Below are 72,089 nucleotides of genomic sequence, written 5' to 3'. Positions count from 1 at the left end.
GTGTTATTACCGGCCACCAGGTTCCACCATGGCAGTTCTAGAATCAATCCAAGGGAGTCTACATTCTGTATTGCAGAAGTACCCGCATCATGCTATATTAATCGGAGGCAACTTCAACCTACCTAGTATAGACTGGGATGTCTATGGATTCATTACAGGTGGTACAGACAAGCCATCGGGTGAATTACTTTTGAACACATTATTCGAAAACTGTCTTGAGCAGCTAAATTAACAGCCAACGCATAATGGAAATATTCCAGATCTGGTAGCCACGAACAGACCAGAACTCATCGACAGTGTCAGTGTTGAGACAGGGATTAGTGATCATGATGTTGTCTTTACAACTATGGTTACAAAAGTTAAAAAGTTGGTCAAGAAGGCTAGAAGAGTATTCTTACTAGAAAGAGCAGATAAGCAGTTGTTAGCATCCCACTTAGTAAATGAATAGACTTCATTTACTTCCAGTATGATGGACGTGGAAGAATTATGGGCAAATTTTAAACACATTGTAAATCACACATTGGACAAGTATGTGCCGAAAAAGTGGGTTATGGACGGAAAAGACCCACTGTAGTTTAACAACGCAATTTGGAGAATGCTCAGGAAGCAAAGGCAGTTGCACTCGCGGTACAAGAAAGATCGGGAGAATGAGGAGAGGCAAAAGCTAGTAGAGCTTCATGCTGCTGTAAAAAGAGCGATGCGCGAAGCATTCAGCCACTACCACCGTCATACCTTAGCAAAAGATCTTGCTGAAAACCCAAGGAAATTCTGGTCTTACATAAAATCGGTAAGCGGGTCGAAGGCTTCCATCCAGTCACTCACTGATCAGTCTGGCCTGGCAACAGAGGACAGCAAGGCGAAGGCTGAAATTTTAAATTTAGCATTTGAGAAATCTTTCACGCATGAGGATCGTACAAATATACCACCGTTTGAGTCTCATACAGATTCCCATATGGAGGACATAGTGATAGACATCCCTGAGGTTGTGAAGCAGCTGAATGGGTTGAAAATAAATAAATCGCCAGGTCCTGATGGGATTCCAATTCGGTTTTACAGAGAGTACTCTACTGCATTGGCTCCTTACTTAGCTTGCATTTATCGCGAATCTCTTGTCCAATGTAAAATCCCGAGCGACTGGAAAAAGGTGCAGGTGACGCCTGTATATAAGAAGGGTAGAAGGATGGATCCTCAAAATTACAGACCAATATCCTTAACATCGGTTTGTTGCAGGATTCTCGAACATATTCTCAGTTCGAATATAATGAATTTCCTTGAGACAGAGAAGTTGCTGTCCATGCATCAGTATGGCTTTAGAAAGCATTGCTCCTGCAAAATGCAACTCGCCCTTTTTTCACATGATATCTTGCGAACCATGGGTGAAGGGTATCAGACGGATTCCATATTCCTTGACTTCTGGAAAGCGTTTGACTCAGTGCCCCACTCCAGACTCCTAACTAAGGTATGAGCATATGGGATTGGTTCCCAAGTATGTGAGTGGCTCAAAGACTTCTTAAGTAATAGAACCCAGTACGTTGTCCTTGATGGTGAGTGTTCATCAGATGTGAGGGTATCATCAGGAGTGCCCCAGGAAAGTGTGGTAGGTCCGCTGTTGTTTTCTATCAACATAAACAATCTTTTGGATAGGGTGGATAGCAACGTGCGGCTGTTTGCTGATGATGCTGTGGTGTACGGGAAGGTGTCATCGTTCAGTGACTGTAGGAGGATACAAGATGACTTGGACAGGATTTGTGATTGGTGTAAAGAATGGCAGCTAACTCTAAATATAGATAAATGTAAATTAATGCAGATGAATAGGAAAAAGAATCCTGTAATGTTTGAATACTCCATTAGTAGTGTAGCACTTGACACAGTCACGTCGATTAAATATTTGGGCGTAACATTGCAGAGCGATATGAAGTGGGACAAGAATGTAATGGCAGTTGTGGGGAAGGCAGATAGTCGTCTTAGGTTCATTGGTAGAATTTTGGGAAGATGTGGCTCATCTGTAAAGGAGACTGCTTATAAAACACTAATACAACCTATTCTTGAGTATTGCTCAAGTGTTTGGGACCCCTATCAGGTCGGATTGAGGGAGGACATAGAAGCAATTCAGAGGCGGGCTGCTAGATTTGTTACTGGTAGGTTTGATCATCACACAAGTGTTACAGAAATGCTTCAGGAACTCAGATGGGAGTCTCTAGAGGAATGGAGGCATTCTTTTTGTGAATCGCTATTGAGGAAATTTAGAGAACCAGCATTTGAGGCTGACTACAGTACAATTTTACTGCCGCCAACTTACATTTTGCGGAAGGCCACAAAGATAAGAAAAGAGAGATTAGGGCTCGTACAGAGGCATAGAGGCAGTCATTTTTCCCTCGTTCTGTTTGGAAGTGAAACAGGGAGAGAAGATGCTAGTTGTGGTATGAGGTACCCTCTGCCACACACTGTATGGTGGATTGCAAAGTATGTATGTAGATGTAGATGTACCTGAGAATTTTTTTCTTGTATGCCATTTTTTATGCTTTCTACCTAAAGATATACAGGCCAATAATAATTCTTAATATTGCATAGAATAATTCTGTATATTACTTTTCTTGTATATTACATTATATTACATCTGTAATGTAAGAAGCCAATGACATTAATGAAAATGATCAAAGTTGCACTGGATACAATGGCTTGTGTGATGTGTTGATTCGAGGGGGCCCTCAAAAAGTACGAAGCATATAATTTGAAACATTCAATACGGTTTTCTTGCATTTTAAAATTATAATTGTTCATTGAAAAAAAAAGGTAGGCAATTAGGGCTTGGGGAATACACAGGAAAGAATTCCTACATATTCTAATATTCTTATTTTAACACACGTAATAGTTAAATTAAAATCGTAATGTAAATTGTAATTTAATAATTAAATTATACAATATACAAAACTCATTTCCACAATGTTATTGCACTTGGAGAATTTTATTGAACTTTGATTAATCAATCAACAACTTCATCAAGCTTTTGGATGATGTGGCAGACTCATTTATAATTTTATCATGAAACAACATCAATGATATTAATGATATCTGTTTCAGTGTTCGAGATCACAAATGCTTCTACGAGTTCTTGTCCTGACAGTGCACGAAGCCTAGTCTCCCTACACTTTAAAACAGAAAATGTCCTTTTGTATGTTGCTACTGTCAGCAGAGTGCAATATGCAACAGCTGCATTGAAACTTTATTTTTTTAAATATTCATCAATGGGCTTATTTTTATTTGGTTAGTTGGGCTTATTGTATTTTTTATTTCTACCCCTTCATCACACCATTTTAATCAATGTATATATTTTTTTAAATTGCTCTCATTTTTTCTTCCTATCATGCTTTTCCATCTCAGATCTTTGTGTATGTGAATTTGATTATTTTTATTTACCTGCCATAAAACTGCAACATTTGAAACTGCCAGTGAATCAGTTAAACAACAAAAGATAAAATAATCTATTTACACTGACTGTGCAATTTTGTCAAAAATGTATTTTTCATTACAAGATGGACTTTTTTTGGATGGTTTACATCATACAAACATTTAAAACATTAATAATTATTCCACTATGGACAAAGTACAGCAGGTAAAGATTTCAACAAAAGAAGGGCTTATAATTAAAATGGAATTCAAGCAAAATCAGTAACTGAAGTAATGAATGTGATAACATGGACAAAAGTATAGGATGACAAAACTGAAAAAAAATATATTTGAAGTTAATACACAAAACAATAAACTCAGGATTCCAAGTGGAAAAAGCATGATATAAAAAAAAATTAGACCAATTTCCAAAAATTAATATGTTGATTAAAATAAGACAAATGTATAGAAATAAAAAATACATTTAACCCAATTAATCGAATAAAAATAATGATTAAAGTCATTTCAATGAAGATTTAAAAATGAATAATTTCAGTACACTTGACAAGATACGAACCCACAACATACTGCATGGGAACCCTGTACCTTAATCGTTACGCTACACAACTTCTTAAAGCTGAAGTGATTTTCATCTGTTACTCACAAATGGAGGCCTACCTGAATGAATGGCTGCAGAGTGTGAAACTTGGAGCCTTAACCTACATCACTGTATAGATGATATAGAAAAATTCATCATCACTGGGTACCTCTCCTCATCAGTAGGAGCTGCTTTAATTTTGATGGACGTAGTGGCAATGTGTTTACTTTCATAAAACTAAGTAAAGAATTATTTCGTTACTGTTCCATATGCTTCTGATATTAATTTATTGTTTTAATTTTTCCTCTCATTTGCTTAATTTTGTGTATGGTAGAAATGGCCCTGGGTATCCAGTTAAATGTTTGGTGTATAATAGAAATTGTGCACATTATATTAGTAATACATTTGGAAAGTCTATCTTGGGCAAGAGAGCCTATTATTCTGTGTTAGGAAACTGATATGCAGATCAAACGCTAATGCCATTCTATTCCATGTTCTTGGTGCATTGGAAGAAGTACAAGACTAGGGCTCAATAGCGAGCAAGTATCTAACAAAATGCTAATGAATGGTGAAATCGACAGAACTTGTGTGTGCAGATGAACCATTTCAACCTATTAAGGGAGGAGAAAGCCAGAACCAACTGTGAGTCATTTTTGTCATGTCTTGTTAAATTTAATATTGTAACATTGTTTACTGAAAGCAGTAATATTTGTTTTTGGTGCTTCTGGGTGCATTAATTGTATAGAGCACAAGAAAGGAGAAATGTCCAGTATTGGTAGAGATTTGTGATATTATTTAAGTTTTTTCCATTAGTGCGATATTTACTGTGCAGATGTTCAATTTTACTTTCTTTCCAGTATTGTTCTATGATAATTATGAAACATATTTCTTTGCACTCACTTTTACACTGTCCTATTTGCAACAGTACAAAGTAAAAGTGGAAGGAGGTGAGAAATTGCATGGGGCTTTCCCAGTACAGATCTTTACCTGTGGTGGTTGTGTAGGACATGTGTGTTTTGAAGTATCTTGGCAGTTGATAAGTTTCAAAACTGCCTTTTGCTTTTGCACACCCTCAGATGTAACTATTGTTGACAGTTTTTTTGTAGTTCAAGACAATAGAGGGAGTTGTTTGAGCACAGTGTCATATATTGAGGAAAGTTTTTTCAGAACCTTAATAGCTTGTGCCAATAATTCATGGTGTGAACTTGTGCACTTTGAATATGGATAATAAAAAATCTTGGTTAAAGTAAAGAAACTGATATCAATGTTAACTCAATGTCAAGTCCTGTCTTCAGAATGTGTGGTTAAGTAGGATAATATAGTAATATGAAATGGAGTACAATAGCTTCAGTTAGTTTGCTAGCTCACAAAGAGTAAAATATTTAAATTTTGTTCCTTAATAGTATGGTGTGCATTTGGTTGTAGTAACCTTAGGTAATTACTTGCTTTCTCACCTAACCTACCTCTACTCAGTCATCAAATTCACTAATGAATGTAGAATGTATTCAGACACCTACATATTTTGGTTTTGCAACTTTTTTTTGAGGCAAATGTGTGTTAACAATTTTTTAGTATTTAAATGAAATACAAATAATTAAAAACTACCAATAGTTACCCATTTTAGAATTGGAACAAGTATTCAGACATTGGAGGTTTTCTTTTTTCTTTCAGTAGTCCCTGTAATCGAATTCCAGAACTACACAGATTGGATGCATCTGGAAACAAAAGTATTCTGTCTGGCACACAGGTCACTTGACTCAAGATTGTGTGAGCACGAATTACTGTGGCAGTATTGTGCTAAGGAAGAGGTTAAAAACTTAAAATTGTGACAGTTACAAACTCACTGAGAAAACTTGCATAATATACAGCATATGTTATTATACAAAGCGCCATCAGATACATCTTTGGAAACATTTATTACGTCATTCTAAAAGTTTCGATGTGTTCCATCAATACTTTACCATCATGTTTCTGAGTGTGGCTTCATTGTATTGCTTTTATTTCAGGGTTCTGAGTTGTCCGAGACAATGACAGCCATGGCAATTTAATACATGCCTTAATCTGATAGCATTCGAACTGCAGCTAACAGTATGTTAAAATGCATAGTCAGTCAAGAAAGAAGCTTTGGTAAACATTTCATGAGGCTTTACAAGATTCTCAAGCATTTGGTTGTGTTCCTAAAGACTCTTGAGTGAGAAGTTCTCATCTGTAGTATGGCAAGCAAAAGTATCATGCTCAGTTTTAAAAACCGTTGACTAGCTGAGGATGTGTGTAGTAGTTTTACATGAAAGCTATGAAGAGGCCTGGAATGACACAAACTGGTCCAGTTATCACAAAGGGTCATAATCCAATGATTTATCTTCCATATAAATATCTCTACTGTAAAAATTTTACAATATTGTAGTAAACACAATACATATGTTGAACTTTTAAACAACACACATAGCTGTAGTAATCTACTTTCAGTTTAACCATGCCATAGATTAGTGTTTACATAAATTTACAGATGGTAGTCAATTTGGTCACATACCACTAATTTATGCAATAGACATGGAAAAGTTCCTCACTGTGACAATATATCACAGGATTTAATGAGGGTATTACTGCAGGAAGTCTTAATGGAGCTTAGCATGAATTTTGTCAATAAAGGAGGAAATCCAGCCACATACAGAGCCATAACAGACGGGCATCAATATAGTAAATGACTGTGCAACTGAAATCACCAGTAGTCTGGCAGTATAGAGAAGCTTCCAGTGACCACAGCTTAGCACTCTTTACTCTGAACTATCACAGACATGATTGGGGGGGGCAGGGGAGGGGAGAGGGAGGGGGATGGGGAGAGGGAAGGATACCAACAGTGGAAAAACAGCAGGATAAGGAATTCCAAGTAGAACCATTTGAGAAATGCCTTTCTGTCTGGAACCTTCCAACATTGGTGAAAATGTAGACAGAAGCAAAAAGCTAATCTGAAAAACAGAATCAACAATACAGCTAGCTATACCGGCAGTCAGACATGCTCTATCAAGCAGGCAAGTTCTGTAATGTGGGCCTCCAAAGACTAAGGACAAATATCAGAAGAGCAAGGTCTTTTATGATAAAAGCTGCACTGAGGAAGAAAGAGTGGGATGATAGAGTAACCCAATGTAGCAGTTCCAATTAAGTTTGCTTCCAGCTATCCATTCTTACTTTTTGCAATTTACAGCTCTTCATCCTTTGAGTATACCATACAAAACCGTCTGCAAGTGAGTAAGATTCACAACTACATGGTTAACATTAATGGGAGAGAACAACAGTATGAAAAACATGCAACAATCAGCTATTGTTTGGGACACAGCAAATGATACTGAAGGGCAGACAAATATATAGAACTCAGAACCAAAAGTAGGGAAACATACCTAAGTGGTTGTACTGTCATTTTGCAGAGGCGGCAGTCCAAGAAGACATATTTACTCTAAAAACAAATGACCAGGTCTAGATGGTGTGATTGACACCTCAAGGACCTGTACCACCAAGACTTTATGGACTCCCAAAAGTCCACGAAGAAGGAGTGCTGTTACGCCCAATTGTCAGCAAGTCAGCAACATTAGGGCACCTATATATTTGCTGGGCCAATACCTGGCAGAATTACTAAGCCCTTACATGGGTAAATGCCCTCATCATGTTCGTAATTCTGTGGATTTCGTAAAACTTCTTGGCAACTCCAAGCTGAAAGACTCAGGTATCCTGGTGAGTTTTGACATTGTTTTATTATTCATCAGGGAGCTTCTTCCAGAGTCAGTTGAGCTTATTGCACAGAAATCTGATGAGAATACGACCGACCTTTTCAGGCACATTGTGACCTCCACGTATTTTCTCTAATACAGAACACTATGAATAAACAGAAGCAGTCACAATGGGGTGCCTACTCTCACCTGTGGTCATGAATTTGTATATGGAGTACTTCGAGGAGGAAGCTCTGGCATCAGCCAAATGGAAACCTACTTGTTTTCTCCATTATGTGGCTGACATGTTCTTGATCTGGCTCCATGGAAGGGACACGCTCCTAGACTTCCTTACACACCTGAACTCCATACATCCGAACATCAAATTCACTATGGAGACCGAAGCGGAAGGAATATTACCATTCCTGGACATCGTGGTCAGAAGAAGAGTGGATGGCACCCTGAGCCACTCGATATACGGGAAGGAAACGCACACCAACCTGTATTTGTATGCAGATAGCTGCCACAACCCTTCGCAGAGGAATGGGTTACTAAAAACACTGGTGCACAGGGCGCGCACCATCTCTAAAGCAGAGTGTCTGTCCCATGAGCTGGAACACCTAAAAACTGTATTAGGGAAAAACGGGTGGATCAGACGCGCTCTCCACCCCACCTCTACAGTACAGCATGTGGAGATGGAAGAAGTCACGGGGGAAGAGATAGCCGCTGCCTATATACTGTATACTGGCGCACTATTGGGGAAAATAGGATGAATATTGAGGAAACATCGAGTAGGAACTGTCTTTTGCCACCCAATAAAACATGAGCATTATTGGGAAGTGCCAAAGATGAGCGCTGTTTGTGGAAGGTTGGCATATACCAGATTCCGTGTCAATGTGGGACGACTTATATTGGACAGACAGTGCGCACCATTGAAGATCATTGCCAAGAACATCAGATGCACATTCTACTTAGGTAACAAACAAGTCGGTGGTCTCGGAGCACTGTTTGTCTGAAAATCGTGAAATGGACCAGCAACATACCAGGGTCTTGGCACAGACATCTAAATACTGGAACAGCGTCATTAGAGAGGCTATCTAAATTCGTACCAGGGATGGACTCATCAACTGAAATTGCGGCTATAACCTCAGCAAGGCATGGGAACCAGCACTGAGGCTAATTAAAAAGACACTCAGCAAAGAAAACGAACAGGCGACCAGGGCAGATGAGGCAATTACACCAACACCACCACAGACACCGACGCCAGCAACTGCTGACGCACGGCCGGGGACCACAGAGAGAACGCCTTGCAGAGGGAGGTGATTTAAGACGGCCACCTGCCCTCAGGAGCTCATTTCGTCACCGCACCTGATGATGGTGACATGTATGATCACCGAAATATTGTGCCCATTGGACACTATGGACTGGCAGTACACCCATGGACTGTTAGAGCAAGTCTAGATGGTATTCCTGCAGAGGTTCCACTGTCTCTATCTGCTGGTCAGTCAACACTCCAGCCAGCTGACCCATGCATGTTTCCTACAAGGCAGAACATGACCTATATAGCCAAAGGTAAATTGATTTTTTTTACGAGGGCAAAGTTTCTCCAGTTTACAAGTGCTGCTGTCCAATCTGTCTGCTACAGACTTTAGAAAAAATGCTGGAAAATTAATTAGTACACTGCAACAACAGACTGCTATATAGAATCAGCCATCCATTTGGATTTAGTAAAGGAAAGTATATAAAGCAGCTGTCAGGGAACTGTGGGCCCCATGTGGCCCAAATCAATTATTCATGTGGCTTGCGCTCCTCAGCCATATTTTATTACAATATACATCTAGCAACTAACAGCCGAATTTGAAAACTTCTACTAATGTTAAGAACATCTAGAGAGTGTAGTTTTTTGTTCAGTAACAAACAAAAATTCTTACAGAGAGAATAACATTTTAAGATGTGCTTAATTTTAATTGATATTGGGGAATTCAGCTGTTAGCTAATTAAACTTGGCCACTTACCTCAAGGGTGGAGGAATAAGTAGCACAGCCAATGCATTGTGAAGCCAGAAGGGGGAATATTTTACAGCTCATTTGCACCACCATGTTGTCTTCACAGCCATCAGTTCATGCGAACAGGGATGAAACTCGGGACGAGCCAATTACGGGCTGTGTTGTGGGTGATGAAACACTTCCCATCCAGCGCATTGGCCCTGCAGTGTGTGGCCAAGAACTGTCAAGAAGAATGAAGTACATGGCAGTTCCACTGTGTCGGCTGCACGGCATCAGGCGAAACCTCTCATCATGCCCTCATACTTGGCTGGTGAAACTACTTTCGAGGCAGCTTTACATGCTCACTGTATGCTCAGAACGGAAATGAGTGACATGCTGCAATCTATGGGCATACTAGACACACTACTCAACACAGCTGTGCAAAATTTTATTGGCTTTTCACAGTAGTTTCCATTTCACAGTCAATCGGAACTTATTTTCTGAATAGCCCTTATACATCACTGCAACATTTAACAACTGTTTTTGGCCAGCACTCTGACAACCTGAGGGAGTGCAACTGTGCTGCAGCTCTATATTACTGCCTTTTTTAAGACTTGTCAGGACGGAGGACCAAGATTCATAACTCCAGTTCTACACAGACAACAAAATCAAAGGCTGCCCACAAGGATCCATCAGTCCTGTGTACTGGGACTTTATGCTGAATTCACGCTTCAGAAATCTGTATGGAAATTAGGCCTAGATCTGCAGGCGTATGTTAAGTGATTTTTGTGAAGGATAGTTTGAGAAAAACTTTAAACAAGTTTTAACAATTCAATAGGTGCACAGAGAAGCCATTTGTTAAAGACATGCTAATGTAATTTGATACTGGCCATAAAAAGGAAAAATGTATCCAGAAATTTTGGCATCTTTCTGAATGAGATACTCAATTTCAAAGAAGGTAAGAGGCATAAAAGTAATGGCGAATAAAAGGAAAAGCTTGGCCAGAAGCATTTATAAACTGTAACTACCAATAATATTGTAGTCTCATGGTACAATTTTAACTGCTGCTCTACATGTTTATGGGACCTCACACTGCTACAGCTAACAGCTCAAGCGATGAACAGTACGATGAGTATTACTCTTCACATTGTCAGGTGCATTTTTGCATTGTAATTGTGGACTTAACATTTTAGAAATATCCACCTGACCTACAAATACAGGAGGAAGCCATTATGTATTGGTTGAAGGGGAATGGCTTCCCTAGGAGTGCCAGCCACAGATCAAAAAACTAGTACAACCAGGTCATCCTCTGATAGGAACACTGGGATGATACCCAATTAGGACAATAGACCTACACACTATTACCAAATACACAATTGCTAAATTACAATCCCTCACTATCCTGAAGGGGATTCATCCACTTTCTGATGGACCACATCAATATGCCACATACTTTCAGTGAATTAGGAAGAAACAAAACAAATGTGCTTGTGGGGAAAGCATTCTGTGGGAATTCCATCTGCATGCAGATGTGGCTAGTGCTGGGTGACTTTCCACAAAACACCAGATGAGATTCTGCACCCCTAGTCAGTTTGTGATGTTCAACAATATTGGTGAGGCAGAGTCCAAGAAGACTTTGGAGGCACTTTATTTAAATAAATGCCATCGCCTTGCTGCTGAAGTACTAGCCTGCCAATCCTAGGAGTCAGATGAAGGTAGAAGGTCATCCTGTGGTTACATTCTGTGCTAGATACCAAAATGTGCTGCAAGACCATGGCACTGTCCCCTTTGACCAGGGAGGACAGGAGAAAGTTGTGCACACAGTCTGCAGTGAAATAGAGGAAGAATGAGATTCCATCACGTATCCTCTGAACTAGTACAGCATGTACACTGATAGGAAAAAATCTTACTACAAATGAATAATTAACAGAGTAATGACATTTTGAGGATACATTTGTCTAGATAACATATTTAAGCTATTAACATAAGGTCACAGATTAATGTAAGTGAGGGGGAAGCCATTGAAAAAACAAGAAATTTCGGCACATAAAAAACTGGTGTAAATGCCAGAATGTTGAATACAAGCCTCCAATCATCCAGCACCTGTACAAGACAGTGCACACACATTAGTTTGTGGGATGGAGTTCCATGCTTGTTGCACTTAGTCAGTACAAGGATGTTTAACCCTGTGGTGGGCGCAAGGCGGCATACAGTGCCGCCAATTTTGTTTTCGTTCAATAATTACGTCAGCGCGCCGAGCACACAACAGTGGTGCTAGATATGCTTCGATTGTTTAGTCATGCACCAAACTGCATTACTGTGCCATCATTATACCCGCCATAACAGCTGTGACTTACCTGTGAAGTGGATGACTGCACCGAGACGGCACTGTGTACTGCACGCACCCGGTAATGTAAGTACATGTAGCCGTACCACTGTCGAATGTTTTGATGATTAGAAGCTTTGTTTTACAACTCTGTGGGTGAATGATGATTTAGTTATTAACATTGCTTTGGTATTAGAATTATTTTATTGTCTCCCAGGTCCGCACAAAGGAAAGGACTAACACCAGAAGAAATTGAGTGTCTTCTTCTGCAATCATCTGACAAAGAAGATTACGCAGATTTCTCTGATAGCGATGAGTAAGCAGAAATAATTAAAACTGCAGATCATTCCAGCGAATCTGAGCAGTGATGCATTGACGGGAATGAAGTGAAAGGAATGCCACATGATAAAGACCATTTTTATATTGGTAAGGACCAAGAAACTTGGTTGATAAATAATCCGTTAGCACTACAAGGGGAAACCAAAATGTAAGCATATAATCAAAGTCCTACCTGGCCCGAAACGCAATGGTAGAGAAGCTAAAACTGAAAGTTTTCCCAAATTATTTGATCCTGAGATAATTGTTTATGTCGTTGCAAACACAAACAAGTAAATAAATAACAAGAGATCATCTGTGAATTACTCAGAGGCTAGAGATTGCAAAACTACTTCTGCTTCTGAAATAATGGCTCTTTCAGGAGCACTGTTTCTCATTGCTGTACAAAAAGGAGTACGCACAAATGTATTAGAACTGTGGGCGTCAAATGGAACAGGAATGATTATTCTAAGGGGAGCATTTAGCTATAAGTGCTTTCTGTTCTTGCTCCGGTCATTCAAACTGGACAATTCTTCTACAAGAAAAGAACGACTAGCAACTGATAAACTTGCTGCCATCGGCTATCTCCACTCCGCATTTCTGAACAACTGCAGAAATAACTACAGTCCAGGGGCGTTCACAACCATAGACGAAATGCTTGTCTCATTTCGCGGACGTTGTAGTTTTGTTCAGTACATGCCTAATAAGCCCGCTAAGTATGGATTGAAGTTGTATGCATTGTGTGATAGCAAGACATTTTATACTTTTAATTTTGAAGTATACTGCAGCAGACAGAATCCTGGACCATATGTTGCATCTAACCAGCCACTGGATATTGTGAAGAGATTGGTTGAGCCAATCAAGGGAACTCACAGGAATGTAACTACAAACAACTGCTACAGTAGTTGCCCTGTAGCCCAGCATCTTTTAGAAAATGGGCTAACATTCATTGGAACATTGAAAAAGAACAAGAAAGAAATTCCTCCGGAATTTTTGCCCAACATATCGCGAGAAATTGGAAATTGTCTTTTTGGATTTCAAGATGACTTCTGTCTTGTTTCGTGCCAAACAAAAAGGAACAAGGCTGTGCTTTTCCTGTCGTCAATGCATGAAACTGCTGAAATCTACACCGCTACAGGCAAGTCTGTTGTAAATTTGAACTACAATGCAACAAAAGGTGGAGTCTATACTGTGGATTATATGTATACATCCTACTCTACACCATGGACCAAAAGAAGATGGCCCTTGGCATTGTTTTTTCATTATCTGGATATTGCTGGGATAAATTCCCAGGTTTTTTTTTTTTTTTTTTTTTTTTTTTGCAAACAATCCAGAGAAAAGGTTCAGATGAAGAACCTACCTAACAAACCTGGCCTTGGCTCTGAAAGACTGCCATTTGAAAGAAAGGGTTCAGTTCTCTACTCTACCATGAGATATTCAAGGATTTCTGTCACCTCAATCAATCAATTCCCACCAGTTATGATGAGGCTGTAAGAAGGTGTATGAGGTGCCATCTTTATGGTAGTAAAAATAAATAAATAGATAGATAGATAGATAGATAAAACTACTGTCACTTGCAATAGCTACAAAAGATTCATTTGCAAGCAACCTTGCCACAATGTTGTCACAAGTAATGATTGCAGAGCTTCTCCGGAGGAAGAAAGTGTGCGATTCTTGATATGTATTTACTGACTGCCTTATTCTTTATTACTACTACAAAGTTTTTATACATATTACACATTTTTGTAAAACTCACTTTAACACTGGTAAACAATCCAATCATATCTGTGGTTATAATTTGTTTAGAATTAGTTATTAAAGTAGCACTTAGGAAATATCCTGGAAAAATATGTCTGATATTCTGTAACAATTTTAATTTTTTTAAGCACCTTGGATATATGTATACAGACCATATTAAAAGTTGCTGTTAAGAATGATGTTATAAACAGTAAATAATTAATTCCACCAAAAAAATTAAAAACCTGCTTTTTATGTATTTAAATGTAGGCGGCACCGAGTGCCACACGCACCCCTTGACGCAACAATATTAAGCGCGCGTGCTGCAGGGTTAATGCTGTTTGTGGATGATTTCCCATACACACTTGATTGGAGACAGATCTGTTAATGAAGTGGGCCAAGGCAACATGTCGACACATTGTAAAGAATATATGGTTGTAAGAGGGGTATGGGGGTGGGGGGTGGGGGGTGGGGGTGTGAGCATTATCATGTTGCAAAATACCCCTTGGGATGCTGTTTGTGAATGGCAGCACATCATGTCGAATCACCAGACTGATGTGCAAATTTGCAGCTAGAGTGCGTGGGATAATCCTAAGGATGCTGCTGCTGTCATACAGAAATTGTACCCCACAACTCCAAGTGCTGGCCCAGTGTGTGTAGCACACGGCAGGTTTGTTGCAAGCTCTCAACTGGATTCTTTGTAACCAACACACCGAGGCAGAACAAGATTTCTTCGGAAAAGACACCACACTTCCACCCTGCCCTTTATGAGCTCACACTTGACACCACTGAAGTCTCAAATGGTGGTTGTTTGTGGTCAGCGGAATGCATGCTAAAGGCCATCTGGCTTTGAGCTGTTCTGGATGTAACTGATTTTTAACTGTTTTGTATCACTATAGCGCCAACTGCTGCTCAAATTGCTGCTGTAGATGCAATATGATGCACCAGAGCTGTACGCCAAAGACAGTGGTCTTCCCTCTCGGCAGTGCCACATGGCCATCTGTAGCCCAGTGGCTGCATTCCTGCCATGTGTTTCAGCAGCATCGCAGAAGGAACACAGCTCCTCGTAGCCCTATTATGCAATCTCATTCAAACTCAGCAGTGTGTTGATAATGCTTCTTTGTTGCCTGAAAGGCATTCTTGACTGACAACTCATTATGTCCATTCTCAAAGGTAACTGACACTCACAACCATTAGAGTGTGTATTTAAAACAAATACAATTTGCATTCTGATAGTGACGCTACTAGCGCCACTCTTGTGTGACTGGAACAAAATCTGAAGAGAGATCATCTTTCATATGTAAGAATAAGTCCACCAACTTTTCTTTATGTCACACCAATCCTCTGTGTTGCTATTTTTTTTCCCCACCATCATTATACAAAACAGAGGTGCCTCAGTTACGGAGGCGGCTTTGTGTTAAGCATTTATAAAAATAGTAGAAATAATGGTGGAGGCAGACAACATAGTGGTAATAGGTAGCATCAATGGTGGCGTCAGTATTAAGAGCAGTAATACAAACATCTTTCATTATTTTTTTTACCACAGGTCACTATTATTTAGCTTTAAGTGAATGCTGAAGTATAATTTTAGATGAAAATTGGACCACTGAAGAATATAAGCTGTAACGTTGAGTGTTGAGTACATACATAAAAATTGTGTAATGCTTTCACATGATATAAAGATGAATAATTTGTTTATCCTACTAATAACTACAAATCTTACAGAACCTGAACAGCTTCCTATGTACAGAAGTGTAATTTTGCATTAAAATTTAATCTTACGGAAAAAATTCCTCCCTTGTCTATAGTTTCATTTAATACTCTGTCAGGTGTCTGTGTGTGTGTGTGTGTGTGTGTGTGTGTGTGTGTGTGTGTGTGTGTGTGTGTGTGTATATATATATATATATATATATATATATACGTACAAGTACTGTGTTCGCCAAGACAGTACACCAAAGCTATTTAAGAAAATTATCAAGGCTGTAATGCAAGCATTTAAGAGTCCACTACCAATGACAATTTAAGCTACTACTGAAACTTTAAGATAAAAACTTTACACAAGTCACCAGTCCAGCAATTTGATTAACAGTATTTCTTTCTTTATATTATTCTCCGAACATCGTCAGCATTTGTTTAAAACTGCTATCGTCTTTCACAAAAATTCATATTTTCTAACTCAGTCTCTTATGAAGGATTCTGTAGACCACCAGTGCCATATTCACATGAGCAATTGGTTAAGGACAGGAATTTTGTCAACAGAAGGAAGCAATGAATTAATGAATGCAGCAATTCCATTTTTCAGAACTTGTTTACTAATATAAAAATCTATAAAAACAAATGTGAAATCATGTCACATGCTCTCACATTTAAACAACAGTATATTACATCTAAAAATATGACTATAAAAATAATACTGTATGTCAAATGTTTGCTTTTTTCACTAAGTGCCAGGAGTTAATCTAACAGTTGTCTTGTTTGTTAGTATAACCTCCATGATGGCAGGAACAGCAGAGACTTAGAATTGAACACCTCAATGTTTCTTCACTTAGTCTATGCTAATTACACCCACTCCTGCTAAGCAGATCAAACATTCTGTTTTCAGTCCTTTTGCAAATATTTAACACTTGCAAAAAATTAACTCACACTCAATTCTTTGGTACATTATGAGAGAGAGAGAACAATGTTTCACACTGTCCTCGTGTAACAACACACTATCACAGATTCACTGACAGCATCTCCAGTACCTGTTGGTACTGAATATTAGGAACTGCCAAGTAATAATTTAGTTAAATGGTTTATGGAAGTCACTCTTGTTTACAGTCCAAATTCCTCCTCATTTCCATTACTTCTTTGGGATATATTGCCCTACCATAAGGTGGACATAACGTGTGCCTGAAACAGTAACAATAACAATAAAAATATTGTTTGAAATATATGATTCTTTCATTCTACTATACATATAACAACAAACATCAAAGAATATTTAGCAGGCATGTAACTTTAAAATGAGTGGGTGAGTCACCAATGTAACATTAAAACAATCTACAAAAGTAGACCAGCATGTCATAGTGGAAGTTCATACTATATCACTGTGTGCTAAAATTGCTAAAATGAAGGGTTTATCTGTCAGGAAACTAACAGTAGATCTCATCTAATGTGTAATTATCACTCAAGATATGGCAGTGGACCTTCACTCTACACATTGTGTCCTCCAGACATACAAAATTCAGGCAGTGGTGTGTTAAGCCTAAGTGGCTGGCAGGGCTTAATTCTCACACTGACAAGCTATACCATTTGCTTCACTTTCAAGCACCACTCCTTACACTGGTGGTTCATCTAGTTAGTCATGCACTGCAGTGACAGCATTTAATGTGACTGTACAAAGTTCAGTGCAGACTACTTTCACTAGTCATCTGCTTACTCATGCCATGTCACCAGCAGAAAAACAAATTCCCACACTCTGTAAGCAGATGGGAGTCATTGTTTCAACTTTTATTGGGTCAGCATGCACACTTCACTTCACACTTTCAGGGCACTTGAGAAGATGGAACAATTGTATTTCCAGTTTCATGTAATGCAACGCCCTTATGAATAAGTTACATTAAAACACTATTTCATGAGCATATCTTTAAATGTACCACATAAATTAGTGAAAGCAGTCCCCAGGCTTCAATGAAGTCCAAATTATTTGGATCACCTTAGTGCTACGCTCCAGAAAATTTATAATATTGTGAGACATTCTTTTGAGTCAGTAACAACGTCTGACACTGGTGGTTTGCTTTTCTTTTGTTCTGCATGAAATAATCTTAAGTCTTTGTAGCTTATTGTCTGTAATAGACTGCATACATTGTTCACAAACTTATCAGTTATGGTTTGGTGGAGAAAGACAAGTCCAATAATTCCAGTTGCGCCAAATAGTACACCACTCTGCTCTCTAATTTTGCAGACACACTGCGTTATCAGAGTTTTCCGAACCCATGTGTGTTTTAAGGGTTTGCATGCAGCCATGTTTAAAAACCATTGAAAAATGGAACATTACAAATTATTTGTTCACAGCTCACAGCACATGCTTTCAACACCAGTCTGAAGCACTAAACATCAACAATTTTCTGACTTCTTTCAAAACCCACTCCTAACTTTTCTAGTTTATTCTCAGTTAAATCTGATACACAACCTACTCCACTGAACAACAGTCCCCATTAATGAGCCAGAGCACCATGTGGCAACTGCAGCCTATGTAGGTATTTGTTCCTGCATAATGCCAGAGAGAATGCACTGTATAGTGTAGCAGTCCAAAGCAATGAAATTCTTTGGCCTAAGGGAAGAATGAGTTAATACATTACTGAAGCTTTCACTTCACAGTAACATCACAAAGGCAAATTTGTCACATCTGAGTTCCATGAAAGCTTTGCCCAGATGACCACATCTGTGAACCACTACTAATATGTCCCACTGAATTCCTTAGTCCTTCATTTTGACAAAGGATGTGTGTTGTGTCCAGGTATTATGTCTGCAGTTACATTAATCTCTCAATATGCATTTAGTGAATATCGGAAAACGTCACTACAGTGTACATATACATACTATTTTAACTTTTTCTTTAACACACAAATTGAAATTTGGACAGTAACATTAATATTTATTTTCAAATACATATTTCACATTTAGACCAACCTGCTTGACCGCTCCAGGTTCTCAACTACAGCAGACTGCAAGAATAATCTTGGGGGTGTGACAAATCTCCATGTAAGGGGGTTTAAAAATGACGTTTCATACACCCATTCAATACTAACTCCTTCAAGAGATTCTGAACACTTTGTTGATACTATGAACTTGTGTTGTGTACCTGGTTCAAACAGTATAGCCCTATTGGAGAAAAGAAAAATACATATAAATAAACAATCATTTTTTAGAGTTAAGATTCTTATGTTGAAGTATTCATAAGAACTACTTACTAATAAACTAAAACTACAATTTCAAATAATTATTTGCAAATTCTCTTGAGTGAAGATATTGTCAGCAGATGGATATAGCAGATTAATTTTGCCTACATGTGATTTAAGAGAAGAGAACCTGTGATTTGTTACAAATGGAATTCTATTGAATCAAATACTTGACATCACACCACTTAGCAGTAATTCGCCTGGTTGATACCCTGATATTGCGAGTCCATTATCAGTAATATTTTATACTCTCAACTGCCCTACAGTCTGCTGAAATAGTGCTGCTACAGAAGCTGTGAACTTCTAGTGCAAGATGATCTGGTATTACTCAGATTTACCAGTGCTCTTTCAGAAAGAGCAACTAGTTAGGATAATTTTTCCCAAAAAAACTGTTCTACTTTGCACTTCCCATCAACATCAACATACTATCCAACTACAGGTAGTTACTGTATTTTACCCTGTTTATTGTCAACTTTTTTCCAAGATAGTTTTCCTGTGTTCCCTTCAAAAGAGAATTATTTTCATCTTTTGGCCAACAGAAGAATATTCTGGTTCCTGTAAGTTTTTTATCATGTGCAACATGGCAAAATAGTTTTACTGAATGGCAATTTCATTATGGAAGTTTATTTTACTGTCATCACTACAGATATGTTAAGAGGCAGAATAAATGTTATTAACTTGTGTGTCTGGTGGATTCCACCAACTTGTGCATACCTTGTATTCACTTGGATTCTTTCAACAGATTCTCCTCTTTTTAGAACAATCCAGAAGTGTCCAATTTCACTCCCATGTTTCACACTTGCAGGTGAAGTTGAAACGTTTATTAATACTCTAAAATGTTCACCTGAAACAAAATGTCCTGTTTAGCACACAGTTCATTTCAATGCACTCATGTAATGTACTGTGTTATTGGTTAAAACAAACTCCACTTTAAGCAGTAGTACCCAAGTAGACAATTTAAAGAAGTTCTCACCACCACTGGCAAACTGTTCCAGAGTTCAAGAGCAATTTGTTTTCACAGACTACGCTAAGAGTTTGCTACAAGCATTCATTCATGACAATCTTAACACACTTTTTTTCAGTAGTGTGCTAAATTTTTATTTGTGACTGCTTTCAATAAACATTGAAGTTGCTATCAAACCAAATTAAGTAAAATAAAGAGTATTTTAAGTGTAAGAAAAATGGATGCCAGGCAGAATCTTACTCTGTCCTAAGGAAGTCAATTCATCTACAAAAGAAATAGCTTACGAAACTCAAATAGTTTTTTAGTACTGCTTGTCAGTGTGGGACCCTTATTGGGTAGGGTTACTATAAACAAGAAGATTGTATTATGAGCAGCACCTAATCATGGAATTATTTCGAAAATGCAAGAATGTTAGAGAGATTCTGTAACTTCCTTTCCATACACTGGAAGAAGCATTGGGGTTTACAGAAGATTAGTGTTAAAACTGTGAGTGTTGTCCAGAAGAATCCGACAATGCACTCCTCCCACAAACAAAAACCAACACAGTAAACATATCTGAGCAACATACTATGTAAAATCTCAGACATTTCTAAATTTCTTCACTTGTTACTAATAATATCTTATGTACAAATCCAGAGATTATAGTTGTAAAATTAAGCTGTAATACTGTCATAAAATGTTTTGACAGCAAGAGGTGACAAAGCTATCTCAGTCTAGAAATTATTCACAATGAAACTCTCACTATGTGGGTTAAGGAATACTTTAGTGAATCTTATACATCGAAGTTTTAAAAATCTCTTATGTTGTTATTTTTAGAAAGTGAAAGTTACTTACGACAAAATGGTGTTTCAGATCCTGTAATTAGGTATGTTTTAACACTTCTCCTTTGTAGAATTCTGTTTTTTGAATTTGTCACCATATGTGGTTGCGAATTGTAACCAAATCTTGTACAGTATGATTCTCCATTCTTATAACCATTTTTTATATCATAGTGCTTTCCACAAGAAAAGCAAGAACCATTAAGAAAATCTTCCCAAGACTTGCATTCTATAGCCATGAAAGGATATTTTGTATTTATTGATTCCATATAATATTCATGGCTTCTAAGGTGGTTGCAGCTGACAAAACTGCGCAGACCTGAAAATTGGAAAACCAAATAATTATTCATTAATTATATTCCATGCAATTCTGTATGTAACTTCCTACAATGAGGCAAGGAAACATTTCTTTTGCTTATTGGCTGTACATTGACTGCAATACCTTTGGACAAACTTCCTTTCTGTCTTCCTATATGCCCAAAGACTCCATCAGTACAGCCAGGCTGACGAATGCCTCCATTTGGGTAAAAGTCCACGTGACCAACAGGTTCTTTCAGTCCAAGGCCTAAAAGCATTAAGCAAAATATTATATTTCTTCATTATGAAGAAAAAAATGCAAACATGCCACCATCTTAATATTTTGCAGACACTCACCGCCGCTCATGAACGGTGCTGCATCAGTATGTACAACATCTACATAATCAGCATCAGATGGGTCCAGGCGCACAATGGGGTCAGTTTTTGTAAAATGCGGTTCTGCAGGATCCAGTCCTAAAATGATATGAAAGCTTAGCTAGATAATATGCTTTATGAGAGGTAATTTCATACTGTGTTACAACAAAAGCAACAACTTTTGTTACCTGTTATGCGACCAAGCTTCATTCTAAATTTTGTTTGTAGAGTATGTCCAATGTATGACGCTACATGAGAACCTAAACTGTGCCCAATGACATGGCACTTTTTCACATCAACTCCAACATTATTCTGCAAAAAGACAAAATTGTGTAATTAACATATGCACAAACAAAATTAATACAAAATGGACAAACTAAATGAATGGATCAGCCAGAATGAAATCTATCTGCATTTTAATAAACCTACAGTTGCAATTGGAAAAAAAAGAAACCAATCCAAATTTCCTGATTTTTCACGAGCAGCTGCCATAGCCACGAGACTATCTGAGTATGCCTCTACACCTGACTCAAACTTCCACTGCCACCCGAGTTTCCACATATGATTTACATTTATCAGGAATCCAGGTTCAAGTCCCAGCTCAAATTTTTAGTTCTAGGTTTAAACACAAAGCTTACAGTCTTAGTTTTTTTATTTATAATACTATTCTGTGAACAGGCAGGGTGGGAACTGAACTTACCACCATATGTGCAACAAGATGACCAGCCATTGCACCCACAACTCTAATATTTGCAACTGCTTGGGAGTACGGTGGTTTAGAGCCTCCACCCCATCCAATAACAATAACATTCATATCAGAATGGTCAAGAAGGGCCCTGGTCATATTCTGCAACAAAACATTTTGTGTTACAGATTAATACGTGAAAACCATTAATTTTATGAGATTATATATAATCTTAGCCTTAACACCTTTTCAGCTTACCATAAGCCACGGTTTCTGTCCATTTTCCAAATATCCATGACTGATAAGCACTACATTTTGCCTGGGGTTTAAATAGGAAGCATTCCATCTCATTAGTTCCAAACGCTGCAAATGAAAACATAAATAAGTGACAATTCTGGTTTTACAAACAAAGTACAGAAGTATCTTACAAATACTGTTGTAACAGAAGTTCTTACTTGGCACTCTTGTCGATTCCTTCGTGTGTATAAGCAAAAATAGGGATTTATTTTCTCTGGAGATTCTGGAGGCAAGCTGATTGGTCGGGTCTCAGATGTCCATGGGCTATCCGTACTGAAGCAACCATATATGCCGTAACAACGTGTGGAGTCTGCAACACAAACGTGACATACCATAAGCCTTCAGAGTTATTTTCTCAGAACTGGTCTTACTGCGTAAAATTCTGTCCCTGCATTGCATGTCACCATTTCTAAGGCCCGGAACATTCTTAATTAAAACCACACACTGCCAAACTACCATTCTGGGGAACCGCCTGTAATCTGACATTAACACCCTCAACTGCAGCAATCCAAAATACATGAAATGTCAAATTACTAGTCACACACACATTCTGCTCAAATATGAATGGAAACCTGAAACCTTGTCTTGTCTGTTCTGTTCTTCATTTCTTTTCTTGAAATTCTGACTTACATTGAGTGGTTGGTTACCTTATTCTGTTTCAACAATTCCATTACAATCTAGTACAAATTTTATAGGTGTGGTATTTGGAAAATAATTTTTCCAGTCACACAATCAATCATTTAGATACTACACTGACATTAACAAATGTAGACTGCTAAGCTGAGTGCAATTTACAACATGAAACACCAGTGTGTTAAGCATGGTTGAATACTGTCATCTGAACTTTTTCCCACCTCTCAATGCCTTAACATAATTCTGGACTTTTCCATCTTTATGTTTTAAATACAAGGTAAGAGTGTAATGTTTTGTTACGTCCTAGTAGTAACTGTTGCATTAAATGCAACTACCTCAACCTGAAACCTAGTTGTGTGGCAGCCAGAACAGAATACTAACACCTGGAAAAAGGAGCACAAAATACCCCAAGTAAACTGGATGGCACTGCAACGACAAAATACTATTCATACAATTAGCAGTTTAGTGGTACATTACTGGTTTACACAAAAATGCGAAAGGTTTTTCTAAAATTGGCAAAGTACGAGGGAAGATACGAATATATTCTCATACTCCGGCAGATTGGATTGCAGAGCTGCATACGTTTCAAGAGCTGCTCGTACATGAAACAGAATACTCAACTAGTGTCACCATTAAAATAATCACCGCAACGTTTTGCCGCACGTCATTCGTTGTCTGATGTACGTAGTCATTTCGCCAGATGGCAGAAAAACACTCGTCGGAAGGTGGTCCGGTTATATCAATATTCCTGTCCGACTGGAGACCTGTGAGCCTTTCATCAGCGGAGTAGACTGTGCTCGGGAAGTCTAAATTTATATTTACAGTTCACCAGTGTCTGAAACAAGTGCAGTCTGGTCGCTAGCCAATACTGCTGGAACCACAGTATGCTATTCCATAAAATTTAACGTTAACATGTTTCCCTGCAAGAAACTAAGATGCAGATGGAATTACAGCAATGAGGAAGTATCTACTTAAGATTACCGCGTTTATATTACACGGTAGATATAGTGATGGTAAAATCTACTCTCGCGAAAGTCTGGACCAAATTTTGTTTCACAGACTCACGAGGCGCACTGATACAAGAAACCTACAGTGATACCGGTACGCGTCTCGTGTGGCGACTACAGAACTACGGAGCCACTTGCCATGGTGTTGTCTTCGTGATATGGCGAAACCGCAAAAGTTTAAACTAACTTCTTGAAGATGAGGAAAATTTACTTTTGGTGCCGCTGACCTAGCCAATATAGCTACGGAACCTAGTAATTTTTTTTTATATATGTAGTCAACTGATTGTAAACATGGAGGTTTGTCTATTTTACCATTTATCGTGTCATTATCTTTAAGACTTTGCAGTTTTGCACAATCGATGTTTGAAAGTTGATGAATCTTATGACTACAGTAGTGATTGGAAAAACCAACCGGTTGCAACAGATACCAGTATTTTAGTTCTGAATAACTGGTATTTTCGGTATTTGTTTGGTCTTTTACGATAGGCCTTTAATTTTTTCACTAGTAACTGGAGAGAAACCAGTATGTCAATTTACTACAGAAGCAGTGATAAAATTTTTGGTTTTTAAATGAACCTTTTTGAAATGAGTAATTTTTATTTGAAAAATTTCGACTGCATTGAAATCAAAAGTGTTCATTTGAATTTTCTGAAAAAAAATCCGTTGTATTCAAATTCCTGTTACAAAGCAAATATATTTGAATACGAAATTGGTTTTTGTCCCAAATAATTAAAAAGAACACCAGAAATTTCAAGCATAAGCTTATTACTAGCTCGCTTTTTCTATATTATAAAAGTTAAGGAAATTAAGGTAAACTAAAAACATTTCATTCATTGTTTATGATAAAAATGGAAAGTAGCTGATCAACTGTGTATGTAATATACGTTCATCTACCTCTAGCCCCTTGTAACAAGCAACACCAAAAATTGAGTCTTCCAACCTCAGTTTAGACCCTCTAGCACTATTCGTTATACCCAAATAATGGTATGATCTTCGATTACAACACGATTTTTGAGCAGAGTTTCAAAAAATTGAAATCAACAGGGGAATATTTGTAATTTTTGCAGTATTCGTCTCATTGCTTTCGAGAAAAACGGCGAACAGCGAACGGACAAAGATTTCTTTATTTAGTTATTCTGACATATTGATTCTGTTTACATTGGGAAAAAAACAAGCAGAATTTTGGTGGTGTCTTAGAGCTTTTCCAACTTTCTGATGTCACCATTTAGAACTGGTAAAAACCTAAAAATAGTTTATTTAAAAAACTGGCTATTTTGAGCCGTTTTAATAGACTAAACCGGAGATGAAAATCCAGTATAACCGATTACAGGTTGTATCACCGACAGCCGCCATCCATAGACTACAGCTGCCTTGCGAGAACTTAGTTTCTACCTGGTGGGATAGCATTAAACGCGTTATACCGCTTCAAATCGAATATATTGCAAAACCAGTTGTCAAGAGTACGCTCGCTCAGTTTCCTGTAAACTACGGTGGAGCGTGACAGATCTTCGTCATTATGTTTGTAAGAGCCTCGTCTGTCAGTACAACAAACTAAACGCGTGCGACAGGTAATGCCTGACTTACTTGGTCCTATTTCGATGTCACCGATAGAGTCGATGTCAAAGTCGACCTCGCCAGACACGGGCGGCACGGTAGCGTTGTGCGCCGTGAGGTTGAAGACGACCAGCGCCATCTCCATCACAACGGCGGGATGAGTCATGGCTGCGACTGGAATGCGGCAGACGACCGCGCCAACAGCTTTTATTTCAGAGGGCCGGGCCACGCCTCCAGCCCTTGACGTCAAACGCCCCTCCACGTGTCTCCACACCGCCGAACTTTGATCTCGCGATAAATCGTTTGGCCCCCTCCGCTCGCCAATAACTCTCCATCTGACACGTTCCGATTAGAGACGCGTCTATACATAAACAAACCATTCGTCGGCTACGCTGCTTTGACCGTGTCCCGAAATCATTTGGTAATAATCACGATACCGAGCACCAACACACTACAAACGAGAAATTTTCCGTGTCTGCGCATACATCAATCTAATCCACTCTGAGCTTAGAACTTGCCTAATTTTTTACCATTTAAATCAGTCTTCTTTGCTTTGACTCAGGTACAGTAGGTAGTGATCGACGAAGAATCCTCGAAAAAAACAAAAGTGATATCCGGCGTTCCCCAAGGAAGTGTTATTGGCCCTCTGCTGTTTCTGATCTATATAAACAATATAGGTGACAATCTGAGAAGGCCCCTTAGAAGATTTGCAGGTGACGCTGTCATTTAGCGTCCAGTGAAGTCATGAGAAGATCTAACTGAATTGCAAAGTTATGTAGACAAGATATCTGGAAGGTTTGAAAAGTGACAATTGTCTCTCCTTTCGGAAAAGTGAGAGGTCATCTATGTGAAGTAAAAAAAAAAAAAAAAATAATAATAATCAGTTAAATTTCAATTACACGATAAATCACAAATCTAAAGGCTGTCAATTCTACTAAATACCTAGGAATCACTCAGGAGCAACTTAAGTTGGAACTGTCACATTTGTGTTATGGGAAAGGGAAAATTAAAACTAAGTCTTACTAGCATGACACTTAGAAGATGCAACAGGTCTACTAAAGCGATTGCCTACATTACCCTTGTTCGTCCTCAGAATTGATAGGTTGATTGACTTGGGGGAGGGGACCAAACAGCGAGGTCATAGGTCCCATCGGAGTAGGGAAGGAAATCGGCCGTGTCCTTTCACAGGGACCATCCCGGCATTTGCCTGAACCAATTTAGGAAAAATCACGGAAAATCTAAATCACAGGTGCTAGAGTATTGCTGTTGTGTATGGGATCCTTACCAGATAGTATTGACGGAGGACGTCGAAGAAGGGCAGCTCATTTCGTAGTATCGCGAAACAGGGGAGAGAGTCACGGATGTGATACGCGAGTTGAGGTGGCACTCGTTAAGACGAAGGTCTTTTTCCTTGAGGCGAGATCTTTTCAAGGAATTTCAATGCACTTTCTCCTCTGAATGTGAAAAATATTTTGCCGCCAACCTATCAGTACATACGAAGTAATAAGTTAAGTATTCAGTTTTCCTACCCGCTGCTACAGAGTCTAATGGTAGAAAAATAGCTTAAAAGTGCTTCGAAGAGCCTTCTGCCAGGCGCTTAAAGGTGAATTGCAAAGTAGTCATGAAGACGTGGACTTAGATTACCAGGAAGTGAAATAATGTGTAACGCAAATCATTTCATTATGAACAACGCAGCTCTGTGGTTCCACGAAAATAAGTTACTACTGTTAAATGTCAACCGACCACACACTTCCCTTTTCTATCCTTGTAACTCAGAAAATAAAGCGTTCTGTGAAATTATTCGGCATTTATTATTACAGTAAATAATAGCGGAACTCCAAGAAAAATACGCTCTGATGAAAGTTAGCAAGAGTCACACTTCCCAGGAAACTTAATTGTGCACACACGCATTAATACTAGAGCTACCGGTATTATTTCTGCCGAGGCAATGGACGTTTTGCTTCGGCAGCAATTGATCGTAAGGTGTAATACTGGTCTAACTACATACACGAGGTATGTTGTGTCCTTAGGGCAAGCACTTGTGCATGATAAAGAGAACGTCTAAGTGTATGAATTTACATCGTGTTTGCAGGCATATGGAACTTAACTATTTCATTAATAACCCATGACTAGGCACAATGAAATGACTCCTAAGTAAATTTCAAATTGTGATGTAGTCTTGGATGATAAACTCATACAATACTGACGTCTTTAGTGAAATACAAGCTCTTATTTTATGAATTTTACGGGTCAAGACTGTTAGTAGTGTTCTGCCACTTAACTTGTATAGCTTAATTAACTGAAGTATGTCCAGATGTTAGAACGAGCCGGCCGTGGTGACCGAGCGCTTCTAAGCGCTTCAGTCCGGAAGCGCGCGACTGCTACGGTCGCAGGTTCGAATCCTGCCTCGGGCATGGATGTGTGTGATGTCTTTAGGTTAGTTAGGTTTAAGTAGTTCTCAGTTCTAGGGGACTGATGACCTCAGCTGTTGAGTCCCATAGTGCTCAGAGCCATTTGAATCATTTTTTGTTAGGAAGAGTATTTATATTCTCATACTCCACTTGCATTCATATCTATGACTGATGTTCCTGTTTTCTACATACGAATAAATCCACTATTTTGGTACAACATTCGCTGAGCTGAACTTCTCCAGTCGTTGTACCCATCAAAATTGCTACAGTGTCTTTCTAGGTCCTGGTTTGCAGAGTGTCAAGTGTTGGTGAACACACTACGTTGAGTGAATCAGTCTTTCGCAGTTTTGTTGGGCTTACGGATCCCTAATTTAAGTAGAAACCTCACCACGTTCACTTATTTCTGCTTGACCCAGTGTGACTTTCCTGAATATTCACCTCCGAGGTATCCTTCAACTGTCACGTTTAAATATTGCTTTTTTTATCTGTCGTCCGGCTCTAGATTCTTAAGGGTAATAATCACTACTGTCGACGGGCCTAGCCGCTAATGTGTGTACCTATTCAAGGTAGCGAGCGAGAAACAACTGTTTCTTTACGCGCACTTTTCTCCTTACTGGATTCTCATTATCACTACTAGGAACGTAATGGAGGTGATTACTGTTTTAACAGTATCTTCATTTCGGGTTTTGTACATTTAGCCAACAGGGATTCGCTAGAATGTCGCCTTTCGTATAACTTCCCCGACTGAATCTACACTTTTATTATGTAGCCTCTATAGAAGTGTCAAGAATATTTTCTAACGTCCCTGATGGTGATTCCCCGTGCGTACCCCAAGGTGTAAACGATGCCAAGGCTCAAGATGTTGATCGGTAACGTACATGGCCCATGTTCCGGCAAACACCAGTTTCTTAACTAGCAAGTGAAGTACCCAAGTTCGAAATGCTAAAAACGAATAAGAATTCCTTGCAATAACGGAGGCGCGTGCTGTAGCACCCACCACGATTATATCTGTGAAACTTCATGTGTGTAAAATCTATGTTTTGAAAGTTAACGAATCCTTAGTACCGAAGCCCAAGAGACCGAGGGAAACAGATCTTAACAATTATGAGCAGCTTATGCAGGGATTTAAGCAAATGTGAACATTTTATCCCAATAATCAATCTTTTATGACTCGTTAATTTTATGGTCATAATTGTCGTACACCGTGTTCTTTCTCCAGACTTGCTACTGTAGTTCACTCCACGACGAGGGAAATCTACAACTCTACGGCAACGAAATTGCGAAGTCGTGTTCTTTTTGAGCGAAAAAAAAAGTGTCTCGTCTACGTACATGGCACCATGGGCTGGACTGGTCGTGACAGCCTTTTAGTTTAAGGCCAACTCGCTTTTATCAAGTAAAAGCATCGCTTGTGCGACCATTACTTTCAGAAATTATCGAAATATGTATAGCGCTTTCATGCTTAACAACCGGTCGAGTGGCAGTATATGTATGTATTTCTGTGGTTTGTCTGCTTCCATCACTATCTGTACGTTCTCAGTTTCCAGATTTCTAATTTTATTCATGTTCTACGCATGTTACTTCGGCTACCTCCATATTTTGTTGGGAACGCTTTTCATTATTTGATTTTACTTTGTATTTTATGGCCATTTTGCTTCTTTTCTCTCATATCTTAGGTTTATTAAACTATTGTGGTACCCTGAAGCCGAACTTTCTGATGCCGCGGGAAGAACTAAAGAATAAGGTAACGCTGCCACATCCCAACGAGGCTAGTCAGCACACGGTAGACGACGATGCAGTTGAGAAGGCTAATCCGCAGTTTGACAGCCACGGGTTTGTCAAACGAGCGTGCGTACGTACGTACAACCCAATTTTGTCGAATCTGACTTAACATTTTAAGCAGCTGTCACACTGTACGTACGTGTCGTGAAGTACTTTGGCACTCGTGCAATGTACGAGGCGCAATGCAGGATATAAACTTGCAGTCTTAGAAACCTGCTCCAATTGACAGATGTATCAAAATTACAGCTAATAGTCTGGCAAGCAAATGGCTATTGTGTGACGAACGCATGCGTAAACGGTAAACTTTTTGTCAGATCGGCCGTCGATCAAAGTACCCAAGATCTCTAACAAGTTACGTTTTACAAACCTTAAAGGAAACAGCACTTTTTCAAATAATTGGACAACCACGTGAAGTCTGACAAATTGCTTGATCGATTATTGATGCCTTAAGTGAGCCACATGTTTCACGACAATTACAGTCGATCAGAAGATGCAGGTAGGGTTTCTGATTTTCTCGCCTCTATCTACTTCCATTTGCTTTATCAAGCATAAGAGTTTCGAAAATGCACCACTCTCAATTAGAATGGTTTCAATGCCAACTGTCTTGCAAATTGGAGCCTTATTAGCCTTCACCTTTATTAATGCTGTCGCTGATAAGTTTGAAACTCTTCCCTTTCCTTCTGTCAGCAATTAATTTCAGGAACTCCTACCGGTAATGAGAAGTTAATTATCGTCCGACTAGTCATCACTGCAGAGCACACACATACCAACAGACAACTTCTAAAATTATGTACACGCTGTCATCACATTTACTAATTAGCCTCTAATGTGTATTTGCCCAATATCTGAACTGGCGTTGGACAGACGTTACTTATCTTCCCGCAGCGTTTCACAGATCTTACACTGAAGCGCATCATACGGCGTAACTACCGTTTCAGTGTGGAATCACTGACTAGTAAGTGATATACCAACCCCCCCCCCCCCCCCCACACACACACACACACACACACACACACACACACACACACACACACTTTCACAAAAGACCACGGAAATCTTTAATCGGGATACAACATCCGTATTAACAGCAGTAACTCAGTTGAGAGCACGCAGCTTTGCGTCCCGTGTCAGTCGGACAGTTCAATTCTGCCACTTTACAAACCGGTTACAGCTGATGCGGCCAATTTACTAAGATAGCCCGACGGCTATCTGTTCCGGGCACAAAGGCATTGACAGAACTGTCCACACCACGTTCTACATTTCATCTCACAGAAACCATTTTCCGTGTAGAAGCTCGGCGACTGAAATTTCACTGAGAAAGAAAAGAAAGCAACTTTTCAGAGCAGAGCACGCAGAATTGTTCAGAGCACCGAGTGAAATCAGTTTGCGCGGGGAGAGGGGGAGAAGAGCCGTCAGTTTTGATACGGTTTGTTGTAATCTGTCGTTACAAGCGCTACCATACCATTCAGTGCATAGGAATGGGTGTGAATATAAACGTTACCTGACGCTTTACCAGCGCCTACGCCAACTCCATATGATTATGTAAAGATACAACTTTTGTAAGATGAACTTCCAAGTTATTGAGGCAAACGAGATAGAAATAACTTTAGAGCAATTAACAAAGCACCCAGTAATGTGTTTGGCAGCACTGCTTTTGAAATCGTGTTAACTGTTGAATTCCTGGTCAAGTGTACAATTTAACTCCTCTCATATATCCGGAACTTTTTCCAAGTTCAGGTATGTTAAGGACGTTTGAGACGGAATTTAAAATTTTAAACGATCTTTTCCCGAACATATTAACAGTCATTTAATACATTTACATCACCACAGCGGATTTCGGGATTTTCTTTCACGCGTGTCCAATTTCGGAAACAAATTGTGCGTGAATGCGCGACAGATGTTTCCGTCTACTGCCGCTGGAGAGCACTGCTATCGCAGATAAAGCCGGCAAGTCCGTCCGCAGACGGCGTATGCTATGCAGCACTCACTCCTGCACGGTGCATTTTGCTGCGACTCAAGCGGAACGTAATTTCATGTCAAGCTTCACGAGAACTGCCACTCAGTGCAGACATCAGGGTGCAGCGTATACCAATGGCACCATTTTGTTGTTTGTTACCCTGTCCAACTCGACAAGGCAGGTAATTAAAGACAAAATTGTTAATCGAGTTTGCGCTCTGCCGATACAGCGACGCCTACGGCAAATCTGATGCAGTGAACAGGCATACCATTAATTTTGATTCCAACAGGTATGTCAGGGGGAAAACCAGTAGTCCGTCCGGGAGCAGCCAGAGGTATCCCGGGGCTAAAAGTGCGGCGGGAGGCAGTCAGCTGGACCAAAACAATGTTTCAGAAATACACAATCCACTCTGAAGGATAACACTGAAAACTCGACACTCAGCCTGGGCATTATCAGTTTGGTTTTCAGGGAGTGATTCGGCTGCGAAGTTCGCCGGCAGTAAGGAGGTTATAAGGGGGTCTAACTACGTCGTCACCTGACACTCGTAAAGGAAATTTGAGGTAAGATATTATGAGACCAAACTGCTGAGGTCATCGGTTGCTAAGCTAACACTACTTCAGCTAACAAACTAACTTACACTAAGGACAACACACACACACACACACACACACACACACACACACACACACACACACACACACGAGGGAGGGAGGACTAACCTGCCGACGGGGGGAGCCGCGCGAACCGTGACAAGACGCCCCAGACAAGGCAGCTAACCGCGCGACCGGTACGGTCGCAGGTTCGAATCCTGCCTCGGGCCTGGATGTGTGTGATGTCCTTAGGTTAGTTAGGTTTAAGTAGTTCTAAGTTCTAGGGGACTGATGACCTTAGAAGTTAAGTCCCATAGTGCTCAGAACCATTTAAAAAAGGCAGCTACCCCGCGCGGTTCGCATGTTAAGAAAGCAAGCGCTAAAAGAGTAGTGCCGACAGCTAGTGCTGTGCTGGTCACGTGTTTAAGGAGACCAAACAGGTCTCTCATTCACCCCCAAGACAGAAGCAGTTTACCCAATCTGTCTCCGTGTAGAGTAAAATCTTTGCTCAGTGTGTATTCGAGGCGGAACATGAGGTGTTCACCTTGTGGGAACTGGTGCACCACCTATAATCACATCCAAGCCGGTCTACACACCGACGCCTCGATATTGCATACACAGGTGGCGATAGTATCGCGTACACAAGGTACAAAAGGCAGTGCAGGGCATTAGAGCTGTCGTACGTACTCAGGTGATTTATGTGAACAAGTTTCCGACGTGATTATGGCAGCACGTCGGAGATGATCAGCTTCTGAACGCGGAATGGTGGTTACAGCTAGATGCATGGAACAGTGTTCTGGAATTCGTTATGGAACCGAATGTTCCGAGATCCGCAGTGTCAAGTGTGTGCACAGACTACTAGATTTCCAGGTGTGTGTGTGTGTGTGTGTGTGTGTGTGTGTGTGTGTGTCTCGAAATATTTACGTATTTACGTTAATGGGCTACGGCAGCGACTGCCTTTGCTAACAGCACGACATCGCCTGCAGAGCCCTCTCCTGGGCTCGTGACCATATGGGTTGGATCCTAGACGATTGAAAAGCTGTGGTCTGGTCAGATGAATTCAGATTTCAGTTGAGAGCTGATGATAGCGCCTGAGTGTGGCGCAGACCCCACGAAGCCATGGACCTGGGTTGTCAACAAGGCACTGTGCAAGCTGGTGGTGACTCCATAATGGTGTAGGCTGTGTTTAGAAGGAATGGACTGGGTCCTCTGGTCCAATGGAACCGATCATTGACAGGAAATAGTTGTGTTCGGCAACTTTGAAACTATCTGCAGCCGTTCATAGACTTCATGTTCCCAAACAACGGAATTTTTATGGATGACAATGCGCCATGTCACGGGGCCACTACTGTTCGCAACTGGTTTGTGGAACATTCTGGACAATTCGAGCGAATTATCTGGCCACACATCTGACACTTTTGGGACATACTAGGTAAGTCATTTCGTGCACAAAATCCTGCACCGGCAACACTCATTATGGGAATGTGTGGAGACATCATGGCTTAATATTTCTGCAGGAAACTTCCAACGACTCTGTGGGTCCATGCCGCATATAGTTGCTGCACCACGCCTGTTGGTTGGTTGGTTGGATGGATGGATGGATGGATGGATGGATGGATCAAAGGGACCAAACTACTACGTCATCAGTTCCTTTTTCCTCTGACAGGTCTACATGCCTGTACAACAGAGGTAGCCCACCCCGCAATACTCAGGGAAGAAATTCAAGTTCTACGAAAGGTCAATGAAGGTGAGACATGGGAGAAAAAGAAGAAAAAGAGACAGATAGAGGAAGAAAGGCACGAAAGGTGCCCCAGCTAGGAAACAGCCGAAAGCAAAGCGCAATGAGGGAGGATACATCTACCAGCCCTCGCAGCTTACCATAGGTACTCCACTCACAAAATGCCTAGGAAAGACTTGCAACACGGACAGGTCAAGATAAACACAGAGACTAAAGATGAACAAGTGTGACAGACAGAAGGGGGAAGAAGAGAAAGACCACGTAGGTTTAGCACAGGGCTGGACCACCACGCCAAGACAACCGCAGCCCAGTTAGGGCAGAGGAGGCAGTTTTCTGCTAACCCCTCAATGGGCCGATAAGGCTACAGGGCCCTCCCTTAGAGTGTTGGAGGTCCCTTCACGAATGAGTCTGCCGTACTACGCCGGGCAAAAGGAGGTCCAACACGATATCAGGAGGTAACCATGACTTGTCTCCTCAGTGTAAAGTGAATGTACGGCGGAACAGATGGGGCTGATTTGCGGCCAGATGCACCCCGTACCCCCTCCGCCCGGTCTCTACCTACGGGTGAAACCTGATGTAATAAACACCCCCTTTAGATACGTGGGGAGGAAGTCGATACTCTTAACACGGAATGGAGCTGAAACAGTCCACAAAGAAAGAAACTAGGTCATATCTTCTCTTTAATTTTGTTACTACTTTTCAGTGACATTGTGCGATGCACTGACCAGATGCCAGACATTGAAAACATACTTGAGTGACCTGAAGAATTGGACAAAGTGTACAATTTTTATATAAAGACACTGCAAAACGATTTATGGAAACTTCCTTCTCTATTACCCCCATTAACTTCTTTCGGAGCTTTCACATCACTAGTGAAATTGCACCCCAAAATACAATAATTTATAAGTTCTGCATAATTTTTCTGGGCCGGTAATGGTTTTTACGTATTAGTGTAATAAGTTAGTTCTCGAGCTAATTACACGCAAATTAGGGCCCAAAACGCGCTGCAACTTTGATATCCGTATGTGTTTCCCTACCAACGGACACACAACATCAACTGTGTCCCCATCCCACTGGCTCGGACTCTGCAGAAGCTTCTAGACTTCCGCTGACAGGCCATTTTCTGCTCGCCAACAAGCGAAGTTAAAAAATAATTACGTGTATCAGAGCGAAGAATGCCCAATTCTATCAGCAGGAAACATGACAAAGGCTATCACGGCATGTTTGAATATTTCGAAACAGTCAACGATTAGCGCACAGGAAACCTTGCCCCGCTCACAGGCTCAAGGAACAATACGTTGACTTACGTAAGTAGCCCGCAGGGAAGAAGACGAGCCTCAGGATTTTGATATAATCAACGCTACTCAACTATCAACTCCTTCCCTTAAGTGACTGGTTCGTTCGTTCATTCTATGGGGATTAAGGGATTAAACTATGAGATGAATAGTCCCCCGTTCGCGAAAGAAGTCCATGCAGAATGGAGTTACTACCTAGAAGTAAAAGCGGTCTGAGCGTGTTATCAAGCCGCACTGCGTTTGCGCCTCGTCATTCTTGGTAGTCCTCCATGGATCACTCGTATTGCTATAACGAATTATTTTCCTTCGAGAGGAACATAAACAGTCACAGTTGGTATATACCCCTGCATTAGGCTTGTCTGCCCTCTGAGGAGTGTGTGCAGTACAGGATCCTGACCAGATAGAATTGACGGAGGACATCGAAAAAAGATTAAAGAAGGGCAGTTTTTTTCTTATTACGGCAAGAAAGGGAAGAGTTGCGGAGGTAATCAATTGGCGTGGCAATAACAAATGTTTTTTCGTTGCGGCGGGACCTTTCTTTTTACGAAATTTCCAACAACTTTCTCCAAAGTTTAATAACATTTTGTGGACTTCCAACTACAGAGAGAGAATTGACCGTCGTTACGAAGTATGACGAATGAAAGCTCGCATGGTAAGACTGAAGTGTTAGAGTTTCCACACGTGCTATTCGAGAGCGAGAGCCAAGCACTTAATTGTGAATTTTAGTGCAATCATGTAGATACAGATACTCGTGGCGAGGTATAATAAAGAATCGCTTTAAGCATTTATTTATCGATACAGTCATGCGCACATTAAAAAGTTGAATTGTTTACACCATTTTTCGTCTTCACTGACAGATTACTTCCGAAGTGCTATTGGCCTATCATCAAAGCATGACATCATACTTAGTCTAATTTTGAACAGCCTTTTATACTGAGATTCTAATACACACCAAATTTTACCCTTACAGCAAAATAACCTCTAAACATATTTAAAAAGCATACGCAGAGAAAATTTAGCTATGTTTTGTTAACTATTGGCCCTCGACATTCAGGAACCCATAACGCTTGGCTCGCTGAGGAAATATTATTGTGTCATACAATTTGGTATCTTACTCATTTTCTTTTAACTGATGTTTCTGCCGAGTTTGCCATACGGGGCTGTTTTCCCTTTGCCGAACTGCGACGTAAGTGTCCTCAGTTCAAGCGAGAACGATTTCTGTCTGTTACTTCATGAATTCCTGACCACGTTCTTACCACACTGCATCCAAAGTTTCATTTGCAGCCACAAACGTATCTGTTCCAAGATAAATTCTCTTGCTCCAAAAGCTGAACTGAAGATGTGGTCATTTATGTTAGAATGAGAGTACTACTCCCATAATAAAATTAGAAAGATTGAACGGACGAACAGAAAAAGCTGCAGCAGTAGCAATCTGTCGAAATAGCTGTGTTTATTACCTGAAATTTTGAATAATCTAATTCTGGGTTTGTTACGAATGATGGCTGACATCTAAGGCTCTCCTAAGCTACGTAGAGAGGAAGAATATCTGTCGATATGATTGTAATGCGCAGTCTACTCATTGTAGATGAATCAGATCTTACGCATTAGGTCTACAGCGCTGCCAGGCCATATATGTAATTACGGATATTCAGTCTGCGTTACTCACCGGTATCTAGTGGTTTCATTACTTAATCGTAGACTGTGCAGCAATGGCACAAATAGTTATCGACATAATATTTTTCTTATGAAGTCAGGATGAACTTTGAACCAAGTCGCGAGTGGTTTGTGATTCATTTGTTCACAAATCAAGGTACGAATACTAAAAAGATTGACCATGGCTCTTAGAGCCCATTTGAGTACCAGCAGTTTTCACAGTACAGTTTTGTTGCAAGCACACGGTATGAATGTCACCTTCCTGACACGTACATTTGATTTTCAATAATGCAAGCACAACACACACCATTCATATTTAAGAAACGGCCGTTCAAGCTCTGACACAAATCATGCGCAACACCAGAACTCGCTTGATGCAGTACCAGGGAAGGAAGATTAATTCAATCTGGGCGAGATATTTCTCACTGGTCCTGCAACACTAAGCATTCTACAGTGGCAAGGTAGACAATAGAGTTACGATTCCTTATACCTCGCCTCTAAAGTACACAGTGGAGGAGGAGGAGGAGGTGGTGGTGGTGGTGGTGGTGGTGGTGGTGGCGGCGGCGGCGGCGGCTGTTCTATTATTCCTTTCCGAAGACTCCTGATTAGTTGTAGCGACATAAAAGTGTGGTGTTCGATTAGGAAATACAATGGAGACTAAATCAGCACGGGAAAATTCTTCATCCCCGATCTAACAGACTGCGCTAACTCTGCATCGAGACGGATGGTGTTCTTGCCTGATAGTCAATAGGGTCGTAAAACGTAACCTAGAATTTCTGGGAACGCACGAGAAGGGTACTGTACAAAAACTATGTTACATCTATGTACAGGCTACAACCGTGCGAAAGAGGAACAAAATCTAATGCACTGGTGTACGCTTCCTTTTAGAAATTCTTCGACGGTGCTTAGCCACCCTCACTTTTTTTTTTGTTTGAAAGAATAAACCATGTGACCGTATTACTGCATTTGTCTTCAGTGCTACTTAGATTTCGACTTTTATGCCATTTTCGAGTTCAATACTCAAAGTTATTAGAGTATTAACACGTCATATCTGTCAAGGCAAACAAAAACAGGCAATCAAGGCTAGCACATGATTAAGATAACTATTAAAGTAATAATTATATATTAAAGTCATGTGTTAGTCTTTTTTACCTGCTTTGGACTGCCTTAACAGATATGACGTTAACACTCTAAAAAATTTCAGCATTAAAATGGTATAAAAGCCGAAATCTAGATAGTACAGAAAATAGTGATACAGAGTCAAACACTGGTTTACTCTGTCACAAAATCTTAAGTTGAAAGCATTTTCATGAAATGTAAAATGAGGCACAAAAATCGAGCCGGCGAGTAGGTCAGAGGCAGATAGGCCTGTTGGGATGCATCTGCAGTTGGAGATGACGGAAGGTCTGCGTGTAATAATTCCCTGATTAACAATTTGCCGTCCGCACGCGTCTCAAATTTATTCGCTTGGCGCCGGCAGCGCTAATTCGGATTACTTGGCTTGTCGCCGGCCGCTTGTCACCCTTCCGTTGATGACAAGCTTCAAACACGTTGACTTTTGCGCGCTTTAGTTTTTCCAGAAATCCTCTATCTTGCCGTATCGTTCCACAAATTCGAATTTTCTTTTTACGTAACTTCTCTCCAAGTTCTACACTTATAATAATTATCCATGTAGAGGTGATGCCACTTTCCATAAGGTGTCAATAATTCCATCACTGTTTTTGCTAAAGGTTGTCCAGCGCCGGAATATATATTAAATGAGGAAATGTATCCTGTTCTCGAATCACACAGCATCCGAATGAGTATGCCATATTTCGTATCTTGCGACGGATTGTAAACTTTAAAATTTAACCGTCCACGCCACGATATTCCTTCAACTGAGATGTTTTGACTTAGATTAAAAGTTTCTTTAAACTTTTTGGAAAAATAATCGGTTAAGAATTGCACTTTGAAAATCCAGTCGGCATTATCCGGTTTACTGTCGGAAAAATGTTGCGAGACATCGTTTTGCGGAATATCTGTTTCTATGAACGGTTTCGTTGACCAATAATAATCGATCCTTGTTTTTTTTAACAGTTCCGTTAATGATAGCAAGCCCAAACCATTTTCTATGTTCGGGTCCCGTAACGTCGACAAATTTGGCATTTTTTCCATAGGGACCCGGAGATACTTTAAATTTATTACTGATCCTCGGTAAATCAAAGTCTGGCCGCTATGCGCTGTCTTCTTAGTCTGATTCACCCGAATCAGTTGGCAACCGTAGCGTTCGCCGAATTGTTCTTGGACGTATTTCACTATCTTCCGACGATTCTGCTTCACTCCCATTTTTTTGATATCCAATGACTTCTTCCCATTCGGCCAAGTCGTCCGGAACGTCAGACGAGACGTCCGCGCATTCAACGTAAATAATAATAGTATCATCTCTTTCGTCTGCCATGATGAAAGTGCACAAGTACTTGTAAGAACAAAAAATCTTGACGTGTGTAACTTATTGTTACCTGAAGAGAACAACAGAAGGCAGAAGATACTCAAGTGCTGTCGCCGGCCACTGCGCGATACTATGCACACGACACCACTGTAGTGGCGCCGGACGGCATCGTGTTAATAGAACCAGTCCGAAATACTGCCTTATGGATTGGGTTTTGCATCAGCTCAAGGTCAGTTAATTATCTAATTCCTTTCCTTACTGTCATAAGGACTAAACACTTCCGACACGCTTACCTTCTCGACCAGCCCGTATGGCTCAGCACAAGTTACTACTTCCTACGAGGCGGTAGCAAAAGCTGCCGAAATAGTAAAATTACTTTCTCACTCTCATTCTGCACCATCGGCTTCCAAGCAGTCTGCTTGCGAGTGAATACAGCGATCCTAGAGTTATTGCCACTTTTGAAATGCATCTCTTAGATCTTTGTTAATGTGTTAAGCACCCTCTGCGGTTCAGTTTTAATCTGTTCCCCTGGTTATAATCCTCGCCCCCCCCCCCCCCACCTACATTTAATTTTAATTTTGATAAAGACGAGCAGAAGTACTGTGATTATGGTCATTTTTGAACTGTGGTCTCGAGTTTAATTAAAGAAATCCTTAATCTCGAGTGTATGCAGTCGTGTATTGTCTTGAGTATCCAGTCATTCGTGCGCCACTTCTGAAAACCTTTCTTATTTTTTTCCTCTCTCAAACATCGTAGAATACCGTGGTGGAACTCTCTGATGACCGTCTGGCCAGAAGGGACAAACTTTTTGAAGAATCCCTCAAGGAAATCGTTAAGCACTGAATGTTGCTCCGAACTTTTTTTCATTCTACTTAGAGGGACTATTCAACTGTGAATAATGCTGCTTAGTTTCAGAATCAGCCATAAATTAACTTTCGTCAGCAGTGACAACTTGAGAAAGTTTGAATCATCTTGAATCAGTTATTAAAGTTCCTTGCAGAGTTTCGTGCAACGTCGGTTCTCATCGTCTTGAAGTCGTGGCACAACCTTCGCCGAAGTCTTCCAAACGTTCAATTCTGACATTACATTCACGTATATCGTGGCCTATTCTCAAGACGTTGCGAAGGTCCGTTAAGGTCTGCCATTTATGAAGAATCAGCTGTCACTATCTGAACTTTTATGGTCTAATGCCAGTTTACAGCCGACCGGAACGCTCGTCGTCACCCGTATATATTCGCCAGTTATCGAAATGCATATGCCTGTCAAGTCTGTATGAAAGCGCTGTCTCCATAGGCTTGCTCCATTCGGTACGTTCCTGCATCTATTTTACCAAGTTTAAGTTTCAAAGTTTATACAGACTCGCTGCTCTTTCAGTTAACCCATCGTAAAAACTGCGAACTCACGAAAAGAATGAAAATACGTTCACCGGAACAAACCACAAAGCTCCACAACGGCCCATCTACGCACTCTTAAGGAGGGGGGGGGGGGGGGGTGTAGGACGTCAAACAGGCCGACTTGGAGCAAGAGAAGCACCACAGGACATATTTTACAAATAAATTTAGGTAACTGTCAGTATGACCTGGAAGAATAAAGGATTCACACTAATGGCAGTAGAAGTTCAAAACCAAAAATTTTTTTACATGTGAAACTTCATTTTTTTCCACTTACTATTGGCTGCATTTGTTGCTATAGGTACACTTTTCTTCATAAGAGATTCGATGAATTTTACACAGAATACAAACCATACTTACAGGTGTATGAAAGTCCAGAATTTATTTATGAAAAAATTAAGGATCAGTTACATTTTAAACTTCATGTTTAAATAATTCAAGGATCTCTTACTTATGAAGAACAGTGCACCTATAGCAACAAATGCAGCTAATAGTAAGTGAAAAAAATGATAAAAATTCACATGTAAAATATTATTTTGTCACGTTTTTGAACTTCCACTGCTATGAGTGTGAATCCTTCCTGGTCATGCAGACAGATTGTTATGAATTTATTCGTAGAAGTATAGACGGTGGAAATTAAAATGTCCTGTGGTGCCTCTCCTGCTCGAAATTGGCCCGTTTGACGTCCTACCTCCCTTTAAACATTCGAATTTCGGGAACACTGATAATATCTCTTATCACAGGAATAAATGACAGGAATACTATTTCCATTTGCGAAGCAAATACAGAGTAAACGATGGGCCTGCTTCAGCTTATATGCCATAACACGCTCCGAATACGAAGCATGAGAGTGCACAATAGAAATTGTCTCCTTCGCACTTCTGAGTTGGCCATTTTAACAGCCTGAAACACTGGGTAGCGCCGAAAACTTAATGGTAAGCCTTCCCTTGCTGGCCGCGAACTCCTAGGTTTCATTTAGTGAGGGCGCCATTAGAACGAACTGTTGACAACGGGTAAGTATTTCAAACCACCTGCAGTTCAATGTCCAGCTCTAAAATACACACAAGTCCCACAGGACGCACTTAAATAGACGCGTTTCATCACTGTTTACCGTCGTCTAGCTTCTACATTCTCAGTTGGGCGCGAATTATATACAATTCGCTTCCTGACTGTCACACCAAGCAACGGGCAATTTACTTTATCTGCTACTTAAATAACAGCAACGTAAGATGAACAATAGACCAAGAGTTATGGAACGCATTCTAATTAAATCGAGCAATGCTGACAACAGGAAAACGCGACAAAATGAGTTCTGCTATTTGGACAGCAAATTAAACAAGGATGGCCGAAGTAGAGAGGATATAAAGTGCGCACTGGAAATGACAAAAGCGGTTCTGAAAAGGTAAATGTTGAAACTTCCTGACAGATGAAAACTGTGTTCCGGATCGAGACTAACCTTCGCCTTTGGCTCGCAAGTGCTCTACAAATCTTAGCCACTCAAGCCGACTCACGATCAGTCCTCATAACTAATTCCGCCAGTACCTTGTCTCCTACCTTGCAAGTTTCACAGAAGCTCTCCTGCAGACAAAATGGCAGAACTAGCACTCCTTAGGTAGCTCAGATGGCACAGCACTTGCCCGCGAAAGGCAAAGGTCCCGAGTTAGAGTGTCGGTCCAACACAGTTTTAATCTGCCATTAAGTTTCATATCAGCGCACACTCCGCTGCTGAGTGAATATTCAGTCTGGAAGGTAAATGCTTTAACAACGAATTTAAATTTAAGTGTTATAACGTCTTGAGGGTATTTGTCTTCATTTTAGTCCTGCACGGAAATTTAACTTTCACCAATGACAGTTCGAACAAAACAGACATGAAGTGGGCATTATACCACCCACATCTACGTAATTGTTTTTACTCCTTAGATAATTAGATGTTTATGTACCATAAAGTTCAGAATTAACGCGACAAGTTCACCAAACACATTTAAAACAATTTAAGTCGTATAAAACGTCCGTCCATGTAGGAGATTTGGTACGGCAGTTAAGCTGCGTGATGGTGAATTTTCTGCTAAGGCCCAAACGTTGCCACGGATTATGTTTAATAACTATTCGTGTAACAAGCTGCGGTCGTTCATTACAGGCGGTGTTAATGAAGAAGAGCTCGGATAATTTGCCTTGGGTAATTAAGGAAGTGCGAACTAGACGCCATGTTACTTCCGCGATCCGCAAGATCCCGGGAAGCTGTGTTATCTCTGAGCTGCGCGCTCGTATCAGCCGAGAGGCTGCGGCCACAAAATCGTGCCGAGTCGGGGTTCCGCCCACAACTTCACAGTATCCGACGTAGTGAAAACGTCTCCGCAACCGACTACTCTTGTCCTATTCTGAACTTTTTTACTCAGCGGGAACTTACAGCTCGCTTGTTTCCTTGGGTACCAACATTTCACTGCTTTGCATATTTCGCGAATATGAACAGGCAGTGATATTTATTTACTCAAAGAGAATTTCGTGCCGAAAAGGGAGGTGGTGTTGAACGTATTCACAGTCTAAACATTACAATGTAACAGGTGCCGTCAGGTGTGAATGTTATCTCACACTTTCGAGCTACTGGACGAATTCTTATTTACAGAAGTATGGAGGAAAAAAAAAAAACTGGTAGAGGTCAACCTCAGGGAAAAGCAGTTTGGGTTCCAGAGAAACGTAGGAACACGACTTACCTTAGGACAACCTACGAAGTTGTATGTTTAGATTTAGAGAAAGCTTCTGACAATGTTGACGCAAATTACTCAAATTCAGAACGTAGGAAGGATAAAATACAGAGAGCGAATCGTTATGTACTAACTTTTACAGAACTACACTGTAATTATGAGTCGAAGGACATGAAACAGTTATTTAAGAGGGGGGGGGGGGGGGGGGGGGTGTGCGCGCGCTGAGTCTTGGGCTATCCTAGTGTTACTGGATCTGTATATTAACCTTTCAAGTATCAGTGGTTTCCACCCGAAACCACTTTTTTTTTTAGTATCTATGCCTTTAGCATGAAATCACCAATGCCCTTTGAGTTTAAAGAGACGCCTAATCGTACAGTGAGGTACTTCTACGAAAGTAGTGCGTTGTAGCAGTCACGCACAGCGTTCAAAGCAACAGTCGGCGCGGAGGTTGTTCTACTTTATTGTGACCCTTTTTTTTATTGTAGGGATCAGTTTGAGGAGATCACTAACAGTGAAAGTAAGTAGATATAAAATTACAGCAACGTAAATTTGAGTTATATCCCTGCTGTTATAATCAATTTCGAAATGAAACCAATGAAGCATTATGTTCTTTTGAAATGAATTTATTAAATTTTAGGCCCTCTTGCTTGTTATTCAGCACTAATTTTTTAAAGGCATGAAGAGTTCATAGAAATTTCCAGATGTGGGATTGTGTATAGGAAAATTTGCTTTCAGATATATCATACGATATGATTGGTGACTGAAAACTATCCCAATGGTACCAAAATGAAACCACCTGCTTAAATCAACTGACTTTAAACCAGTGTATTGTAGTATTCTTTGCTTACTACAATAATACAGGCTACTTTTGCGAAGAAAATTTAAAATTACATTTTTCTCATTGTTAGGACTAAGGGTACAAAGAAAAAAAAAAAGGAAACTGAGGAGAAATTTGGGAAAGAAATTAAAGTTTAGGAGACGAAATAGTAACAGATTTGCAGTGAATTAAGTCACTCTTAAAAGGACTTCGAAGAGGATTTTAAATGAATGAACAGATTCTTAGAAATAAGATGTCCACAAACAAAAAACAATATAACGAAGACTAATTAAATCAGGCAGTTTTGAGGCAATTAGATCAGGAATTCAGACACTAGTGATTTTATGCATATAGATTGAAGCGGCGAATGGAAACTTATCAAGGTCAGCAGTTCTGTTCGCGTAAGGGGAATTTAAAGAAGACTGGGGCGGCGGCGAGGATTTGGATCGAGGAGAGACGCGTGCCAGGGTAATCTGTGCAGTTGTGTAAACCGCTGTGCCAAGGTGGGTTAGTGGCTAACGCTCCTGCCCCTAAGCAGGAGACCCAGGTTCGATTCCTGGCTTTGGTACAAATTTACCCTCGCCGCTTCAGTCTATGTACTTAAAATCATATATGCATGAGACCAGTAGTGTCTCTGAAATTGTGTCGTTTCATTTTACTAAACAGTGAGTTTCACTATTTGGGCAGCAAAGTAATGATGGCCGAAGTACAGAGGATACAAAATGGAGACTGGCTATAGCAAGAATAGCATTTTCAGAAAGATGAACTCGTTAGCATGAAATACAAATTTAAGTGTTTGAAAGTGTTTTCTGAAGGTGGTGTGCGTCCAGGTGTGGATGACATGCAGTTCGAACGACAGAATGGAAGCTTTTGATATGTGGTGCTACGGAAGAATGCTGAAGATCAGATGACTACATCGATTAAAGGACAAAGTTATGAGTACAACTAGGAAAATTTATGCCACAACTTGACCAAAAGAAGGTATCTGTTGGCAGAACGCATCCTGAAGCATGCAGATAGCGTCAGTTTGATACTGGAGGGAAGAGTGGGAGGTAAATATTGCAGAGGCTGACAAAGGGATGAATATGGTAAGCTGGTTCAAATGGATGTAGGTTGCAGTATCTATTTAGAGATGAAGCTTGCAGAGGATAGTCTAGCTTGAAGAGCTACGTCAAACCCCTCTTCGGACTGAAGACTCCAGCGACATCATACGTTTCTTATGGCGTCACGTGCCCACAAGGTCGCCAAGCCGCATTCCGTTTCGCGGTGAACACTGTTCAATGTTTCGGAGCATCTGTGTGTTTTCCGTTTTTCCCCCACTTCATTTTCAGGTAAATACATGTACTCACGTAACGTGTGAACATAAGGTAAGGTTAGCACGCTTGTGGAAGAAAACGAACACCCTCCACTGAAGGAGCTCTTACATAAATTACTGATGGTGGAGACTTAGCAGATCCGCGAGCGGTTAAATAGTGATGCCTATGAAACGGGATATGAGCAGCTAACTGACGTGCATGTGGGGAACGAAGTGTGTCCGGTATATCTTCCATCGAGGAACCCCGTTATCAGGCGCAAAGAGGCGCTAAAATGCGTTTATCGATTATTGGAATACGCAGAACAATTCGTTTGATTACACCGGTGTTCTGAGTCCCCCGAAAATGAGAACCAGTCAAGAGAAAGTGATCTAAACACAGAAAAAACTTTTCGATTAGTCCAAAATGGACGCAAAGCGAGTTACACAAAACAAGTGTGTTAAGTAATTCTGTAAAAATGTTACCGATTTCTGTAGAGTAACTATAATGTCCTTTAGCCAAGTTGTGGCGTAAACTTACTTTAACCCAGTTTGAATCCTTACCTCATCCATTATTCGACGTACCCATCTGATCTTTTGCCGGCCGAAGTGGCCGAGCGGTTCTAGGCGCTACAGTCTGGAACCGTGCGACCGCGACGGTCGCAGGTTCGAATCCTGCCTCGGGCATGGATGTGTGTGTTGTCCTTAGGTTAGTTAGGTTTAAGTAGTTCTAAGTTCTAGGGGACTGATGACCTCCGATGTTAAGTCCCATAGTGCTCAGAGCCATTTGAACCATCTGATCTTTACACAGTGGGCTTTCAAATGTAACATGTGGCATGTTTGGTAAATGCAGTGTGTATTTTGCAGCATCCATGTTTCTGTATCTAAATCAATACTCTGCAACTCAAAATATGGCCGAGGGTACTTCATGTACTCTCGTCACTTTCCTTTTCCTGTTCCGCGAATGGTTCGCGGGTAGAAATATTGTTGGTATCCTCCGTGTGAGCTCTAATACCGGCAGTTTCACGTCAATGATCTTTTCGCGAGGTACACTCAAGAGGGGGCAATATATTGGTGGACTCTTATAGGGGCGTACAGTCGCTAAACTAACAGTAAACCATACCGCGATGCAGAACTCATCCCTTGCCGCAACTATCACTCGATTTGACAGGGGTATCTGTATGGCGCTTTCGTAGAGGCTACCTCGGGTAGCTCAGTTTGGGTTCCAGAGGAAGTGTAAGGAACACGTAAGCAAATACTGCCCCTGCGACTTATCTAAGAAGGCGAGAAAAGGCACATTACGTTTACAGCATTTGTAGATTTATAGGAACTTTTTGAAATATTGACTGGAACACACTTTTTGCTCTTATGAAGAAAGCAGAGGTAAAACAGGAAGAGAGAGGGTGCCATGAAAGGGCGCCAGTAGTTGACAAGGGGGTGAGAGGGTTGTAGCCTATCTCCGACATACTTCAGTTTGTACATCGGGCAAGCTATGAAGGAAACCAAGGAGAAATTTGGAAAGGGAAAGTTCAGGGAGAAGAGAAGTAAAAACTTTGCTGTTTTCTCTGGAATCCGTGCACTCTCGGATCCGCATTAACCCGGATAATTGGGAGCTTGCTGTATTGAACTTTTCATTAGTCCTACGACTAGAATTTCAAATTACGTGTGACGATACCAGGGTTCCAGAACTCTGACTCTTAACCAGGTTGGCGACCAATGTGATTCACTTATCGCGAACAGTGCGAGAGAGGTAAGAACGGTACTACCTCAGATTTCTTATGCTGTAGATGCTACCTATTTCTGGACGGGTTATTGTTCACAGCGCTGAAGGCTACGCTGTATCACATTCCGTGGGAGTCCGCCAGTAAAAGAAAGCTGTGTTGGTGACTTGGCAGCGCTCTTTGAATGAGCCAGCACATTTCGCGGCTATACGGAGTCGACTGCGTACACACGTATGTGTACTACCGACACACCCGTAGTAGTAGTAGTAGTAGTAGTAGTAGTAGGAGGAGGGGGGGGGGGAGGGTTGTCCCTGTGCAGTACAGACCAAATGTTAAGCGATCGTAAGTAAAAACTGAAATTTTTAAAAAGGTCAATTTATTCTTTATTGTAATTCCGTCACAGTTGCGTTTTATTAAGCTGGCGACTAGTTTCGAACTACCAAGTTAATTTTCATGCCAGGCCTTCTAGAACTGCACTAGTACTGCTTGATTAGGCGATAATCAATTCACACACAGGTAAGACACGATCTGTTTTACCTATGTGTTAGTTTATTGTCGCCTAACCAAGCGTTATTATTTCAGCGTTAATAGGCCTGGCTTGAAAATGATCTTTGTAGTTTTAAACTAGTCGCCAGCTTCATAAAGGTCAACTGTGACTGAATTATAATAAAGAATTTGCTATCCAAGTTGATGGTGCTTCTCTGAATTCATGTCGGAAATATGCAGGTCGTAATTTACTTTAATTTGTAATATTCTCGAACTTCCATTACCAGTTTCAGCATACATAACAGTCCTGCGAAACATGCTGACACGCCATCTCCCGTCGTGGTATTTTTTCACATTTTCTAGAAGTCACACTTTGGTTGAGTTAAGGGACCAAACAACGACGTCACAGGACAGTCTATATGGGGATAATGACAGCCAGGAAATTTATCTAATAGTGACAGTATGCAGGAGTGGTAAAATCGGGGCACTGAAAACGATACTGGTGCTGCAGGAGAAATAATTGCGTGAGAGAAGTGTATGGCCAGAGCAGACTAAGGTCCACCAGAGCTCATCTGCGGCGAGACACGACTCGTCATGTCTGACCCTGATACAGCGGTCAGCCAGAAACGGAATAAATAAGGTATGGCCCAATGAAAATAAACGAATTTAACAATACCGATTGAACGTTGCATATGCAGCTTTGGGATAACGTGGTGAGTCATCTAGGCAGCGGAAACATGCTTCATTACCTCCCCATGTAAGATCTGAATTTGTGCCCTCAGCAGGCAAGGTGACGTCCAAGATCCGATGTTCATCAAATTCCTCGAAGGCGGGGGGAAAAGAAAACCGTGACTTGTACTGTTAGACACTGTAGCCTGTACAAGTCCAGCAAGAGCGCACTGCCTGGGCTGCTCCACGGTAACACGCTACCACACGTGTCAATAGTCACACAAGGTGTAAGGGCCCAAGTTAAAGTGCGAGCAGCTTCAGCATCCGCACTGTAGTCCAGACATCACCCTGAGACTTCTGTATGTTTCCTCTTCTAAGAAAGCATATGAAAGGGAACGCTTCAACTCCGACCAAAAACTGAAGGACACAGTGGAGGACTGGCTCCTGTCACAGCTATAGCGCTTCTGGAAACAGGGAATCCTTCAGCTCATGAAACAGTGAGTTTCTGCTCAGGCCTGTGACAATTACTTTTGAATGTAGACATCGATTCTGCGCAGTTCTGTGTCTTACACTTTTCAACACCGCTCATAATTCCTTTCAGGCGGGTGGAGAGGAGATCTGTAATAGTAGAACTGAGATGGCTAAAAATGCAATGAACACCACTAGGACCAACAAGGAAAAGTGAAGACTGGAAATGGGAAACGTTAAAAGTGCAAAAATTGCACTTTTTTCCCTGTAAACCACTGATGTTCCATGGCTAATACCTTGAGGAGGATTGGAAGAACCAAAGAAGCCTCCTTGTACTTCAAAATATCTCCACTACATATAGCAGTAAGTTACTTTGTTCGTGACATGAGGAACGCTGGATGTGCCAAGTGTGGTAGACCGCTGTGGTAAACATTTTATAATCTGCTTCTCACTAGCTTTTCTACGACAAACAAGCAATAGTAAATTTTACTTAATTTCCGTTATTTTCAACATTAATATATTATGTCCAGTGCTTCATAATGGAAAACAGAGGTAGCGCAGTGGTTTGCACACTGGACTCGCATTCGAGAGGACGACGGTTCAAACCCGCGTCCGGCCGTTCTGATCTAGGTTTTACGTGATTTCCCTGAATAGCTTCAGGAAAATGCCGAGATGTTTCCTTCGAAGGGCACGGCCGGCTTCCTTTCCCGTCCTTCCCTAATCCAAGCTTGCGCTCCGTCTCCAATGCCCTCGTTGTCGAAGGGGCGTTAAGCAATCTCTTCCTCCATGATGGATTTTTGTCCAACTCCTGTGTATTTATTGTCCATTTCGTAAACAGAATTGCTACAAGACCGAATTTAAGCTACCATATAACCACGAAAGATGCCCAAAACATTCTGCGTCTGGTATTCGTATACTTGTTGCAGCTTATTCTTGTCAGGAGTTCACTGATTGCAAAAGTGAAACCACCACGCATCCTCGCAGTCTTATTCGTGCACACTAATTATTCAGTTACATTGCGCCAGAGATTTGAGCGTCCAGTTCTCGTCCCCTGTGTAACAACTGGTCACGCGCGACAAATCGCTGAAGAATGCCCATTGCCTGGTCGTTTTGTCTGGCGTAAGCTAACCGGAGAAGCAAACCATTTACTTGGTCAGCCCGGCAGCACGGGCTTGTTTACGCCCGAGAAACGCGGAAGGGAGGTAGCTACTGAGTACACTCCCCACTCCTGCAAGTGGAGCACGGCCAATCCCCCCCACACCTCTGTACACTATGCCATGCTTAGCACAATTAAACGATGACCAGCACTTATCCTACACTACTCCATGCACACTGCGTCTGAAGATATTCACACCGTGCTGTGCATTAATCTATGTTTCATCTGAATAAACCACTGGCCACTAATTCTGATACTTCACGCCATAGCAAAAATCTATGGGATATGCCTTGTAAATAATAGATTTCAGCTATGAGTATTCAATGAACTGTGGATGAAGCCCGACCAACAGGCACTGCATACATTGATCAAAAATTATAGTGCATTGAGAATGGGTAGTTTCTAGCTGAATTATAGATCTTCCAATAAAATTTCGAAAGGACGACTGATAGCTGAACTCTTATTTAGAAGTCAGTATAACAGTCGCTGCGTGCAACAGCCTCTGAATGGAGGGTAACCTTATGAGATATGCTTTTTTTTTTTTAAGCGCTGCCCCGTTCGCACACGATGACTTATTCCGGCACCATTCAAAAGCAGTCCACATGAACAGTCCAATTTATCTCAGTTTCTCTGCCAGCTACCGATGAAGTCCACTTCTGTGCTACAATAATTTTCGAGCTCTCGAAAATTTTATTTTTTGTATTATTCGTATGACAAAAATTTCAGCATATTTATTCATATCATCAATGTGATATTTAGGATGTGCATTTTCTTCATTGGGGCAGACACATGAATCTTACTCCAATCAGCATAGTGTCCTCCGTGCTGCAAATAGTACACCATTTATGTACTCAACTTTCACTTTTTGCGCGCGTGTCCCATTACCTGTTTCATCAGTATTATCATTCTGTTAGCAAATTTGATGACGTTAACGGAAAGCCGGTGCGGATGTCCGCCAAGTCACTTTCCGCGATCACCTTCCGCGCTTGCAGTGCGAGGTAACAGCGCGCTACTTTGAACTAGAAAGTAGGCACGTGACCGACTTCTCGTTACGACCGGCACTAAGGTAGCTTTATTGACTAACAAAAGTTAACTCACTATCAATTGTTTTATTGTTTTAGTCTGCGTAGTCCAACGTAATCTATTTTTACTAGTTCATTCTCACAAGACGTGAGTAGCTGTTTCGATGGAAGTCTCTAGACAGTGCACGACTTCTGATATTCATTTGTTTCCAGTCGCTAACAACCTTAACTTCCAATACGATGTGCAAAGATGGTCTTCATTGAACGTGTGAAGTTTTAAGCATTTGGAGCGATTACATATTACATTTATGATATATGTAGGCCTATTCCCGAAAGGAGTATCTACTTTTGTGGTTACAATCATTAGAGTAATGTGATAATTTTAAACACTTTTCCAATTCAAACATTAGATGGGGAAGAATCTGGTGAGGTGGTTCATAGGCACACGTTCACATTATAGAAAATTTTGTGACTGGTGCAATAACTACATGTACTGTAAGGCACTGAAATTATGATTTATCGCAAAAAAATATAGAAAAGATCTAGATGAAACTTTATCCTAGCAATTATCACTACTTTAATAATTTACTTTTATTTAAATTTCAGCAATATTAACTATATTACGGGTTTACTATTTAAATTACTAGATCGTACGTTCCAGGAAGCGTCATGCAACATTATTTCCATATATCTGGTGAAAGGACACACTGAGGTTTATCGACACTCTTTCCGCGCGTCATTCGCAAATACAAGGAAGCGGAGAGATGTTAGTGGTACCAGACATACCATTGGCGTGCATGAAAACTTACTGTGAATTGCAGACGACACCTGTAGAAAAATCAGAATCCCATGCAAAGTTAGAAAGCAGAATTTCTTAACTACTTCGGCAGCCAATCAATTAGTTACGACCTAAATTACTTAACACTTTAAATATCGCATAATGAAATATTTCAAGACCGTATCTGTAACGCAAATTAGCTGCTTTAATAATCAAACTTCATGTATTCCTAGAATTGACATGTTAATCTAATTTCAGGAGGTAAAATTTGCCAACAATCATGCGCAAAATGACACACATCAAAAGACTATAACTGTACAAAACCAGACGATTTATGAATCTTCAGCTGACAATCGTTTGCTTGTTTTAGAAACTTAGCACCTCTCAGTGCATTTGAAAGAGCTTATTTGTGCCAGTCGCTGGTTCCCTGCAACTACAACCCCTTTTGTTCATATAACAGTTAAATAGCCGTCCAATTGCAAGTTTCAAGTAAGTACGAATCTTCAAGCTTACGAAGAAAACGCCAGTTTTAAAATTCCAGTGTTAACTTTGGCCTTCTCATTCGGCCAGCCGCAATAATGGTGCACGTGCTTCTTAGCTTCTCTTTACGAGTGCCACCCACGGCTCTTCGTTGTAAAGCTATTTTAAAACTCTTGCGTACCGGCAGTAAAACGGACTGGAAGGAAGATTACCGTTTAACGCCCCGTTGACGACTACGTCATTAGAGACTAAGTACAAGCTCGGATTGGGGAAGGAATTCGTCCGTGTCCTGTAGTGTGTGTGTGTGTGTGTGTGTGTGTGTGTGTGTGTGTGTGTAGAATTCTGCGCAAGATCCAGTTGGTATACCCAGTTCCCGAAAGTGTCCTTTAACTAAGGAGTAATTAAGAGCTAACCACTTAGATGTCAACTGAAGAGACATTTACGCTGTCTACCCTGTGTAGTCAGTTTTCACAAATATCTGACAGACAGCCCATAACTCGTGCTTGTCTGAGCCTTAACATCGTTATCTCGCCCATATTGCCTAACATCTCCCCACCAAGCACTCGCTACGAGTGAAACGTGTACCTAGGTTGGGGAGTTTCGGGTGTTCGTAACTACCTGAGCTACTAACCAACAGCACACCAGCATAGACTTCAGTTCTTCGAAACAATTCAGCGTCCAACAAGTGCGAAAGTTTAGCACGTAAACCAATGAACGTAACCCTCACCTCGCTAGTCCAATTTAAATTTCCAGTTGTAGTGTGGTCATGACTAAAAAATGACTACTATGCTGCCGTTAGCTGTCTTGATCATTTCATTTGTCTTAATCTGCCAGCTGTCAGTAGCTTCAGTGATCTACATTGCTGAGATGTTTTAGATTACTTACTCCTTGAATTATTAGCAAATTTTTTTTAAGAATGTGATAAAGGCATTAATTGAAAATATTTCCTCAAAATTTTGAAGTATAAATTACATGATTAGAACACGATATTTACTATAGTTGGCATGAAGTGCCCCCACCGCTGTTGATACTGCTAGGGTTAATTAACACTCACGTCAGGTGCGTCCCTCGATGCCGTGGAACAGTTATCGATCGCTCGCCTAGTAGTGCGATATCGATCGAATCTAGTCTAACTCCGTTTAGTACATGTTTGATTGGAGTAAACTGCACAACCTATCAGCTGACAGATGGCGGGAACAAACAAATCACCCTGGGTGTCACAACGGAGGATGGGCACTGTTATCTAATACTGGTGTTATCATAGCCGTTTCCGAGCAAGAAACGCAGCGTCATGGGATACATTTCGCTGGCGTACGCCTGACAAATTACGGAAATAGCGTTAACAGTGACGCTCATGTCTACAGTATTCGTCAACTGGTGAAGAGCAAGACAAATTTTGCCTTGCCACTAATACCTTCCAATCAGTTACGTGAAGGACGTCAACAATACAGTTCCATTCATCGTTCATAATTCACCATCCTACATTGCTTTCATTCATGCAAAATCCATCTGAAGGTACAAGCAAGAAACACTGTACTAGCTCTCAAAAACATATAGTAGTTACTACAGTAAATATATTCTTTCTTGCGTTTAATGTAAACAGCTCTAAGGAAAATCAAATATGCGTACTACTCCTTGCAACTTTATAGTATTATTAATGCAAACTTTGCTATGGCAAACAACGTAACACACATTCAGGCAATGCATTTGAGCCATCTAAAATTCTAAAGGAAACACTCCACTGTTACTGCGTGAAAGATGAAGCTCGTGAATTTCCTCGTTGCTATTTCAGAAGATTTAACTCCCACTAATAACGGAAAAATTCTTTCAAAAGGCTTAGTCTCTGTCACGTAGCTAATTATGAACAATGCTTCAGTTCAAACCTCAGTACGGAGGCACGTACGTTCCATACTCTTTACTGACATGAACACAGTGACAGCCGAAACTAGTCACCCCACCGAGTGACGTTTCTTAAGAGCGCAGCTTCAGTTACCTTCCTAAATAGCCAACAATACACAACCGTGTGATGTAACCGTTTAATATATAGGACAGAGGCCAAAATTCAGGGCCAGGACTTGGCGGTAGCGGTAAGGTGGCGTGACGCGCCGCTTTTATCCCGAGGTGTAACACCACGCCGACGCCGGCTACGTCACGAGCCGCGGTCAGGCCACTCGCTACCGCTACACCACGCAACCTGCCGCACTTCCTATTGGCTTACGTCCGCATGGTCCGATGTGACGTCACGAGAAACCTGCCGTCGCCCGAGCTGCCGCAAGCGCGGCCCGGCGTCCGAAAAAGCCACCGGCGCTTGGCTCGTTTTCACGTGTTAAGTACCGAAGGAGTAATAGGCACATCGAGGTTTAATCACGGCCAATGTCGAGATCACGCTCTACTCTACAAAATCCCCAAGTTCACAAGCGGAAAACTTATCTGCACAACGTGCAACAACTAAATTCCCCTAATAGCCTTACCTTTCCATTCTTGTTAGATTATGGTATATATCGCACAGGAAATAAGTACCTGTCTCACAAGTATGTGCATATACTGCGTTCGGGAGATTAATTACATGAAACTGGCCCTAAACATCCACGGTCTCTATAAATAAAGGTTAACTTTTTTACATATTACTGAAATGAAATTACGCGACATGCGAGACATTTGTCTATGTTATTGACTGCAGTTTTGTCTTCTCTGAGGATATCTGTTTTTTCAGGCAAGCAGGACTCTTACTGTTTTTGATTCGCTTTTGAACTTGCGTACTGTTTTGTTTAGAGCTGCCTTCACGCCACCTACAATATTGACGCGCTACTTTCAAAACAAGCGTTACATGCATCACGAAGTACGCAAACTCTTCTCCCACTAATCATTGAATAATGTTCAACAACATAGTTTTACGAAAGATCAGATGAATTACGAAAGATTACGCACACTCAGAAGCCTTTTTGTATTACTACACAATGTTTTTTTTTCCCCCCTGAATATACTGGTTAAAAGCAGTTTCTTACCTCCCTGGATGGTCTCCGTGCTTGACAGTGGAGGAGCGGGGGTGAATGCAGTCGGTTCAGGCTCGAGGTACCTAGTATTCATCATTACTAACATAGCAGTCTGCAGAACTACCCGTGACGATAATACAATCGGGAACAACGACATCATGAAGACTTCTGCTACGGTACTCAAAAACAAAACTCCTAACTTGCAGCCGCTGCGGCAAAAACAGCGCGAAAAAATGAGAGCAACGCGTGCTATCAGCGAGAGCAGGCGCAGACGCACACGACCGCGGCCCGCGTGGCGACAGACTGAGGTGAAGTACACAGGTGCCTAACTGCCTATCCTCGCGCCCCGCGCCCCTAGCGACTGCCAGGCCAACTACAATTGCAAGGCCGCTGCAGCGTTGCCCAAGGGCTGGATGCTGCTGCAAAATCCCTCGGGATGGGCGCCTATAAACCCCGTAACATGTTACGTATTTGTATTACCAGTTCTATGACCTCTTAGCTGTAACCGATCAGTAAGACAATTTATTTGTGTTCTAGTAAATCTACACTGAAAAGCATTTAGCATATTTATTTGTCTTCATTGATGATCCATCACCTAGCTAACTAAATTGGCCGTTTTTTTATACAGTTCATTTTGAAACAAGTTGTGCAAAAGAACATACATTTTTGCTGTCAGTTCTTACAACACGTCATATACAGGGTGTCCGACTTCTCTTCACTACCCCAAATAACTTTTTTGTCCAGAAGCAAAATTTAAAAAATGTATCAAACAAATGTTGCTTAGTTACCGTTGGGGCATTGACCAGCATGAGTGCTTTATTTGTAACATCGTTCGTTACGGAGAGATGAGCAGCAGTACGCCTTTTTAATTAACATTTTACATTTTTCATTCGGTAATACACTTTCTTTCTTCAACACATGTTCAAAAACTTATCACAGAGTATTATTCATGTAAACATGAAATTATTAAAAACATAACACGAAACTGACTTTGACTCCCCTGCACCAGCTCTTTGTGCAAGTACTCGGGATAACGTAACGCGCCCCCTTGCTGGGGTTGCAATAACAAATGAAACACAACGAAAATACACACCAGTCATTGTAAACCGCCTCCAGTTAAAGGTTTGTGCGAGTGCGATGTACACCACTGAAGAGAAGATAGAAATACTACTCATCTATGGACAATGGAAGTTGGCAGGATAGCAATTACAATATTTTTCTATTTACACAGAGGCACACAGTACTGTAGCAGGTGGTTATAATTAAAGTGCAGCTGCTCACATGTATCCAGTGTGGCGTGTACCTATCGTGTGGCACCGAAACTTGGTAGATATTATAATGCGTTAATGCGGAACCGATTTACACTAGGGGAAAAAATAGTTCCAATTTGGGCCTCCATGTGCAAATTTCATGTTACTTATAATCCGTCTTGATTGCAAAATGTTTATTCACATGACCGGTTTCGGTTCCTCTAGAACCACCTTCAGATCTGCAATTTCGGTTCTGTAACCGAAATTGCAGATCTGAAGGTGGTTCTAGAGGAACCGAAACCGGTCATGTGAATAAACATTTTGCAATCAAGACGGATTATAAGTAACATTGTAAAACCATTGATTGCGGTTATCCCATCAGACATTATGTCTGTATTTGCAATGTGCGAATCTGACACTGTGAATGCAAGAAAGACGTATATAAATGTTTCATACGTAGGATGAAGGACGGGACGTGGGTAGAAAAGGTCACACAAGTGAGAAAGACGTAATGTCGATCTTATTCTTAACCGCCGCTTACACAGTTTGTTCAGTGCGAGGACTGGAGACGTCGATGAGACGCTGTACAGCGCCAGATTTGCACCTAGTGGCCCAAATTGGTACTAATCTTTTTCAAGCATAAGCCGGTTAACGCATTAGCATATCTACCAAGTTTCACTGCCATACGATAATTACAGCCCACACTATATCTCCATGAGTAGCTGCAAGTTAATTATAAACCCCCCCAGTACATTGGAGCAACGGTTTTCCACCGAAATGTCACCCACTTCTGACAATCTGGTCCAGCAGTACACGCGAGAAACAGGGAAAACCTCCGATCAAGTAATATATAAAATTTCTACCTTTTCTGTCTTCTCTTCGTTGGTGTACACTTTACTCACACAAACCTTCCACTGAAGACGCTTCACTGATTGACTGGTATGCACCCTTCCTGTGTTTCCAATTGTCAACTGTAGGAATATCAAACATACCGTATAGGCTAATAAACTCACTGCTCTATACGACAAACATTACCCTATACGCACAGTCCGTGTGGTTCAAATGGCTCTGAGCACTATGGGACTTAACATCTGTGGTCATCAGTCCCCTAGAACTTAGAACTACTTAAACCTAACTAACCTAAGGACATCACACACATCCATGCCCGAGGCAGGATTCGAACCTGCGACCGTAGTGGTCGCGCGGTTCCAGACTGACGCGCCTAGAACCGTTCGGCCACACCAGCCGGCATTTACAAATACAGAAAAATCCTACATGTTCATGGTGTACGGAGAGTGTAGGAAGAATGCAGTTCTTTCTTGTACGGTGTATGAGGGAAGATATACCAGTAGACGTCAACTATCTCGGTAAATATTTATCAACCTCTTCAACGAGTTACAGCTTGAAGAAAGAAACGAATGACGACAGAAGAGGGAGAAATTAATTTTCTAGGTCGTATTCCAGTTGATCCGTACATTAGCTCCAGTGCAATCGCACGAGGAAGTGACATCAGTAAGGCATGTGTCTTACACGTTGCCCATCAATATAGGTTCATCCCTATCACATCTCTCTCCGATTCCCGGCGGGGTCAGGGATTTTCTCTGCCTCGTGATGACTGGGTGTTGTGTGATGTCCTTAGGTTAGTTAGGTTTAAGTAGTTCTAAGTTCTGGGGGACTGATGACCATAGATGTTAAGTCCCATAGTGCTCAGAGCCATTTGAACCATTTGAACATCTCTCTCCATCAAGATCTGCATGGAGAACCGATTATGAGAACCGTGTTCACTTCCGTACATGGGCCTTAAGGCAAGATACTCCGGATGTATCATGTATCTTGTTTAGTGAAGAAGACACATTTACCAATCGTGGCCAGGTAAACCGCCGAACCATGCAGTATTTTTCTGTTGATAGCCCCCGTTGCTTTCGTCAGGTAGAACATCATCGTTCATGGAATGTAAACGTGTGGTGTGGGATAGTGAACCATCAGCTCATGGGCCCTGAACACTCACAAGTATCGCAGCCTCTTAACAGACCATCTTCCGCGGATACTAAAACTTTCCTTTGCAGACTAGGAGGAACATGTCGTACCAACATGATGCCTGTCCAGCCCACAGTGCACGAAGAACTACAGCATGTCTTCACGAATCGTTTCCAAATCGTTGGATTGGATACGGAGGACCTGTAACTTGGCCGGTCCATTCGCCTGATTTGACGCCCGTGGTCTTTCTTCTGTGGGGAAAGCTGAAAGTACCTGTCTATATGGACATACCAAGTACAGCCTACGATATGCAACGACGTGTTACTGACGCCTGCTCTGACATCTTCGCTGAAATGCTAGCACGTGTGCACCAGTCGTCCCATACCAGACAGGAAGCGTGTATTGCCGCTACCGGTCGTCATTTTGAACACAACCTGTGAGGGTCAATTGTCTCGTTATTGGCCAGAATCTACACAACTAGTGTACGCACTTGTGTTGTTCTTTAATGTTTCTTTAATATGTGCTATCACAAGTATTGTACCAGTGCCAGTGTGGGAACTTTTTAAATACGATATCTTAGAAACGACTCGCACTAGGATCCCGCAACAAACAACACTGACATTTTAATTTACCCTACTTTTAGTTTGTTAATGTCAATAGGTTGTTCCATCGGAAAAAGTGCATGTTTGCAAAAAATACACTTTCTAAGTAATATCACAATCTGTTGATTGACTAATTATACGAACCCATAACTACTAATTCATTCTGTGAAAGCCGCACATCAATAGCACTTTCCATTTCCACAATATATGCGCTGCAATCCTTATGTGGTTCACCCTGCACACATAAACGATCTGACGGACAGGGTGCCTGGCCATTTTCAGCTGTTTGCTGATGATGCTGTGGTGTACGAGAAGGTGACTGTAGGAGGATACAAGATGATTTAGACAGAAGTTGTTGCAGGTGTGAATGTCAGCTTGCTGTAAACGTTAAAAAAATTAAGTTAATGCAGATGAGTAGAAAAACAATTCCGTAATGTTGGAATACAGCATTAGTAGCGTGCTGCTTGACACAGTCATGTCGATTAAATGTGTAGACGTAACGTTGCAAAACGATATGAAAGGGAACGAGCGTCCGCAGCTCGTGGTCGTGCGGTAGCGTTCTCGCTTCCCACGCCCGGGTTCCCGGGTTCGATTCCCGGCGGGGTCAGGGATTTTCTCTGCCTCGTGATGACTGGGTGTTGTGTGATGTCCTTAGGTTAGTTAGGTTTAAGTAGTTCTAAGTTCTAGGGGACTGATGACCATAGATGTTAAGTCCCATAGTGCTCAGAGCCATTTGAACCAGCCAGGGAACGAGCATATAAGGACGGTAGTAGGGAAGGCGAATGATCGATTTCGGTTCATTGGAAGAATTTTGGAAAAGTAAGGTTCGTTTGTAAAGGAGATCGCGTATAAAACACTAGTGTGAACAATTCTTGATTACTACTAGTATGTTTGGGATCCCGACCAGATCGGACTAAAGGAAGACATCAAAGCAATTCTGAGGCGGGCTACTAGTATTGTTACCGGTAGGTTTAATCAACACGCGACTATTACGGAGATTCTTCGGGAACTCAAATGGGAATCTCTGGAGGGAAAAAGACATTCTTTTTGCGGAACACTATTGAGAAAATTGAGAGACCTGGCATTTAAAGCTGACTGCTGAAGGATTATACTGCCGCCAACGTACATTTCACGTTAAGGACCTCGAAGATAAGATAAGGCACAAGACTGTTTGAGCTAACTATGAATGCATGTGTTCGTTACATCTGCAAAATTCGTCGATATGACCATGTCAGTGCTTTATATACGCCGTTAGGACGGTTGCGGCCAGACAAGTTACGGGACTACCACACGCTGTGTTTACTTCACTGTCGCCTCGGTTCGCAAACACTCCAGTACCTCGCGTCAGAGATTTAACACCTTTCGTGCTACTATAATACAAACACAAGGTCTCACTTATCTAGTATCCTGGCTGTGCCCATTCATAAAACGAAAACATCTGCAAACTTCTTCGCCGTCGCTGCTGCTCGTGTCTGGAACAAGCTGCCCTGCACTCTTCGCACGATTCAGTGCGCAGTTACTACTACGGAAAAAGTTGAAGCATCTCCTTCTGTCGCAATCATAGCTTTTCCTCAGAATTAAAGTATATGGCCAAGCTTCTCTCTGTAAACATTAAAGCCAATGCTCCTATTTTCTTTCAATTCTGTTTCTTTTTCTTTTCCGCTTTATGTGAATCACCTCACCTTCTATTGTATTCATTAAATGTGTGTATCACATTCGTCTTCCCGTCCTCCTCCACCGCTTTATCCATGCCCATTGCTGCTAGCACTTACAATTAAAAACCTACCTTACCGTAATTCCTAATTATTGTTATATTTATCATGTGCGAAAATAAACTGTGTGTATATGTTCTATGTCTCCTATTATAACTTTTATCTTCTAAATTTAGTATAACATGCTTACCATAATATATGCAATGTAAACTAAGTAGAGCGCCTGGCCAGATGAAAGAGAGTGCCTGATGTTCCTTATCTTACCAGATTGAATAAATAATAAATAAGAAAGTAAATAGAGCTCCAGCAAGTGGTGCTTGCTTTGCGTGCAGTACAAGAGAGTCAAATACAAGTTTTTATTACCTTTTTAATAACGCCATGCTTACGTGAATGGTACACTGTGATCAGTTCTTGAACACGTCTTGAGAAGAAGAAGTGGACTATCGAATAAAAAAATACAGGGTGTCTCAAACCTTTTGGTGCAAAGTGGCTCTGATCAGTATGGGACTTAACTTCTGAGGTCATCAGTCCCCTAGAACTACTTAAATCTAACTAACCTAAGGACACCACACACATCCATGCCCGAGGCGGAATCGAATCTGCGACGTAGCGGGTGCGCGGTTCCGGACTGTAGCGCTTAGAACTGCTCGGCCACTCCAGCCGGCAAACCTTTTGAATTAAATTGAAACAGGTGATGGTGGGTCCATAGCTGATTATCTTGAAATAGGGGACCAATTGTTGGAACTGCATATTTCTTGTGTTATGGACATTCACAGCCTACGCCGTATAAAAACTCAGCTCGTGCAGTTTGTTTTGTTCACAGATGAGCCTCCATTCACCCGTGATAGTGTTTTCGCCACCCACAACAGCGGTGTCTGGAGTGATGACAATCCCCACGCCACACATATCGGTGGCCACCAGCAACAATTTTTTGTCAACGCATGAGCGGGTATTGTCCAAATCACCTAATCTGTCACAGTTCTTGGAGACTGTACGCCTTGTTGTCTGCGAAAAGGTGTAGTCTCAGCACAATGATGCACCAGTGCACTATGATGTTAATGTCCGCGAGCACCTAGACAACACTACCATCATCGTTGGATTGGAAGGCGAGATCCTATCCCATGGCCCATCGCCAGATCTCACACTTCTCAAGACGTTGGTGTATGAAACCCTCACAGAGACGGGTGAAGACCTGCTTCAAAGGGTCCAGGCGAATTTATGACACTTGCACGGAGTGACACTTGTACGGAGAGGTTCAAATGGCTCTAACCACTATGGGACTTAACATCTGAGGTAATCAGTCCCCTAGACTTAGAACTACTTAAATGTAACTAACCTAAGGACATCACACACATCCATGCCCGAGGCAGGATTCGAACCTGCGACCGCAGCAGCAGCGCGGTTCCGGACTGAAGCGCCTAGAACTGCTCGGCCATACGGAGAGGGAATGTGTTGACATTTGCGCGGAACCCAGGACGCAGTAGGTAGTGGACAGGGTGTTCCAGAAGTAGGATACACCGGCCTGGCAGCCGGTCCCTGCGACGTACTCTGGAGAAGACCAAAAGCCCATTTCTCGCACAAAGTTCCCTGTCCCCCTACCAGTTTATAATGTGTGTGTATGTGTCTGTGGCTTTCTCCCAGAGTTCAGTGTGGCTGTTGATCTCTGACTGGCAAGTAGTGTTCCACGTTTTAGGGCTGAGATAACTGAATTCACCGAGACCACTAAAGGGTAGTCTTTACTGATTTACAGCAGGCATCATTATATAGTGGACTGTACAAAAATACAAGAAGTGCCTTAATGACGCTGTGTAAACTTTATAAAGAACTAATACAAAAGAAGACTATCCACAAAAAAGTAACAGCTTTAGGGGAAGGAAGCCTCGTTTGTTTTGCAGATGAAGCAAAAAATGAAGTGCGAAAACATTTAGTCAGCGCAAAGAAGCGGGCAAGAGAAACAGACGCTACCGTTTCAGCAGTTTACGTTGTAGGAGTGTAACACGCCCTGGAGGAAAGAGGGTAGACATGCAGTGGTAATGAAAGCTAGCCTTTAGCACTCGGGACTGTACAACACTCCTTAGACGCAGGAATGGGACTGGATATTTAACGACCGTGTGCCTAAACCCACGTACCTGGTCCTTCCCGCGGCGGTTGATCTGCTGCTCTCTGCGCTGCCTGCTATGATGTTTCCTGTAATAACTATTGCCTAGCACGGAGAGGAGCCATTCACACCAACAATATCACGATGATCTGGTAGAATTCACTGTATTCTGTTAAACACTCGCACCGCGTGGGGCTGCACTGTTCATACTTAACGTTATCCACCAATGGACGTGATCAGTATTTGTACTCCTAGTACGTGTGCGTTGTGACGTGTAAGGTTGCTGTCTAAATGATGGCATCCAGTGTAAAAACACGGTGCATAGAACACAAAATAATCACTGTTCAACGGGTGTTTTACCAGTCGACGATTGGCACAGTTCTTCCAACAGTACTAAACAATTCAATAGCTTAGAACACAAGCGTGCGCGTGACCGAATCGCGACGCGGATGCTCCATAAAATTTCGGGTACGATATACGAACGAGAAAGAACCTGCGCTCGTAATATTCAGCCAGACAAAACGAAATGTGTTTCTTTCACTTAGAATTTGCAATTAGGATCCTATCAGTCCACATTATTTTTCCGTAACCTTCGCGACGCTGTTGATTGTTGTTCTCCCGATACGACACACGAAACCGTGAAACATCACCTTTTGATTAAACATTGATACTGCGTCTTGAATACTGAAATTAAACGCAAAACTTTTGTAGCAACATTTTCAATTACTTCACCATAGCTCGTAAGATATGTGCTGCAGCCACGGGATCAATACAACACTCCGCCCACGCTCCACGAGAGCTACGCCACGTCTCCTCGCTGTTGCTCTGCGCTCGGCAGAGAGGCGACTATCGATAGTCAACTATACAATTCTATGCTTAGAGAAGTAGGGCAGCTCTTCAACCGAGGATACGACTTATTAATATTGCTACCTTCACACATAAGTGCGAAACAATCGTTACGTTGCATTAGGCGAAAAAATGTGTGAACTACACAAGATCCGACGGGTTCCGGAGGAATATTCTTCAAGAAAATAATTTGCTGATGAATGATGGTAGGAATTTTTTACTTGCAGATGGTAACAGTGGACCGAACGATGGAATACTTATGTGTGCCACTGAAAAGAGGAAAACGTGTTTATCAAACTGCGAATCGTTCTTGCCCGACCGAACGTTCAAGAGTTCGAGCAAGCAGTTGGGACAGTTGTTTATACTCATAGTTCTTGGGCGCAAACAAACATAATTCCAGTTGCTTACCCTTTGATGCGAAATAAAAAGCGCGAAACATACGAACTTTTTTTAAAGCTATTAAAAATAAGGTGCTTGGATAGAACCCTGCACCCTTGGTAATGGATTTCGAAATTGCCATCGTCCAAGGTCGCAATTATTATTTTAATCAATGTTTGTGGAAATAAGTTCAGTGTTTCGGTCTCGTTCCAGTCTATAAGAAAAACGAGGAAATATTCTGTCACACCGCCGGCCGAAGTGGCCGTGCGGTTAAAGGCGCTACAGTCTGGAACCGCAAGACCGCTACGGTCGCAGGTTCGAATCCTGCCTCGGGCATGGATGTTTGTGATGTCCTTAGGTTAGTTAGGTTTAACTAGTTCTAAGTTCTAGGGGACTAATGACCTCAGCAGTTGAGTCCCATAGTGCTCAGAGCCATTTGAACCATTTTTTATTCTGTCACATAACAATGTTTTCTGCTCTAACATACCTTTCCTAGAAATTTGGACGGTGGCTGTTTGTATATTCAGGAGAGCACGCCTGAAAACCAAAAGCTTCATCACTTTTATGAATATTTTTTTGGGCCAGTGCCTTGATGCCATGTGCCAATATAGATGTGAAATTGCAGTGGAAGGGGCCATCGCATTAATGATGTCTCAGAAGAATGGACCCGAAGAATAAATACATTATATCAGAAGTTCATCCGAATGTTTACTCATTAGTGAAAAATCTTCGAGAATATTCAGAGTAGCACGGCCACCAATTTGATCCGCTAATTTTAAACTTTGATGGGAAAAAAGCGTCAGAAACTAAAACTGACGAAATGGTTGCAAAGGCTTTATAGAAACTCCAAGCTGATTGAAACTTAAAATCATTTCTGACTTGTGTGGCTTGCGCACAGAAGTTACAAAGACGAAGAAAACGCCAGATTCACTGAAAAATTTGTAAGCTTTAAAAAGTAGTTTAATACAATCACTTGCAATCTTGTAAGGATTGTAAATTAATTTAATGGGAGACAGAAAGAAACTACTTCTTCGTGCTCTTCCCTGAAAACGACACAAAGTCGGCTAAATATCTCTTTAAATTTGCAAATATTCCCTAATTAACAGGACTCTCTCAAGGGCGAAGCCTTTTCTAGGGAATATTCACAGCATTCGCCTTGAGAGGTTCTTAGAATCAAAATCTGCATGCGCAGACACTGAATACAAAGTCTTTGCATCGGAAACGCAGGCAAATGACATACAATTAAATGCATACTTTATCTCTCCGTTAGAAGGTACGTAAACCGGCATGAAACTGGTAAAGTCAAAATAAACTATTGTAAATGAGTGACTGGTCACAGTTTTGCATCCTTTCAACATACGTTAAAGCTAATTTCTAGGAACACAAGTCGTAGACTATAGGAGGCCAGTTGAGGATGTGTCCAGGAGTTTTTATTTATTTTTTTTTTCTTTTTTTGGATCTCATTTTGTGCTGTATTGTTCGTTGAATTTGTTCGGGCCGGACATCCGATGACACCCGTTTAGGGCAGTTTGTTTTTTATTACAGAGGGTAGCTAACTCCCTGACCGAGCATGCTGAGCTACCGTGCCGGCAAAGAGCGCTCGCCATGGCTCGCCGCCTGTGGTGAGCGCTCGCTGAAAAATGGGACGGTTAGACGTCGTTACGGCCGACTGGTAGCGCAGGAGAGGTGCAAACAATGTTCTGCCTTCAGAGGAATGACCATAAATAGGTTCGGCGTAGCCTTAGTTACGGCGCAGTGCCTAACGGGAGACTCCACCCATAAATTTAACTTTTCTTCTGCTTTGCCGACAGCAACCAAATTTTAAAATCGTGTCTATTATGTAAAGGTATAGCAATACTCATAGTCCATAACTTCATTGGTTTTCGAGTTTCGAGTATTTAATTTGATTTTAATGATATTCTTGAAAACCAACTTTTGGTATTTACACCACAATTTTCACATGTCAGATTGTGTAGGTACAGTCACAAGACATAGTTTAACAGTTCTGTATATGCTTTCTACGAGAAATATTAATAATTTGTTTTCAGCGTTTATTTAAAATTTCAGCCTTAAATTTTCTTTAATTATCGGTACATAAATGTGATGATAAAAGTAAATAAATTACACTTTAGATAATATTAATTCATAGAAGTATGCTAACACGATAAGGCTACTTTCTGCAAAAATTCATTCAGACTGGTTAATATTTATGATAAAGACGTTGGCACTGAGCTTCGGCCGCGCGGAGTGGCCGCATGGTTTGAGGCGCGATGCATGCATTGCGCGGCCCCTCACGCCGGAGGTTGGAGTCCTCCCTCGGGCATGGGTGCGTGTGTTGATGTTCTTAGCGTAAGTTAGTTTAAGTAGTGTGTAAGTCTAGGGACCGATGACCTCAGCAGTTTCGACCCTTAGGAATTCACACGCATTTGAACATTTAAAGTGAGCTTCGAGAGACAAACTTATGGTAAAAAGTATTTTAACATTTTATCAAAAAATGAATGTTACAGCAAGATACATACCCATTATAGTTCACCGCCACCACAACGTTTTCCTTCCTCTTTATATGACGCTTTTTCTTGTAATTTCAAGATCAGGGTAGCCTTTTTCTTCTTTTTCTTGAATTTTTTAAATAAAAATCCACTCTCAGTCTCCTTGAGGAAGTGCGGTAGGAGGGATATCTGATAGTAGGCCAATACCTGTTTTCTTGGAGCTTGTTCACTATACTGAAGGACTTCAGTGTATTCCCTAAATTTATGTTTACACAGTCAACAAGTAAAGGAATTGATTTCCAACGACTGGCTGCCAATTGTGATTCTTGAGTTTCTCCCGGCGTATTTGATAGTCAAAATATCCACGGGTGTGCACTGGTGGGGAGCGCCAAAGATGACCTCGGTTTGAGGAAGGCTGGCGTGTACCAGATTCCGTGTCAATGTGGCAAGTCGTATATTGGTCAGACGATGCGTACCGTCGAGGATCGATGCCGTGAACACCAGAGGCACACTCGCCTGATGTATCCAAGCAAGTCGGCGGTCGCTGAACATTGTTTGTCGGAAAATCACGCCATGGAATATGACCGCACGAGGATTCTGGTACAGACGTCGAGATACTGGGACAGCGTTGTTAGAGAGGCCATCGAAATTCGCACCAATGACGACCTCATAAACCGTGACTGTGGCTATAATCTTAGCAAGGCTTGGGAACCAGCGATCGGGTTAATCAAGAGTAAATCGAGCAAACGTATAGTTGTGACGACCACGGCGGACAGAGCCATCACTCCGACGTCATCTCAGACGCCGTCGCAATCTGTTCCACCGCGCGACCGTGGCGCGGGGCGCGGACGGCGGAGGGAGCGCGCCGCGGGCGGAGGGTATTTAAATCAGCCGCCGCCGCGACCGAACCCAGTTCCCTCTGAGCAGCCATAGCGTACGGATCTCCGTGCCGGCACGTTCACAGGAGCTCAGTCCGTCAGTTCACCTGATGATGGCGACATGTATGATCGCCGAAATATTGTGCCCGTTGGACACTACAGACCGGCAGCACACCCGTGGATATTTTGGCTGCCAATTGTTTCGCTTCAGTTTCTCTGAAGTTCTTGCAACTTGTTTTTTCCAGTTTGAGTGTATGCCAAGTTCCGAGTAAAGACGGTTCTGTCTGATGGAGATAGAAAATTATCTTGGGCATCTTTAAGTGTGCCACAGCCTCTTACGCAATCCGTGTTTCAAACATTTCTTAGACGTACTTGTAATCTGAATACAGCCAAATCGTTTTGGGATCTAAGAATAAACACTCTAAAGATGTAAACTAGCCATTAATTTTTTTAAAAAAACATTGAAGTTTTAGAGTGTAGTCTCTTCTCAAAATTGAGAGAAGCTGTTTTGAAAGGGTAAGAGAAAGTAAAATGATACTCGGGTTAGGAACTTCAGAGCGGTCAGACACTTCGACGTCAACGTATCAGTCCAGGATATCTAGTCTATATGTTTATTGTATGTGAAGGTGTCTTGATACTCTTAGTGTTCTATTAATGTTCTTGGAACTTTGAACGCAAATAAAAAAATTCAGTTTACAACAATAGATTCCATGCAAAAGATTATGGTTACGTGGAAAATAAACAGCTAGAAGCCGACGCGGAAAAAAGAACGCTTGTAAGCGGCATGACTGAAGAAAGTATTAATCATAAGCGGAGAAGCAGAGAAATAAACGTCTCAATAATTTTTCCAATATTTTCACTATGAAAATACATTTTTGCTTCCAACAGGAACACTCAACGAACGCATCTGCCGTTACCACAAGTTACCATAATGCTTTTCAACTTACAGAGGGTTGCGCAGTTTCGCGGATTCCCAGGCTATGTTGACAGGTTGGAAACTCGGCTGCAGTTACAACTTATACACCTACTGTGTGAAGTTTGTGAATTTAGTTTCATAGTAAAACGAGTCCTGTAGACTTCTGTTTCATCAATCTAAATATTCCCCACTTTACAAGTCTGCAGCTATCATGTCGATGTTCAGACTTACATGCAGATACTGCTTTTTTTCGCAACGAAGAGAACCAAATACACCCACAGAAGCTCACTGGCAGACTTCAACTTAAGAGCTTGTCTTCAAATTAGAATTAATTTAAAAGTTGTAAAAGACATTGGACCTTTAGTGAAAAGTATAAATAATATTCATTGACATTCTGTGTTTTTATGTTTAACTTTTAAATAAAATGGTAACGCACTGCCGGCATGGGTGGCCGTGCGGTTCTAGGCTCTACAGTCTGGAACCGCAGGACCACTACGGTCGCAGGTTCGAATCCTGCCTCGGGCGTGGGTGTGTGTCATGTCCTAAGGTTAGTTAGGTTTAAGTAGTTCTAAGTTCTAGGGCCTGGTGACCTCAGAAGTTAAGTTCCATAGTGCTCAGAGACATTTGAACCATTTTTTTGGTAACGCACTAAAATTTGTTTATTTAAATTTCGTCCTAAAATGGTTGTGATCATAAGGCTGCAACAGTCGTAAGAAATACCATCCTCCTTACTTAGCTGCCCCTTCCCCCCCTTCCTTGCAACATCAAAATGTTAAAAGAGATGTTGAATGTCATTGTCATTTTTCAGCAATAAAACAGTCTTAAAAATACGATGATGAGCCAAAGAAACTCGTATACGTGCCTAATATCGTGCAGGGCCCCTGCGATCACGCAGAAGTGCCACAACGCACGTGGCATGGGTTCGGCTAATATCCGAAGTATTGCTGGAGGGAACTGACACCCTGAATCCTGCAGGGCTGTCCACAAATCCGTAAGAGTACGAGTGGGTGGCGATTTATTCTGAACAGCACGTTGGAAGGCATCCCAATAATGTTCATAGCTGGGGAATGTGCTGGCCAGCGGAAGTGTTTAAACCCAGAAGTGTTCCTGGAGCTACTCTGTAACAATTCTGGACGTGGGGGGTGTCGCATTGTCCTGCTCGAATTGTTCAAGTCCGTCGGAATGCATAATGGACATGAATGGATGCAGATGATCAGACAGGATGCTTATGTACGTGTCACCTGTCAGAGCCGCATCTAGACGTACCAGGGGCCCTGCGTCACTCCAACTGCACACGCCCCACACCATTACAGAGCATTCACCAGCTTAATGCAGGGTCCATGGATTCATGAGGTTGTCTCCATACCTGTACACGTCCATGTGCTCTATACAATTTGAAACGAGACTCGTCCGACCAGGCAACATGTTTCCAGTCATCAACAGTACAATGTCGGTGTTGACTGGCCCAGGCGAGGCGTAAAGGTTTGTGTCGTGCAGTCGTCAACGGTACACGAGTGGGCTTTCGGCTCCGAAAGCCCATATCGATGATGTTTCGTCGAATGGTTGGCACGCTGACACTTGTTGATGGCCCAGAACTGAAATCTGTAGCAATTTGCGGAACGGTTGCACTTCTGTTACGTTGAACGATTCTTTTCAGTCATAGTTGGTCTCGTTCTTGCAGGATGTTTTTTCCGAACTCAGCGATGTCGGAGATTTGATGTTTTACCGGATTCCCGATATTCACGGTACACTCGTGAAATTGTCGTACGGGAAAATCCCTACTTCATCGCTACCTCGTAGATGCCGTGTGCCATCGCCCGTGCGCCGACTGTAACACCACGATCAAACTCACTTATATCTTGATAACCTGCCATTGTAGCAGCAGTAACCCATCTAACAACAGCACCAGACTCTTGTTGTCTTATTTAGGCGTTGCCGACCGCAGCGCAGTATTCTGTCTGTTTACATAAGTATGTATTTGAATATGCATGCCTATACGAGTTTCTTTGGCACTTCAGTGTTTTGCCACGAAACGCGACAATGGGCCATCCTGAAGCAGTATGTGGTAGGTTACTGCTGTGGTGTGAGCGCTAGCCAGCTCGTACGAGCAGATGTGTGGAACTGCTAGAGACTTCTTAGCGCTCCGTGCAAGTGTCACCCCGTGCAAATGTCACTCCGTGCAAGTGTTAGAACTTCGTTCAAGCTGCCTGTGTCGTTGTACAACAGACACCAGGAATCTTCGAGAGAGTGCGGCAGAATCGTGGGTGTTTCCTTAACCGCGGGAGCTGAAGTATTTGGTGTTTCAAGAGGCACCGCATTGAAGATTTTACTGTATACAGGAGAGGCGGACCGGCCGCTGTTACCAAGCGGTTCTAGTCGCTTCAGTCCGGAACCGTGCTGCTGCTACGGTCGCAGGTTTGAATCCTGCCTCGGGCATGGATGTGTGTGATGTCCTTAGGTTAGTAGGTTTAAGTAGTTTCTAAGTCTAGGAGACTGATAACCTCAGATGTTAAGTCTCATGGTGCTTAGAGCCATTTGAAGGAAAAACGGAAAAACATCCGCTAAGTTACAGTGCAGATGAAATTGTGTGTTCAGAGTGTATGTAACGGACGGTCATTGAAGAGGGTTGTGACAACAGAAAAAAGGGGGGGACGACAGATGCAAAAGTCATTGTAGAGCCAACGGTCGCAGTCGCGAATCCTTCAGTGCCAAAACAACGAGAAGGGAACCCCATAAACTGGGAAGTGCAGGACGAGCTGAAATTCCAAAATCGCTCGTCAGTGGTGCAATTGCCCGTAAGAGGAAAAACTTTGTGATCTGCCTTACGGCAGGTCTTGTCATGTGGGAAGCCTCGTCAGAAAGGTCCACCGGATGAGCGTCTAGGGAGGTGATTCCAGTGGTGGTTTCCCATTACCTTCCACTGATGATGATGAAATGATAATGAGGACAACACAACACCCAGTCCCTGAGCAGAGAAAAATCTCCGACCCAGATGGGAATCGAACCCGGGCCCCTTGGCGTGACAGACTGCCGCGCTGACCACTCAGCTATCTTTTTTTTTTTTTTCATTTTGTTCGTTGTTGATCGCTGTGTTTGGTCTTTGAGGACGTCACATGACATCTGTTTGTTCAAGTTCGTCTGTTGAACCTTCCACTCAGTTTTTTATTAAAGAGGTCAACCGGCACTCTGACTGAACACGCTGAGGTACCGTGCCGGCCTGTATCTTTCTACGAGGTGCATTCAAGTTCTAAGGCCTCCGATTTTTTTTTCTCCGGACTGGAAAGAGATAGAAACATGCGCATTGTTTTAAAATGAGGCCGTGTTCATTGTCAATACATCCCAGAGATGGCAGCACCGTACGGCAGATGGAATTTTACCGCCAGCGGCGAGAATGGGAACTGTTTTAAATACTTAAAATGGCGACGTTTTCCTTACTTGAACAGCGTGCAATCATTCATTTTCTGAATTTGTGTGGTGTGAAACCAATTGAAATTCA

The 72,089-nt window shown here is 41.4% G+C and overlaps 1 protein-coding gene across 2 annotated transcripts; it reads right to left on the bottom strand.

The window, feature by feature from the left end:
- Positions 1 to 16,564: 16,564 nt before the first annotated feature.
- On the bottom strand, positions 16,565 to 55,720 carry LOC124556384 (pancreatic triacylglycerol lipase-like). Of its 2 annotated transcripts, none has more exons than XM_047130346.1 (11): positions 55,460 to 55,720; positions 22,587 to 22,738; positions 22,390 to 22,494; positions 22,147 to 22,293; positions 21,635 to 21,758; positions 21,429 to 21,545; positions 21,217 to 21,339; positions 20,791 to 21,093; positions 19,707 to 19,836; positions 18,724 to 18,915; positions 16,565 to 16,941 (listed from the first exon to the last, which is right to left on the bottom strand). In XM_047130346.1, exons 1-11 carry the CDS (start codon positions 55,605 to 55,607, stop codon positions 16,854 to 16,856), a joined length of 1,629 nt encoding a protein of 542 aa, XP_046986302.1. In that variant the 5' UTR covers positions 55,608 to 55,720; the 3' UTR covers positions 16,565 to 16,853. The 2 variants fall into 2 exon arrangements, with proteins under 2 accessions (XP_046986302.1, XP_046986303.1); XM_047130347.1 differs by lacking the exon at positions 55,460 to 55,720 and adding an exon at positions 25,653 to 25,797.
- Positions 55,721 to 72,089: the final 16,369 nt, after the last annotated feature.

This window comes from Schistocerca americana, chromosome X (genome assembly GCF_021461395.2).
Source record: "Schistocerca americana isolate TAMUIC-IGC-003095 chromosome X, iqSchAmer2.1, whole genome shotgun sequence".
Classification (NCBI taxonomy): Eukaryota; Metazoa; Arthropoda; class Insecta; order Orthoptera; family Acrididae; genus Schistocerca; species Schistocerca americana.
This window is presented reverse-complemented; position numbering and strand designations above follow the sequence as displayed.

Bases quoted from the DNA above. Each gene is read 5' to 3' on its own strand.
- LOC124556384 (XM_047130346.1), bottom strand. From the start codon at position 55,607: ATGATGTCGTTGTTCCCGATTGTATTATCGTCACGGGTAGTTCTGCAG. The intron at 21,546-21,634 runs GTAACAAAAGTT...ATATCATTTTAG, and splicing joins GAAGCTTGGTCGCATAACAG to GACTGGATCCTGCAGAACCG. The intron at 19,837-20,790 runs GTAAGTAACTTT...ATTTTGTTTCAG, and splicing joins ATCTGAAACACCATTTTGTC to GTGAACATTTTAGAGTATTA.